General features: G+C 36.4%; 2 protein-coding genes across 3 annotated transcripts in view; one reads left to right on the top strand and one right to left on the bottom strand.

Annotated features, from left to right (window-relative positions):
- LRCH1 (leucine rich repeats and calponin homology domain containing 1) overlaps nucleotides 1-2,490 on the top strand; it is a 217,736-nt gene extending 215,246 nt beyond the window's left edge. For both annotated transcript variants that reach the window (XM_003341353.4, XM_007495432.3), the window contains one exon: nucleotides 57-2,490. In XM_003341353.4, coding sequence (XP_003341401.1) covers nucleotides 57-167 — 111 coding nt within the window. In that variant the 3' untranslated portion in view covers nucleotides 168-2,490. The remainder of the gene's footprint in view (nucleotides 1-56) is intronic.
- A 13,075-nt stretch (nucleotides 2,491-15,565) lies between these two features.
- ESD (esterase D) lies at nucleotides 15,566-56,904 on the bottom strand. Its single transcript, XM_001368858.4, has 10 exons — nucleotides 56,750-56,904; nucleotides 51,933-51,993; nucleotides 47,111-47,188; nucleotides 44,279-44,367; nucleotides 40,352-40,450; nucleotides 36,234-36,358; nucleotides 33,139-33,258; nucleotides 31,147-31,245; nucleotides 29,915-30,082; nucleotides 15,566-16,056 (listed from the first exon to the last, which is right to left on the bottom strand). Exons 3-10 carry the CDS (start codon nucleotides 47,176-47,178, stop codon nucleotides 15,976-15,978), a joined length of 849 nt encoding a protein of 282 aa, XP_001368895.1. The 5' UTR covers nucleotides 47,179-47,188; nucleotides 51,933-51,993; nucleotides 56,750-56,904; the 3' UTR covers nucleotides 15,566-15,975.
- Between the last annotated feature and the right edge of the window lie 15,185 nt (nucleotides 56,905-72,089).

Below are 72,089 nucleotides of genomic sequence, written 5' to 3'. Positions count from 1 at the left end.
GTAGAATCAGGTCACCAAATGATTTCTTTTTTCTTTTTTCCCCCATTTTTTTTTAGGAAAAACTTTGTCTACCGCATCACATCCTTGAGGAAAAAGGCCTCGTCAAAGTGAGCATTACAGTTCAAGCATTACTAGATGTCACTATAACAAAGGCATTGTTCACATGAAACCACCATCTCTCCTGTAAATCAGCCCAACTTCTCCACCAGAGGTCAAGGACTTTGCTCCTGAATTCAGTTACTCCCTTCCCACAGCACTCCTCCAAATTGTCAGTCCAGAAGCACATTGAAAATACTTCCACTGGGAGGGAGAGATTCTTCCTTTCCAATCTGAAATCTAGCCAAGAGACTAGCCAGGAGTGTTGCCACCAAGAACCAGCAACTGTTGAGAAATGAGCACTTCCAATGTATGGAGCTTTCTCCCTCCCTTCTATTCATATTCACCCGCTGCCTTTACCAAAGCACCAAGGACAGCTGTTTTTGCAGCCAAATGCATTCATTTTATTAGTACCAAACTCATACATATTGGGGGGAGGGGAGTTAGGGGTTTTCACCATCAGATTTTTTCAGGATGTTGCTTCAGACCCATTGCCTTTTAAAAACTATTTAGAACATACAAAATATTTATATAAATATTATTTATTAGTAAGTTGTTATTCATCCTTTGGATGCAAAATGTAAATTAGGAAACTGTATTTTATTACTGCTTTTTTGTGGTTAAACACTTTATTTTAATATTATAAATATTTAGTTATTTTCTATCCTATTTGGTGTGCAGTAGGTCTAGGCTTTAGTAATCATGTTTTCTAGTGAATATGATTTTTTAAAAAATCAACAAAAATAGGTGCTTCAATGACAGCTGTTTTCTTGGGGAGGCATTGTTCATATTTTGGTTTGTGGAACATCAGCCTAATTTATATTTCTGCATTCCATTCAATTTCTTACATTCCAGCAGTCCCGTTGTCCCCCATGCTAATGAATTGACTTAAATCAAGAGAGCACCCACAATTTATTTGTAAATAGCTGTGATGAAAAAAGGAAAGATTAAACTTGAAGACAAAATGTGAACAACTATTTTTTTGGATTGATACTTATTTTTACTATGCACAAGACATTAAACTTTTAACACAACTAATAGGAGTTAGTATCATGAGTCTTGAAATATAATTTTGCACTGTAACCTGGGTAACTTAAAAGAGTTCAGCACTAGAGGCAGATACTGAGAAAACAGCACAGGAAAGTAAAGATAAAAAGTTTACTCTTTAACCAAAAAGTGGGCCCAGCATAAAAGGGGAAACGTTTGACTGGGTTGTCAAAGTTCATTGAAGGTCCACTGCACCTGAATTCAGCAGAGTGATACTTTTTATAACTGCCAATTTTTTTAAAAAAGGAAAAGTTTGTGAGATGTAAAAAAAATTTATTTTATTTTATTTTAGTGGATGGGCTGGGGCAGGGGTTGGGGAGGAAGGGACTTTTTTTAGGGTTTCAAGGCAGTTCTTAAGAATACAAGATTTCCTTTTCGTTGTCCTGAAACCCCTGCAGTGAATCTCGAGTCCTCAGGCCAGCCACGTGAAGATGCTGCATGTAGTTCAAAGGGCGTCTGGTAGAGGTAGCAAAATAAGAAGGTTTAGGATCCGTAGAATTTAGGATGGAGAATTCAAAGGGACCTCATGAGGGAATTAGTCCAACCCCTTTTTACAGAGGAGGAAACTAAGACCCAGGGAGCTATGCAAGTGTAGGTTTGGGAAGCAGCAGAGCGGAGGGAGAATAGAGAGCACTAGAGCAGAACCAGCGAGGAAAATATACAGAAGCAAAAATCGTGGCTTGAAAGTATCAGCTATGTTTCAATCACACTACAGCCTATTTTAGCCCATTCCTGTGTGTTCACTCTGGCGCTGCATTTGCAGAGACCGATATTCCGATATTCTTTCAAAGTCTTGAACGTGTGTGAATGAATGCCAAGCACGTTGCCCCTCTTGTCCGTCATCTTCTTCATCACTGGGCGGCAGCAGCAACTGGTGAGGATGCTAACGAGGAACTCAGCAGCGATTGACTGGGAGGACAGTGTGTGCATTAAAACGTTCACTAACTCTAACCAAAGCGGAAGCTTCTGTTCTAAAGAAGAGGTGTTTGCCGAAGAGCAATTTGGATCGGCGGCGAGCAAATCGTTTCCTCCTATACGATGTACTGTGCACTTTAACGCTAAATTTAAATGTATTTTAATATTTCCCAGGGCTGCACAAATAGCTGTTGTGTCAGACAGCACAGAAGGTGTAAAGAAGAGAGATTTTGAACAGAGTATATACGATTTAAGAAACATTCAAAGATTGATTATATGAATAGGAATATTGATTGCTGCATCTCAAGGGGCAAGAATGCAGGGTTGCGAAGTATTTTTTTACATGTATATATTGGCAAACATGAAGCTTTGTAATCGTTGTTTTGAGAGATCTTGGTTTTTTCAAAATTAAAATATTTCTTTTGATATTGATTTTCAGTATTTCCTTGAAGTTGGCTGTAAAATACCAATGACTCTCACTTATTTTGTCATATGCCCTTTTTTTTAAGGGCAGCCTTATCTGGTTAAGCGTCTTCAAGAACGTTTGTATATTCTACATGCAATAAAATGTACATGGACAATAGACAGTAGGACAAGTGAACATAGTATCTAGAATGTAGATTACTTTGATCATTGAACAGCCATTAATGCATCATATTTGTATAAGCCAGCTTACTTATAAAAATCAGAAGCAGCTGGGTGGCTCAGTAGATAGAGAGCCAGGCCTGGAGACTGTAGGTCCTGGGTTCAAATGTAGGGCACTTAACCCCCATGGCCTAGCCCTCACCACTCTTCCACCTTGGAACCAATACTTAGTATTAATTCTAAGATGGAAGGTAAAAAGAGGAGGTTTTGTTTTTAAAGAGAAAAATCACAACATAAAAGTATAACAAGATCTTAGCAGTGGTTCCAGCCCTCTATTGCATGGTTGAAGGCTCTAAGAGCCATAGAAGTGAAATGATTTGCACATTGGTGGTAGAAGGATCAACACTGGAGGGAAAGGACCTGGGTTTAAATCCCTGCTCGGTGTTGACTACTTAGATGACCATGGACAAGTCGCTTACCTCTGCAGGCCTTTGTTTTCTTACCTGTACAATGAGGACGTTGACCTGGATAGCTTCTGAGGTCTCTTCTAGCTTTACATCTGACACTGACTAGAACCCAAGTCTTATGCCTAAGGATAGAGAGAGGGATTATATTGCTTTTTATAAAAGCTATAAATATTTAAGGTCAATTAGAATATATATATACTATTAATATCATAAATTATATAAAAGAAGGCAAAATTTAATGAGTGGGCTTGGAAGGGTACACGAGGCAGAAGATGTCTCTGCTTCAGAAAGGGAGAAATCAATTTGGTTGAAGAAAAATAAACGAGGCACATGGCATGTGGTTTCTTAGATAATATAATACCATTTGATAAGAGGAAGAAAATGACTTTTAAAACCTTGAATATCCATCAATTAAATGCCTTTAAAAGGGAAACGAACTAAGTAATTGGCTATGTAAAAGAAATACATGTCTTTACACATAATGACTTAAGGTGAGGAGTGTGAATCAAATTTATTGCACAATAGCAGAATTCCAAAAGCAGAAATACCAATAATAGTTTAAGATAAGGCAGTAATAAAAATGATGTTGAAGTTGGAAAAGAAAACTACATTACATTAAAGGCACCATAGATAATGAAGTAAGATCTATACTTAATACATACACACCGAATAGTACTAAAGGAAAAGCTGATTAAAAACTAAATTGTAAAAAAAAAATAATGAAACAATAATTGCAGACATAACTCCAACATCTCACTTTTAGATAATCAGAAAATCTGAATAACAAATAAACAGCCAATTACGGATCAGAACAGAATGTTAGAAGAACTATTTTGAAACTCTGGAAGTTACTGAATAGGAATTGAAGTGTTTACTGGCACATACAGAAAAAAGGCAGGACCTAAAATCTTCAAAGAGGTTAAAAATATGAAATATCTTTAATAGATGATAACAGTAATACAGACCTAAGTGAAAGACAAAATATAATAAATGAGTCAAAAGATAAATAATGAATAAATAATTTTATAAAAAAGAATGAAACATTTAAAAATATATGGACTACATCTAAATTAACCCTTAGGAAAAAATATATACAGACATATATTTATATGTAAGAACCCTTATGTCAATGAAAGTATTAATAAATTGAGAACGCCATTCTTTAAAACTATAAAATCCCAAGTTAATAATCCCCAAGCCAGCAAAAAGTAAAAATGTTGAAAATCAAATTAAAAAAGAAAAACAATGCCTTTTGAATTAACAAAAGTGATTTTTTAAAAGCCCAAGAAGACAATAAATTGAACTGACTTCATTTTTTAAAAGACTAAACTCAAAATTGCCCAAATCAGAGACAAGATGGGAGAATTCATGATAAACAGAGGGGTTTTTAAAATTTATCAAAAGTTACTTTGTTTGCTTGGTTCTGGATCTAAAAGAACAAAAATAGTTGAATATAACTCGGTTAAAGGATTTCATTATGTTATACAAATCACCAATGAAACAAACATTATAAGAAGTACACTTTTATCTCATGACTACTCTTAAGATTCCTGCCTTGGTTATATTAATCAGTGCAACTTATAAGGTGATCATTATCCAGGCTATCTAATTGATAAATTAAAGCCCAATTTGCAGTGACATGGATTGTGTGAGTTTCCCAGAATCTCAGGACCTCAAAGATCATCTAGTCTACTTAATGCTTGAGCAAGAATCCCTTCTAGAACATCTTGGTCATATTAGGTGGTTTGAGGAGGGAGAGAAAAAGAAAAAAATAGGAAGAACCTAGAATAACCTAAGGCCATTGATTTCTTTTTTTGAAGAAGTCTAATTTTTTAAAAGCTTCTCTTTAGGGGGAAGCTGGGTGGTTCAGTGGATTGAGAGTCAGCCCTAGAGATGGGAGGTCCTGGGTTCAAATCTGACCTCAGACACTTCCCAGCTGTGTGACCCTCGGCAAGTCACTTGACCCCCATTGCCTAGCCCTTACCATTCTTCTGCCTTGGAGCCAACAGTATTGACTCCAAGACAGAAGGTAAGAGTTTAATAAATAAAAAAAAAATTTTTTTTAAGTTTCTCTTTACATCAATCCTGAATTTACCTCTATGCAAATTCACCAATTTCTCCTGGTGGTCTGAGTCCATACATAAAAAGTCTACTTCTCTTCTCCATGACAACTACTTTTGAATCTAGATAGTATGGTGTAATAAATAGAGAGCCAGCCTCAGAGCCAAGCCAACTTGGCTTCAGAATCCGACTGTGACACATGGGGACCTTGACCAAACCATTGAATTTCTCATTGCTCTGGGTAGCTCTTTATGATTTTTAAGTTGCAGAGCTATAAGTTGAAAAGAAAGTGCTAACCTGCATCCTTACATCTTGGAGTTCCTCATATCAATGGAACCCCAGATCTTAATTCTATCCTATTCAAAAAATTAGCCAGTCAGGAGCCAGAAAATTTCTATTTTTGGTAATGTGTTAAGGGAGAAATAGTTTTCCATAGATAACTATGATTTCCTTGTCAAAAATCCACTTCTCCATCCAAAACATGCCCAGTCTCTTAAATCCTGATATGGCACAAACTCAAGTTCCTTCTGCATCTTAGTTGCCCTCTTCTGGACTCTCTCCGGTTTATTAATACCCTTATATCTTACTGAGAACTGAGTGTGATCATCTAGATGCAATAGGGAGGCAAAGCAGACTAGTTCCTTTTACAAATATGCTGCTCAGAGGTAAGTGGACTTGGGTAACTTTGAATACATCAATCATGAATAGATCAGATAAGAATAAAAGCAAAGAATAGTGGAATGACTTGGGTGTAAGCACCTGCTCTCCTGCCAGGTTCATTCATCACAGACCCCAAGAGTTGGGAAGAGACATCATTGGCCATCTAATCCAACTCATGCCTCTTCTACAGAATAACCAATAAAGGGTCATATTGGAACATGGCTCCTGCCTCCCAGCCGAAAGGTGTTGAATTACAAGTGTGGAACAAGTCATACGTTTTCTGGCATGGTAAGTCAAAGCATTATTAGTTTTTCTGCTTTGGGCAAAAATAAGGGAATCTGGGCACAGGGTGAATACGAGGGTAAAGATAATGAGTTCTGCTTTAGACATCTTGAGTTTGAGCTACCAATGGGATATTCATTTGGAAATTTCCAGTAGGTAGGCAGTGATATAGTACTGGACCTCAGAAAACTAGGGCTGAATATTGATCTGGGGGTCTTCTGTATGGATATAATAAACTCATGAGAATTAATCAGGTTATTGAGGAAGAGTGTAGATAGAGAAGAGGACTCCTGGAAATTTCTAAAATTTAAAAGGACACAAATTTAGAAAAAATGCTACTCTCTTCTCCTACCCACATTCAGCACAGCAGCTGACCACACTAGGCCAGAAAAGTTCCCACAAGGCATTAAAACCTTTAATTCTAACTTTCCCTAAACTAGGCCTTTGGTGCCTCATGTGGCAAAAGCAAAACAAAAACAAATGAAAAAAGAAACAACAAACATGGCCACTGTCAAGGAAAACTGTCCCCTTCTGCATTAGGCAGGTTCTGCTCTTGCCACAAGTTGGAAGCAAGTATGCTGACTCAGTGTAGCACCAGTGGATCTTGGGGCATGACAGAAGACACAGCCAGTGTTGGAATGGACAGCCACATTTGTAATGTCTTCTAGTGGTCAAATCTCCACATTCACCAGAAAATGGATTAGACAGACCTCAAGTTTCTCCTTTTGTTGGTTGCTGCCACACTTTGTGCCATTTTTCCCAAAAATGAAGTAGAAATTTGAATCAATCTGGATTGCTCCTTTCCTTGTTTAAAAAATAAAAGTTGAGTAGGGAGAAAGGAAACACCTTCAGGGAAAATGAGCCAGGGTTGTTTGTCAGCTTTGTGAAGGGATGTTAAAAACATGAAGTCAGCCTTGTTTGGATTTCTGCATAAACTTTCACTCACCTTGATGTAGGGCAATTTACCAGGTTCATATCTATGTATATGCAAAAGCTTGGCTGCCAGTTTTGCTGGAGCAAGTGGATATCATCCAAATCTAGGGCCATGTAAGGGCCTCTGACTATAAGACTCTTCTCCTTGAATAAAACATTCAGGTATTTAAGGTCAAATGAGCCAGCCTGCTCAGGCATGTCACAGCACTGAATCAATTCTATCAAGCACAGACTTCCTTGATGTGCTAGGTAAACAACTTCATTAAGGATGGGATTGGGAGCAGTTAAACCCTCACAAGGTCAGAGGTTCAAGAAAGTAAGAGAAGGGGACAGTTAATTAGAAATAGTCTATCTGACTTTCACCGAGTCTAGAAAACACTATGATTTTAGAGGGTAAGTTGTTGTGGCATTGGAGCTGGGTGTTGTTGAGAGCCCTCCTCAGGGGGAATGGGAATGGGAATAATAATCCAGGACCAGATTTCTCATGGGAAGCTGGATGGTGCAGTAGAAAGAGTGCCAGGCCTAGAGTCATGCCCCAGATAGGGGGACTCCCTGGGTAAGTCACTTCACCCTATTTGCCTCAGCTTCCTCATCTTTAAATAAGCTGGAGAAGGAAATGGCAGACCATTCCCAGTATCTTAGTCAAGAAAAACAGTACCAGATCTTAAATTGTACCATAAAGCATCAAAATAATATGGTACCGGCTAAAAGACAGAAGGGTAGATCAGTGAAATAGATATGGGGTAAATGACTTCAGTAAGCTAGTGTATGACATACCCAAAGATCCCAGCTTTTGGGACAAGAACTCACTATTTGACAAAAACTGCTGGGAAAATTGGAAAATAATATGGGAGAGATTAGGTTTAGATAAACATCTTACACCAAGATAAATTCAAAATGGGTAAATGAACTAAATATAGAGTAAAATCATAAATAAATTAGGTGAACATAGATTAACATACCTGACAGATCTGTGAGAAAGGAAAGAATTTAAGACCAAGAAAGAGACAGAGAACACTACAAAATGTAAAATGAATGACTTTGATTATATCAAATTTAAAAGGTTTTGTATGAACAAAACCAATGCAACCAAAATTAGAAGGAAACCAACAAACTGGGAAAGCATTTTTATAGCAAAACTCTCTGACAAAAGTTTAATCTCCCAAATATATAAGGAACTAAGTCAATTGTACAAAAAAAATCAAGCCATTCCCCAATTGATAAATGGGCAAGGGACATAAATAGGCAATTTTCAGATAAAGAAATCAAAATGATCAATAAGCACATGAAAAAAGTGTTCTAAATCTCTTATAATCAGAGAGATACAAATCAAAACAACTCTGAGGTATCACCTCACACCTAGCAGATTGGCTAACATGACAACTATGGAAAGTAATGAATGCTGGAGGGGATGTGGCAAAGTTGGGACATTAATTCATTGCTGATGGAGTTGTGAATTGATCCAACCATTCTGGAGGGCAATTTGGAACTATGCCCAAAGGGTGCTAAAAGTCTGTCTGCCCTTTGATTCAGCCATAGGACTGCTGGGTTTGTACCCCAAAGAGATAATAAGGAAAGAGATTTGGACAAAAATATGTATAGCCACACTCTTTGTAGTGGCAAAAAAAAAATTGGAAAATGAGTGGATGTGCTCCAATTAGGGAATGGCTGAACAAATTGTGGTATATGTTTGTGATAGAATACTATTGAGCTCAAAGGAATAATAAACTGCAGGAATTCCATGGGGACTGGAACAACCTCCAGGAATTGATGCAAAGTGAGAGGAGCAGAACCAGGAGAACATTGTACTCAGAGACTGATACACTGTGGTACAATGGAATGTAATGGGCTTCTCTACTAGCAGCAATGCAATGATCCAGGACAATTCTGAGGGATTTATGAGAAAGAACACTATCCACATCCAGAGAAAGAACTGTGGGAGCAGAAACAGAGAAGAAAAACATATGATCAATCACATGGTTCGATGAGGATATGATTGGGGTTTTGATGTTAAGGAATCACTCTAATGCAAATATGAATACATGGAAATAAGGTTTGAACAATGATACGTGTAAAACCCAGTGGAGCTGCTTGTCAGCTCTGGGAGGGGTTGGGGGTGGGGAATCATGAATCATGTAACCATGGGAAAATATTCTAAATTTATAAAAAAGAAAATCCCAAATGATATCACAAAGAGTAGGACACAATTTTTTAAATGGAGATTTTGAACCTTTGACTTCCTTCCACAGAAGTCCTTAGTATTTCCCAAAATTCCCTATAATCTCTCCTGCATCTCCGTGTTGGCAAGATCATGTTATTGGTATTTAATTGGATGTAACTCCTTCCACGCTCTCTTTTTTTTTAATGCAACCAGGATAAGTTCAGGTACTTCCTTTAATTTTAGTTATTATTAATAAAACCATGAAAATATAATACTTAATTATTGATTATTAATTTTAATCTTTACACAATTAAAACTGAACAATAACCAGATCTCTCACAGGACTGCTACAAGGATCAGATCAGATAAAATATGTATAATAAAGACATTGGCCAATGAGTCCAGAGCTTATTCATACACATGGTTAATGGAATCCTCACTTGGACTTTTGGAGTGTAATGATGAAGAGTAGGAAAGAGAACCATTGGGTGATGAATGGAATGTTGAGGATTGACAGTTGCATGAGGCAAGAACAACAGTTGGGAACTGAATGAGGTTCTGGGAAATCCTCAGGAGAAGCAGGGTCTGGAGGGTGGAGACACAGAAAGGAATGAAACCTGCAGGGATTTCTATCACAGACAGAAATCCTAATATTTTAAACCCTTATTTTCTCTCTTAGTAACAGCTCTAGGACAGAAGGGCATGGGCTAGGTAAGTAGAATTAAGGGACTTGCCCAGGGATCTTAGAGCAAGGCTACATATTCTAAGGGTTCAAAAGATATCTGAAGGGATTGGGGTGGGGATTCTCTACTGCCACCAGTGTATGAATGCTCCTGTAATTTTTTTTGAGGGGGGACACATTCCCACACTCCTTAGGTGGAGAAATGAGGGTTGAAAGCAGAGAGGAAAGGGTTGATTAAAATGGCTTCCTTCACTACTCCCTTCTGGAGTCCCTGAATTACTTGAGGGAGATTTCCCCTCCGTGAAGACTTGCCCAGGGTCACACAACTAGAAAGTGTATAAGACTAGATTTGAACCCAGGTCCTCTCAACTCTAGACTGGGTTCTCTATCTAATGTGAGTGGGAGATAAGAGAATGAGCCAGAATGGTTGCTACAGAAGTATTCATGAATTATTTTTACTCTAAAAGCTGTATCCTGCTGCTTAGAGTGACTTCAAAATGCCCTAAGAGATATTGCAACTGGCAACTGGAGTCAGTAGCAGCTGTCACTGGCAGAGGAAGCAGATAAATGTGCAAAGCTAGTCACTAAGGGCAGTAGCATCTTCAGTAGTCAAAACAGTTCATGATGGAGAGGAACGCTGTCTAGGAGGAAGGCACTGACAGAATTCCAAAAGAGAATGGCACCCTTGGAAGCTTTCTGAGCACCACACAAAAGGAGAAAAGGTTTCCCCAGGCCAGTTTAGAGATATCCTAAACCCTACATATTCTCTATTTGCGAACCTGACTGCCTTCGTACTCTAAGGCCATTTTCCCTGGGTACCTAATGTGTGTAAGGAGAAAGCGCATCCTCCAGTTTGAGGGAATTGTTTTTGAATCTATTATCCTTGCTTTGCCTTCTCAGTCAATCCCCTTTTCAAGAAGCTAATAGAGTTCTATTGATTGATGGATATTAGGTAGGTATGACAGATAGGGGCTCATGAACAGCAATAGAAAAGCCATAAACCTAGACTCTTGAGGGAAATTATAGCCAACTGGTTTCTGGGGACCCAGCCCGCCAGTGTGAGTGGGAGGTCAAGGGAGTGAGCCAGAATGGTTGCTACAGAAGTATTCAAGAATTATTTTTACTATAAAAACTATATCCTGCTGCCCAAAGTAACTTCAAAATGCCCTAAGAGATATTACACGTTTGATTGATTAGTGTTCCTCCACCATGACTGCTTTTACTTAAAGGCACCATCAGCAGAATTTGGTCATTTTTACGATTTGATCCCCATGGATATTGATCTGTGAGGCACAGACCTCATATGCCTTTACATGATTCTAACATCCTTTGTTACTTTCTGAGCTTCGGTGCTGTTCTGCGTCCACAGGTAGTCACACTTCTGACTTGAGCCCCCACCCAGTGTATTCTCTTACATATCAAACCAGCTTTGACATGAAATAGTCAGTTGGTTAAGGAAATTGATTTATAAGGTGAATCAAAGACACTGAATCAACAGAAGTACTTTGGTCCACACTTCTTAGTTCTCTCTCTGATAGTTTCTTCATCTGTAAAATTAGGATAAGAGCTCCTACCTCCCAGGGCTGTTGTAAGGATCCAATGAAATAATGTAAGAGAAAGCATTTTGCAACATTAAAGTGAGATGTTATTGTTACTAGTGATGTTCATACTCCATGTCTGTGTTGTGTTCCCATCCCACTCTTAAAATGTTTTTCCAGAAAAGCAGTAGTCTCACTCCCATTCAACCTCTTAGTCCACCCTACATAGTGGGAGGAGATTAAAAATAGTAACAAAAACTTATATTTATGTAGTACTTTAAGGATTGCAAAGCACTTTACCTATGATATCTTATCAGTTACATTAAGTCATTCATGGCAGTCTCAAAGGAACCTCCCTGCAGGCTGGTAGATGCTGACCATTGCAAAATGCTGTGAGCTACAGCTTGGGCATTGCCTTCTGGGAGAATGTAGTCTTGAGACTCTTCATCCATTCAGTAAAGCCCTCTTTGTCCCAGAGTTCCTGGGTGCTAAAGGCCTCTCTGGGCCATCTTCCTTTCGGCATAGAATCTGAGCAATAATAGTCCCGATGATGCTGAAAGCACATACACATGTCCATAGTGTTTTTATTTTAGTTTGGCTAGCATTATAAGAGAACGAGTCATTTCATCAGGGCATTCCTTTCATAGTTACAAAAATTTACACTATTCATGATTGGCTGTAGCAAGGCTAAAAGTCAGTGTGAGGATACTTGCCCACCTCTATAAAATAGCTAGTCCTGAGCTTTTGTCCTGATCTCAGACCATGCTGCAACAATTAGAATTTGTCCATCTTGCCAAGATTGTCATGAATGGCTCACTACACTACCTTCCCATGGTTTTTCCCCTTGTAACCTTAGTGTAAAAATTAAAATTATATTTTAATAATAAAAATATTATATTTTAAGAGGTTTATTAAATGACCATTAGAAATCAAGGAATAAAGAGGATACAAAATAAAAACCACATGCTCATGGCTGGTTAGCCATTTTCAAAATCCCCACCTTACCACACCACCATGATTGCATGCCAAAGAGGTCCTGGGAGGAGTAACAGCCAGTTAAATACCAATAAGGTGATCTCACCAACATGGAGATGCAGGAGAGATTATAGGGAATTTGGGGAAATACTATAATGTTGTGGAGGAGAGAAAGTGGGAAAAGTCTGCAGCAGAGCTGGAGAAGCTAGGACTGAAGAACTGTCAATCAAAGAAATCATTCTAATTGGAATGGTGACTAGGAAGGACCATTAAGAAGGAACAGACAAGTTGAGGAACTTGGTCTCTTGCCCTTGGGACAGAAAGGAGGAAGGACAGAAAAATCCTGCTCTCTGGTTTCTCCCTACAATATACAAGTGACTGAATCTTCAAATCTGTTGGCAAATTTCCCAAAACCTAGACTCTATTCCACCATTCTCCAACTTAGGAATTATTTTAGGATTAGGGAAACCTCAAACCCTCTCTCCCCTCATCTCCCCTACTTTTCCCCTTCTCCTAAATAAACCCCTTTTGTTTAAAGTTATTAGAGTTATCTGTTATATTAAGATACTCACTCAAGCAGATTTCCAGTGATACCAACTGTAGAACTAATTTGACAGAGGGAGGAGGGAGGTAGGAAAGGGAGGCGAGAAGGGAGGACGTTGGCAAATCTGATCTTTAATTCATCATCTCCCTCTCAGAGTAATTCCCTAATACAATACTAAGGACTTCTGGGGAATGAAGTCAAAGGTGCAAAATCTCCATTTATACATACCCCCATGAGACCCACGGAAAACTAGTCTCTCCAATGGGTCTTGTAAACACATCAACTTTGAAATTACAATAATTTGAGGATGAGAGGAAAAGAGAACAAAACCAATGATTGCTGCATCATGCCAAAGAGGGCATGGGAGGTGTTACAGCCAATTAAATACCAATGATGTGATCTTGCCAATGTGGAGACACAGGAGAGATTATAGGGAATTTTGGGAAATACTAAGGACTTCTGGGGAATGAAGTCAAAAGTTCAAAATCTCCATTTATACAGTAGGAGTGAACAAGCTACTGAGGCATGCTTTCCAAGAGCATTCATTTAGAGCACAACTGCGTGCTCCCTGCCTATGAATATTATGAGCCAATACTCGTAAACCTGAGCACTGGATTTGGCAGATTCTTTGATACCTAGAAGAGATACCTTGTAGTTTCACCAGTCACTCAATTTCTTGGTGTCCCTGTTCTTCCTTCTAGTCTGCATCAGCTCTATAAGCCTGTGAGGTAGGTCATCCTCATAGTGAAATCATCTGATGTGATACCAGAAAAAGATCAGCTAGTAGTAGAAAAGGGATGGATTTGGAGTCAAATCCTGGTCCTGCCACTTATTCCCTGTGGGACATTGGCTTCTGGGTCTATTTTCTCCTTTGTTAGGTTAGAGGGCTTGACCAGCTGACTTCCAGCTCTAAATCTATAATCATCTGAACTCCCTCATCTCACAAAGGCAGAAATTGAAGCCCAACCAGAGAGGTTAAGTGCCTGGTCCCAAATCACACATTTAGAGGCAGCGAGGGGCCACAGTGTTTATGGTCTAAACCGTAAGTCAAAAAGACCCAAGTCTTTCAAATTTAACCTCAGACACTTACTAGCTGGGTGACCCTAGGCAAATCACTTGACTCCTATTAAAAAACCTCCATTTACCTGAGTTTTCTCATCTGTAAAATAAAGATAATAATAGCACCTACCTCCTAGGGTTGTTGAGATACTTATAAAGTGCTTAGCACAGTGCTTGGTGCATAGTAAATGCCAAATTAAAATTATCTAGTACTGTTATGTCATTTTTATTTCTAGAACTGGGACTCAAACCCAGATTGACTGAACCCACAACCCTTTTGTCTGTCAATCAGTCAACAAACATTTATTTAAGCACGTACTGCATTGTGCTAAACACTAGTGATATAAAAAGAGGAAATAACAATCTATTCTTCAAGAAGTTCACTCTAATATAGGTGACAACAAGCAAACAAATATGTACAATATATGAGATGATAGATAGGAAATAAACAACATAGGAAATGCACTAGAATTAAAAGAGATTGGGAAAGATTTATTTTAGAAAATGGGATTTTAGCATTGCTTTGTGGGTCTGGGGTCAAGATCTCAATCCAAATCTGACCTCAGACACTAATTGCTGATCCTGGGAAAGTCATTGAATCGTTTGCCTCAGTTTTCTCATCTGTAATACGAGTTAGAGAAGGAAATACTCCAGTATCTTTGACAAGAAAACCCCAAATAGGGTCATGAAGAGTTGGTACTTTTATTCCTACTTTATAGAGTTGATAAACATTTATTAAGCACCTAATATGTGCTAGGCGCTATACTAAGTGCTGGGGTTAGAAAGGTCTAAGACAGTCCCTGCCCCCCAAAGAGCTTGCAATCTTGTAGGGGAAGACATTACATTTTTTAAAAAATCAGAATCAGGGCAGGGTGAGATGCAGAGGGCAACTTGCCTGATGAAGTCCTGCAGCCAGTGGGAAATGATCTGAGAGGTGAGTTACAGAGTTGATTTTATCTTTTTTTAAATCCTTACCTTCTATATTAGAATCAATACTGTGTATTGGTTCCAAGGCAGAAAAGTATTAAGGGTTAGGCAATGGAGGTGAAATGACTTGACCAGGGTCATATAGTTAGAAAATATTCGAGGCCAGATTTGAACCCAGAACCTCCCATCTCTGGGCCTGGATCTCCATCTACTGGGCCACCCAGCTGCCTCTGCATTGTTTTCATCTTGTAAAATGATGAGTTTTTGGAAATCAAGAAATTGGATCAACCAGTGGGAAATGATGAAGTGAATTCTCTTGATGTCATCCTTAAACGGTAGAAGATTTAGAAAGAACTTTCCAACATCCAAATCCTCTCTCTAGTCGAGTGAGAGGCAGAGGTCCAAGGGATGAGGAGTAATGAGGAGGTGTGAGTTTTGAAGTTGATTTACTCTGGTGGAATGAGTGTCTTTTGCATATAAGGAAACTGAGGCAGAGGTTAAGTGATTTGTCCAGAGTCACATAGCTAGTAAGTGTCTGAGGGAAGAACTCAGGTCTTCTTAATTCCGGGTCTGGCACTCCATTCACTGAACCATTTAATTGCCCTTAAGAGAAAACATTTAGTACAACTAACATCAATGCATTAAGTTTCTTTATTCAGTTACTGAGATACAATTCCATAATTTAATTCTCAAAGAATTGATACATTCAATGACCAACAACTAACTGTTCTGTCCCCAAGTACATCTGAATCACTTTATTCCTTACAAGCAACTTAATCATTTACATTTTCTATGATTCTTTAAATGTGATTTAACAAAGATTTTAAACTGGTCCTAAGCTATGACATGTCTTCTATCAGGGTACTCGTGGGGAACAAAAAGAAATCATATTACTTGATTTTATATATTCAGCAGGAGATCAGTTTTTGATAAAAATTGGAAGTGGCTATTCACAGCAGTGATTTTTAATGTAGAATCCTATCTTCTCAAAAGTTCTGTTTTTGGCAACTTTTATAATCTCGAGATCACTCATATATGAAGCTTTATGCGTTCAGGTATTTTGCATGATGTCTGATGTGATCATTAATAAAAGTTGTAATGAAGTAGTAGTTATGATCATATCCCTGCAAAAGAAAATATATAATCACCAAGATAGCCAACATATATATGCAAAGGAATAGTAAGGACTAAAGAATTAGGTTCATTACATCCAATTTTCTTGCTTGTAAAAAGTTCACAATAAAAAATAAAAGTATTTCTACATACACTCTGAAGTTTTCCTGGCAGATTTAAACTATAGTGCACTTGGTAACATTTTAAACTAAAAATGAGGAAAAAATTAGCATTCCACAGAGACAAGTTTATGTCTCCATTTCTAAGAGAAGAAGTTAATACATTTATGAATTTAATATCCTGTGTGGAGGAGAGATGTTGCAAGCATTTCCAAGAACCATGACATCATTCAGTGAGGATTCATAAACATGGACAAGAAAGAAACTGAGATTAAACCTGGATGAAGAGAACACTAATCAATCAATAATGAAGCAAATCCTAAATAATAAACGTGTACATAGAAAAAACAAAATTTGGAGAAAACAGACAGCCACACAAATAATATCTTTTTGTAGAAAGCATAACTCTGGGGGTAGATCTCAAATCTTATAATTTTCCATTGATGTTGATGTTGAAACATAGATACAAAGCAAATAGGTATTAATTGGGCTCACTTTGTAGATACTAGAAAAATCTAAATGAATATTATTGTCCAAACAATATGATCACTTATCTACCACATTTGATTAAAATCCCATTAAACTATAAAATATATACAACCAAGAAGAGACATAAGAAGACACTTTCCCTGCTCCTTTGCAGAAGTAGGAGTCCCCAGGTGTGGAATATTGTATATGACTTCAGACTTTGAATATATTCATCAGTTTTGTAGATATTTGTCTTTTCTTCCTCTCTTTTAAGAATTCTTTGAGGATGGGGAAATGTAAATAATATTAAATACAAATTATAGCAATGAAAATCTACTGAAAATATAAAATTTATGATGTCTTTATTTCAAAATGTCAGACAAGTCAAATTTAATGAAATTATCTTGACAACCTTCAGCAACATATCAAACAAGGCCAAAGTCTGTCAACATGGAACTAGCAGACAAATGCAAAAGCCAAAAAGAAGCTTCCCCTTTTCAATTACTGTCATCAAAGATACATGTGTGTGGGGCAAAAAACCCACAGGGAGACCCAGACACAAGGAGAGGGGGAAGAAAGTTATTGAGAACAGCCTTCTAAGGACATATCACTATCTACTCCGGAGATAGAGCTCTATAGGAAATATGTTCAATTACAATAGAAAATAATTTGAACAAGGAGCTTCTCAAAGATTTGCTAGAAATGAAATTATTTTCTGGGATGCTATAATTTTATAGGGGATCATAATCCCTCATAACCAAATGGAGTTAGGGGAAATTTAGGAAGGCTTTTCCAGTTTTCTGCTTAATGCTGATTTCTATTCAACTATAGAAATCTGATCTAAGAAAGTGGGAAAGTAGACACTAAAAAGCCCAACAAAACTAACCTACAAAACAATAACAAAACAATAGACCAAGTAAAAATATTCCCCTGAGCTTTAGAGTATAATTACTAATTCCCAGGAACTAAAGAAGATGAGTCAGAATTCCAAAAAACTCATGAAGAAAAATGTTATTCAACTATACACAAAGAACTAATGGAGTATGAATGCAGATTGAAGCATACTATTTTTTTCCCAGCTTGTAAAGATATTTTATTTTACCAATTACATGTGAAAACAATTTTCAACATAAGTTTTCTGAAGTTATATGATCTAAATTTTCACCACCTTTCCCTTCCTTACCTCTTCCCAGAGCTGGTAAGCAATTTGATCTGAATTGTATGTGTATTATCATGCAAAGCATATTTCCATATTGTTAATTTTTGTAGGAGGATACTCATGCAAAACCAAACGCCCAAATAAAAACACAAATAAACGAATGTGGAAAATAGCATGCTTTCATCTGCATTCCAACTGAAACAGTTCATTCTCTGGAGGTGGATAACACTCTGCCATAATTCCCTCAGAACTGTCCTAGATCATTGTATTGCTGAGGGTAGCTAAGTCTATCAGAGTAGATCATCCCACAATACTGCTGTTACTATGTACAATGTTCTCCTGGTCTGCTCATTTCACTGCATCAGTTCTAGGTCTTTCTGGCTCTTTCTGAAATCATTCCATTCATTATTCCTTTGAGCACAATAGTATTCCATCACCAACATATACCACAATTTGTTCAGCCATTCCCCAATTGGTGAGCATCCCCACAATTTCCAATTATTTGCTACTACAAAAGGGCAGCTACAAATATTTTTGTATAACTAGGTCCTTTCCACTTTTTTTTTTTTAATCTCTTTGGGATACAGACCTAGTAGTGGTATTACTAGGTTGAAGGATATGCATTTTACATAGTCCTTTGGGCATAGTTCCAAACTACCCTCCAGAATAGTTGGATCACTTCATAATTCCATCAACAAGTGAAACATACTATTTTTTACTTTATTTTCTTCATGGGCTTTTAAAAAATGCATGCCTTCTCCTACATGACCAGTACGGAAATATGTTTTGCATCACATCATATGTATCATGTATATCAAACTGCTTGCCTCCCCAGGGATAGGAGAGGGAAAGGAGAGAATTTGGAATTCAAAATTTAAATTTAAAATTGATTTTACATGTAATTGAGAAAGATTTTTTTTAAAAGATGGATTTTGCCATGTTTGACATTTCTGAGCACGAGCAACTAACAAATACTTCTTGATGAAAGTCATGGAAGAAACTCAAAAGCAATTCATCTATTATTTTCCCCAGACTATACATGGAAATTAGCTTGACAAGACTGTTGCCTTTACCAAGTCTTGAATTATTTGGTTTCACATTTCTGTGTCTAGAAAAGAAGAAAAGTAATTATCTAGGTCACAACAGATTAGAAAGATATTGTAAGAGTTAAAATAGTTGAGGCCATAAACTGTAATGATTAAAATAGTGGAAGACTTAAATTGTAGTAGATAAAAGAGTGGATGAGTAAATTGTGACTGCAGAAAACATGTTTTCACTACAGTGTCTTGTTTTTAAATCAATATATAAGGTGGTCGCCAGGGAAAAATTCCCAATTATTCAATATACCTAAGTCAACTGGGTTTTATAGAGATTTTTAATTAATACAATGAGGAATTAAGAAAGAGAGAGAGAAAGAGAGAAAAGGGGAATAATGAGAAAAGGATAGGCCAGCCCAGGGCAGCCCTGGCCAACCCAGGCCTTAAGCCCTAAGAGAAAGATCAGTCAGTCCTTAATCACTCACCACAAGATCTGTCCAAGCAAGGATTCTAGTGACACCAGGCCAGCTTCATCTCAGCTGACTCCACCAGCTCAATCCTGAATCTGAATGTCCCTCCAGCTATATCTGAGCTGTCTTTTAAAGCAAATTTTCTCCTATGTTAGCTCCCCTAAGTTCTTACATCTACCAATCACAGTAGACGTTTTTCAAAGGACAGACCATTCTTAGTTCACACCTGAGTAGACTAATCTTTTGAGTAAGTTCTCACCTCTTTGCTCCTTGTAAGTTCACAAGTTGCCTGACCTTTATAGGTACTTAGCACCCCGTTGTATTATATCTAAAAATAGGCACAGCTTAAGAACTTTTTATCTTACTATAAGTATGGGTTTAAGTACTTTTCATTGTTCAGCAAAGAGTTTACAACTTTATCTTCCCCTAAGGCATGCTTAAGTATGGTGAAGTAGAGTTCTCACATTCCTGATTAAGTACCTTCACTGCCCAAATGGGGAATGGTCTTAACCAAATCTTATGAAGTAGGGTCTGAGAATTTTTAAGGTTCACAATATAAAGTTAAAAGAAATAAAAATAATATATAGGAAAAAAATGACTGAATAAGGAGAAAAGATCCTGCAGAAAAATCAAAGGGGATTAATTAAGTTCTTCAGTTTTTTGAGGCAGAAAGATTAACACAAAGAACACCAGATGGAGTCAAAAGGAGAGGCCTGAGTCCAAATCTCGTTTCTAAATTCCAACTGACTATGACATGGGCAAATCACTTAATTTCCCTGAGCCTCAGTTTCCTTATCTATAGAATGAAGATAACAATACTTTTAATAGCTATTTCACAGGGATGAAGAAAGCATTTTGCAAGTCTTAAGACATAATACAAATGTGAGTGATGATGTTTTTCTTTTGCAAACAGCACATGTTATCCATCAGTCACCTAGCAGCATTTGTTGGGCTCCGCACTGGGCACCAGAACAGATAGTGGGCTTGCCTTTCTCAAACACAAAGAACATTTCTTGCATGGTAAGGTGTGCTGAGAAGAATAGTGCAGCCTTCTAGCACTTGGCTAGCTTGACTGCCCCATGCTTCCTCTTCCATCATCTCTGCTCCCCACAGTGATGCATCACAGGAACTTATTTCAAGATTTTGAGTCTAGTTCTTTTCTCCTTTACAAGTTAAAATTCTACATTTCTGAGAACTTGCAAAGTTAAGCTTTCAATGGGAGGTTACTATTCATAGACAGATGGAACTGAATGAAAGAAATAGGTATGACTTCAGGGCAAAATATTCTAAAAAGGGTACAGATTTTAAGCCCTGCTACAATTAGATTGGCATCTTACCCAACAATTCAGTAAACATTAACTGAAATGAACAGACACCAAGGACCAGAGTGTTAATGCCTATAAATCCTAATGAAAATAATCTAAAAGAATTCCACATGCTACTTGAGAATTTAAAAATTCAAAGCAAATACTCAAACATCAATACAGTAGTATTCTCACTAATACTGGTGCTTAGAGAATTAAAAAGTGACCCCAGGGGGGTTGTTTCATTTCAGGAACTTAAACAACTTATTGTTATTTGGTTCAAAGGCAGAAGATTGGTAAGGGCTATGCAATGGAAGTCAAGTGACTTGCCCAGGGTCACACAGCTGGGAAGTGTCTGAGGCCAGATTTGAACCCAGGACCTCCTGTCTCTAGGCCTGGCTTTCAATCCACTGAGCCACCCAGCTGCCCCCTAAAACAACATATTATTGAGACATCCTGAAAAATATAGGATGGTTAAGTCAGTCAATAAACACTTTTAAGCACTTACTCTGTGGTCAGAAATTGATCTAAGTGCTAGGAGATGCAAAAAAAAAAAAGGTAGCTCGTTTCTCTAAGGACTGCCAGTCTAATGGGGAAACAAAATGCAAACAATGTTATATATACAGAATAAACTAGAAATAATAATAATATAAAATAATCACCAGAGGGAAGTCACTAGCATTGAGGGAAACAGAACAAGTTTCTTGTGGAAGGTAAGATTTTAACAGGGCCTTGAAGGAAGTCAAGGAAGTCAAAGGATAGAGATGAATGGACCAAGTAATAAAGGCTCTGAACACCAAACACAGAGGGGGTTATACCTTAGGAAGACCACTTGGACAGCTGAATGAAGGATGACCTGGAATGGAAAGTAGCAGGTAGACTAACCAGCACACAAAGTTCAGGTGTGAGGTAATAAGATGCCACGTGTCAGGTGCACCAAGGTGGAAGCAGTGTCAGAGAGAAGGAGATGTAAAGAAGGCAAAACCATATGAAGAATAAAAGCGAAGAGTCACAGATGACACCTAGCTTGTAAGTCTAGGTCACTGAGAGGTTGATGGTACTCTTGACACTAATAGGAAAGTTAGGAAGAAGGAAGGATTTTGAGGACAAGATAATGAGTTGAGATGTGGAAACACTGAATTACCTATAGGCAATTGTGAAGCAAAATTGACAGTTAACAGAGAAATTTCGATTAGAGAAGATTTGAGAATCAGAGATAGATATGTTCATTGAATCACTGGAAGCTGACGAGATTATATAAAATCTTATATAGGGAGAAAGGGGGCCAAGACAGAGTCCTGTGGGATGCCCATGTTCAGAAAGCATGACTTGGATGAAGTTTCAGCAGACTGAGAAGGGACAGTCAGATAGGGAAGAGAATAAGGAGAAAGTAGTGTCACAAAAATTTAGAGAGAAAAGAGTTTCAAGAAGAGGGTGGCTGCCAGTGTACAATGCTGTAGAGAGGTCAAGAACAATGATGACTGAGAAAAAGTCATTGGACTTCATGAATAAGGGACTGTGAAGGGAAAGATTTAAGAGTGTTCTCTTTTACTAGTTTTAAAGTTTAGGTTGTGAAGTGGAGGAAGGAAAAGTTGGAAGAAGTTCTTGTGACTTTGCTGACTATCTTATTTTACCTCTCAGTAGACTGTTTTGTACCTATAAAATGGGTATAATGAGGTAGCTTGTGTTCTGTGTCAGTAAGGGGGCAGCGTCTTCCTCATCTCCCACAATACACTTTAAAAGAAAAAAGTCTTTGACAGCAAAATGCTGTTTGAAGCTAGGCTTTTTTAAAAAATCTCATCCTTTTTCCTTCACTAATTTCTCAAAATAGAATCAGTATTTTAGGTACTATATCAGATGCTGACTCTGATAGGCAATGTTTTCCTACATCTTCTGAAAAGCCATGAGGTCAGAACTGAATCACAAATTAATTCCTCGAGGGTCTTCAGAGAAAAGGAAGAAAAAGCCTGCATCTTTTTCTCAGCTGTGGATGATGGGGATCTCTCCACTGAAGTCCTATTTTGATGTCTCTTCTGGGAACAGAAGTAACCTAGGAGTCTCCAAAACTATGCTAATAGAATGCAAGCTTTGGCAAGTCCTATTCAGCCAGAAACACTTAAAAATTAAGGCCATAAGTGATGGACTTGTCATCTGTAGATGAACCTGTCAATGTTTATCGCAAGATTAGAATTTTTTTTATCCATTCTAACCCTCAAAGATCATGTTCTTGGTTGTCAAGAGATTTTGATCTGCATTGTAACCACTGACAAAAATCTAAGATCTTTGAGTTTAGTTAAGATAGTTGCTCATATTGGCAGAAATAGATTTTGATTTCTGGACCTATAACCAGAAGTACTTTGAACACCAAAGAAAAACTGCAAACCACTCCTTCCTAAAGCTTCTAAAGAAAGAACATAGTTGATAGCAAGTGCCTCACTCCTTGTTTATTGAGGTTCCTTTTCTTAGCACACTGTGTAATTTCAACAACTGAAAAACAACAGCTCTCAGACCCTGCCACCATGGTACTTTTCTAGGTTGTAGAATCCTTAAGTCTAGTCCTTGTTTCACCATAAGTCAAGTAATCTCTCTGAACCCAGTTTTTCTCACTGACAAAATGAAGAATATCAACTAAATTCCAGTTCTATCTAGGATTTTAAGCAGATAATCAAATCTCCCACCTTTGGCAAACTGGGGTGTGGAGAGGTTTTGTCTGAGAATCTGGTTGTGGAGTCATAAAATAGCACATTTCCATTCATTTGTTTATTCAATTATAGAAAGTCTAAAAAAACTTAGTTTTGACCGTAAAAGGCAGACTTACTCTGATCTTGCTAGAATGAAAGCCAAGGGAAAATTATGTTTAGCTGAACAACAAACTGATTCACAGTAATTTCAAAGTTTTCTTACTCTGGAGTTGTTGAATGATACTTTATCTTGGCCCGGGCCTCCTAAGTCTAGACTACCAAGATTCTTAATTGCCCAGAAGAAAGATATTTGGAAAATAATGAGTTTCTCTCCTCACTGTTCCCCAAATCTTTGCCACTTCCATAGACTCCCAAAGCAATTAGTCTTTTGTTTAAAAGCTAACACTCTCATAGACTCATCAGAATTTCCTGGCACAGTTCCTGGATAGAAAAGTTATCCAGTGAAGCAATTTACCAAAAAGTGTAATCTATTTAGAAACACCCAATCTTACCACTTCTATCTAAACCCCTCCAATACACTATTTATACACTTAATTTGATCAAAATTGAAATACCTTGGCTTGATTATTATTATTTAAAATAGTTAAATGAATGATTACTATTATTTTTTAAATCCTTATCTTCTGGTTTAGAATCAATGCTAAGCCCTAGTTTCAAGGCAGAAGAGTAGTAAAGATTAGACAATGAGGTTCGTAACCTATTCAGGGTCACAGAGCCAGGAAATGTCTGAGGCTAGATATGAACCCACGACCTCTTGTCTCTAGGCCTGCTTTTCTATCCATGGAGGCACCCAACTGCCTCCAATTTTTTTCTATTCTTAAAGAGAAATTTTAAGAAAGGAAAAAAACCCTTAAATATAATTCCTTTCTCTCTGGGGACAATACACCAGGTGTTTCTGCTTAAGTTTTTAAAAAAGATTTTTTCTTCACTATAATAATGTATTTGTAAAATTATATTATTATTTATTTGACATATATTTATAAAAGTTAACTTAATAATGAATGAATTACCTAATGGAATTATTATCAATAAAATATGCTTCATGCTTTTAAAAATTAAGACTATGCAACATGATTATTTTCCATCTTCATTTTTAAATAAAAAAATTATAAATTAAAAAAATAAAAAATTAAATAAAAATGGATTGCCCATTTTATGTTTCAAAAGGGAAGAGGGAAGGTAAGGAATTAAGCATTTATATAGCACCCATTATGTGCCATGCATTATACTAAGCACTTTTTTACATATGTTACTTCATTTGAACCTCACAACTAGGGAGATAGGTACTAATATTATTCCTATTTTACAGTTGAGGAAATTGGGACAAACAAAGATTAAGAGACTTACCAGTCACAGAACTGGTAAGTGTTTGAGGCTAAATTTCAACTAGATCTTCCAGACTCTAGGCCTAGCACTCTACCCTCTGTACCACTAGCATGGTCATTTAAAGCCTATGAATATTCAATTAAACAAAAACAGAATACTTTTCATCTCCTAATTGAGCTGATTCCTTGTCTCCCTATCCAATCCATCCTCCACAAAGATGCCAACATGAGCCATAAAGCTATAGTCTGACTTATATCACACCCCTAATCAATAAGCTCTGAAAGACTCCTACTTGCTGACTCTGGGATAAAATACAAATTCCTCTGTTTGGCAATCAGAGCCCCTCACAATCTGGTTCTAATCTACCTTTCTAACCTTATTATAAATTACTGAATTCACACACTCTCTAGTTTAGGCAAAATGGCCTTCTTTTGTCTCACACATTACCTTTCATTTCCACTCTCTACGCCTTTGACAGGCTTGTCCTGCAAGGCAGAAAAGTGTTTTTCTTCACTTGTGACTCTTACAAGCATCAAGATTCTTTCAGAGCTCACCTCAAGGGTCACATCTCCTACACAGGGCCTTGCCCGAGTCCCCTAAGCAGCCAGCAAATCTCCTCTCCACATTACTCCATATTTACTTTGTATACACCTTTATGTTTACGTGTTATTCCTCCAAATAACCTAAGTCCCCAGGAGGCAGAGACTATTTCAACTTTGTTTCTGAATCTCTGGCTCCTGGCACAATGCCCAGCAACAGCAGGCACTTAATGAATGCTTAGTGACTGACTCTTATCAAGAAAAGATACATGGCAGCCAAGGACAACATTAATTGAGAGTATAATCTATTTTGGGACATGCCATGGGGAAAGATTGTGTAAGATTATGGATCATTGTACCTCCCCAAATAGGCAAGCATACTAAGGGGAGGAAAATTGTGCAAAAACCTTTATCTGAGCCACCCCAGAGCAGCCCAAGGAAATTTAGAGATGAAATGAGGTCAGCAAACAGGAGCAAAAGGGAACTGATCAGTCAGTATTTCTCAAGTGATCTGTTTTTATCATCAGTGCCAAAAGAATGACCCCAATCTGGCCGTTATCACCTCAGCTTCAAGTGCCACCTGAGGAAGCAGAAATGGCAGATTAGATAAAGCCAGGAAACCCCAGTACATGCAGTCACAAATTCATAATAGTGGAAACAATTATGAAAGCAACGAGGGGACAACATTTCAAGATAGATCAGAGAGAAAAATACTGAACTAGGAAAAAAAATACAGATGGTATTACCAAAAAGAGTAATTTGTAGAGACAATCACTGACTACTGATCAAAGTTGTTCATATAATCTACTACAGTGTCAAACTCAAACAGAAATGGTAGCCTCTAATCTATACATAAAGATGTCTGTGGGACACATATTGACAATATTAAAATTAAAATGTAAAGTTACTTATTTTTATTATTTTATTAATTATTATTTTATTATTTATTTTGTTAAATATTTACAACATTTTAATCTGGTTCAGTCCAAATGTAAAAATTAAATTTATATCTCTGATAATACAATTATTACATATTATGAGGTTCATTAATGATCATTAGAAATCAAGGAGTAAAGAGAATACAAAATAAAAATCATGTGCCAATGGCTGGTTAGCCATTTCAAGTTTTCCCCACCTTACCACCATCACTGCTAATGCTACATCATGCAAGAAGAGAGAGAACATGGGAAGCGCTACTGCCAGTTAAATACCAATAGAGTGATCTTGCCAATGTGGAGACAGAGGAGAGATTATAGGGAATTTTGGGAAATACCAAGGACTTCTGGGGAATGAAGTCTAAGGTTCAAAATCTCCATTTATACATTCCCCCTGAGAAACGAGGAAGACTAGTCTCTCCATTGGGTCTTGTAAACATGCCAGCTATGAAATTACAATAATTTGAGGATAAGAGGAAAAGAGAACAAAACCAGTAATTGCTAGGCACATTTATACATACACTGGAGGATGTTTCTGGTAGCATGCAATTGAATCCTCTGGTCTACACATATACTAAGGGCATCCTTGGTGAAAAGAAACAAAAAGAACAGACCGGCTTTTGACAGCAGACCATATTTTCAGTCACATAGTTGATTGTTTATAAAAAAGCACTGGATTTAACAAAGCAAAACGCATCCTGAAAACCTTTCCCAACAAGGTATATCTAATGACTAAATGGATCCTTGTAAGAACCTTATCAAGATTCCTGGATAGTAGCAACCACAGAAATAACTTTGTTCCATGATCTTCTGATCTCTGGCACTGTCATGGAAGATAATCCACATAGAATCCAAATGCAAAATAAATGACTCTGAATGTACCAGTTTGTAGGTTGTTTTGTGCTGATTACATCAAGCCTCAAGCTCCTAAACACCACTAATTATTGTAAACACTCATGGGATTGACCCTAACAATCCACACAGGAAAAACCGAATGAAAGACTGATTATTGTCTCTAGACTATGACATACAGTGGAAAGGAGAGCTCAGTGAGGACTGCCCACACATTGCTTGTGTTGGATAGATATCTGTAGATGGATAAGCAGGGTCCAGAATCAAATAGGGAGAAAACAAGATAGAAAAAGCTCCATGTTATCTAAGTCAAATGATCTCAAGGCCTCAAAGGAAATGATAGATTTGGAAAATTACTCAATACTTCCAAAGATTGCCAAGTTGTTTCTTGATATAAGCCCTTGTTTTTCAAAAGCAATACTGATTTTTTTGATACAATAGAGGTGCAAATCAGAGAACACCACAAAAAGACAATGAAGAGATATGTAGTACATTACAGCACATTACCAATAATGACTGTCACATAACAAGAATAAAGGATAGGGAGCAGCTAAGTGGCTCAGTGGATTAGGAGCCAGGCCTAGAGATGGGAAGTCCTAGGTTCAAATCCGACCTCAGACACTTCCTAGCTGTGTGACTCTGGGCAAATCACTTAACCCTCATTGCCTAGCCCTTACTGCTCTTCTGTCTTAGAACCAATACAAAGAAGTATTCATTCTAAGATGTGTAAAAATTAAAATTAGTCGGGAGGTCCTAGGTTCAAATCTGGCCTCAGACACTTCTCAGCTGTGTGATCCTGGGCAAGTCACTTAACCCCTGTTGCCCAGCCCTTACCACTCTTCTGCCTTGGAGCCAATACACAGTATTGATTCCAAGATGGAAGGTAAGAGTTTAAAAAAATTAAAATTAAAAATATAATATTTGAAATTATTGTAGATTAATTTTAATTTTTACAGATGGAAGGTAAGAGTTTTTTAAAAAGAACAAAGGATAATTGGTGAATAGTGAAAATGCTGCACTAGTAATTATGGAATATCAAAAGAGATAGAGAAAATCCTCTAGAGCAATGGGTAAATCCTAAATAAGCTAGAGTCAGGGAGTCATTTCCAGGAGTACATATCTAGTCATACATTTTCTCAATAAGCAGAAGGTACTAGAACTATCGTAGAGATTTGACATTTTTCAGTGTTAAAAAAAAGTAGTGAGAAAATTCTCAAAAGGGTAGAGAACCATTGCTGAAGAGGATTTATTGTAGAATATGGACAAGAATAGCACAGTATGAGAGGGTCTAACTAGATGACTGTCTGAACCAATAGAAAGAATCAACACTTAAATCAGTGAGATTAAAAGAGCCACCTGAAAATTGAAATTAGATAATGGAAAACAATAACATCACTCCTCTTACAAGAGAAGAAAAAAATCAAGACTACTCTAAAAATACTCATATCATTAAAGAAAACATTTTATCTTAGTCCTTCAAAAATATAACTCAGAGAGATTTCTAGATAGAAAGAAGCAAATTTTTAAAAAGAAAAGCTTATTGCAAATATTATTATTGACCTCATTTACTTGCATTTCTGAGAGTTAGATAGTTAGATAGTTATTTTCCTTCTGCTGATAGTACCTATTCTGTGTCTTTGCTTAAAGCAGTTAGGTACTATAGAGGATAGAGCTTGGCAATAGACATGGCCTCAGAAAAACCCAAGTTAAGATTGACCTCAGATACTAGCTGTTTGAACCTAGGTAAATCACTTAACCTCTCTCAGTCTGGTTATTCATTTGTAAAATAACAAAACCTGCCTCCCAGAGTTGTTATGAGGACAGCATTTAGTAGTCTTTATAAAATGCATTGTAATCCTTTAAGGGCTATGTAAATGTTTATGCTTATTATAATTATTATATTTAGTTTTACTTTCATGCCTTAAGAAATACTTTTAACTAAAAAGCTAATTGAAATAATTTTTACAAAGTAGCAGGACATAAAATAAACTCACATAAATTATCAACATTTCTATATATCACCAACAAAGACCTGTATAAAGAGGTAGTACAAGACACCTCACTTAAAAATAACTGTAGATAGCATAAAATATCTGTGAGTGTACTTGCCAAAACAAACCCGGGAACAACATGAACATAATTATAAAACACGTTTTATACAAAGTAAGAGTTAATTAAATAATAGGAGAAATAATTGTGCATGGGTAGCCAGAGCCAGTATAATAAATATGAAAATTTTGCCTAACCTAAGCTACTTATTCAATGCCATCCCTACTAAATTACCAAAAAAATTATTTTATTAACCTGGAAAAATATTAAAAATTCATTTGGAATAAAGGTCAAAAGCATTAAAAAATGAAAAATAAATGTTTTTAAATCCAAAGGAGAAAGTATTGCTAGAGACAACTTCCCCCCTTTTTTCATAGTAGGCACCTAATAAGCATTTTTTTTTGTTTGAATGAAAGTCATTTATTCCTAGAATAGGAATACTCATATCATTAAAGAGAATATTTTATCCCAGACCTTCAAAAATATAACTCAGAGAGATTTCCAATGCTAAAACAGCCAAAGAGAGGGCTTAGGGAAAGACTAGAGATACTTAATGAAACAAACAAGCTTTTACTTAGTTAGATCTTCAGTGTAGCTATATAACTGATTTTTACTGTGCTAATTATGTGGCAGTAGTTCAAGAACCTATAACTCCTTTTACACAGTATTTATTACTGTCAAAAATATATATTTCCATTAAATTGTCTCTACATATTATTTAGCATAGAAATTACTGTAGCCCAACGGGATATTAATTGTCAGATGTGCCTTAAGGGAAATATAAATACTGGGGGGAAATGTCATTCACATTCAGGTCAAAGAAAAAGTTCTGACAGTGTTTTTCTTTTCTGTTTTTGAGTCAGATCAAGGAGCACAAATTCAAGAGGAATAAAGTTTCCTAATACTTGCCTCTTGCAATCTAAAAACAACTGGAATTTTCCGTTCTGCACAAGCAGCTATAAAATTGTCAGGAAGTAACTGCCCATCTTTAAGGAACTGGTCATCTTTGCCTTGATCTATTAATACATCCAACTGAGAATCTGGATAAGACTTTACAAGATGAGTGGCATCATATGCCTGTAAATAAAAGGAAAAAGTCAAAACTAATTTTTACAATGCTTAACAAATATATTCCAGAACATGAAGTACTCTGGAAAGAGTCTATCAAAATAAGCCAGGTATACTTAATATTGCTACTAAAATAAATCAGAAATTAAAAGCAACCCAGATTATAAGGCTGATTAAGTCTGAAATATGCTTCTAAGGCTGAAGTTATTAAAAGTTCTATTTATCTTAACATAACTTTTAAAGATTTTGGTTAAAAATCCTCCTGGATTTAAGTTCCCAGTTTCCCTCTCCTTGCTTTAAATAATCCTACTCACAAAAGAAAGATCATCTTCCTTAAAAACTTTTTGGCTCATATCCTTTCCTTTTAACTCTAAGCACACCTCTCAAATACAATAAAAACATCAAATAATTTTTAAAGTATTTTTAATTCCTTTATTTCGTTCCACTCTTAGATATCTCTATTTCAACTAGCAACACAGTCTATCCCCTCTAACAACCCCTGAAACACACACTAGTATTCTTTCACTTCTAGTAATATATACGTGGTTTCTTTTTCTTTTCTCCTCTCCATATACAAATAAGAAACGTCATTTATTTGTGTCTGTGAGTTTATTTTTGTGCATGTGTATCTCATATAAAAATCTCTCTTTAAAAAGAAAACCTGGGTTCTCTATCAGCAATTTTTCATTCAAATCAGCACAAATGTTATTAACAAAGAAGCCCTATTTATATATTCAGGCTCTTGTCATCATATGATTGAATATAGAGTTGTCATAGACACAGTAAAGAGATGGGTTAATATAAATTTCCAAGAAATAATAGCACCCAGACTTTTTTGCAATAGTAAGAAGTGACAGATTGCCTTTTCCACAAAGGACATTCTTTTCTTAGGGTATTTATTTTAATTAATCACTGCTTATAATAACATTTTTTTTATCATATGTGTATTTTGCTATAATGTTTATTCCTTAAATTTTAGATAAACTTTAAAGCCTGGCTAGGCATGTATGATCTCTAGTTTGCATGATTTTTAAAGACTTTAATATTTCAGATATAAATTATTTAGTACCTACCTCCCATTTACTTTGATCTGATCCTAAATATCCACTGAAGGCCTTTTTCCCCCAAGGACAGAGCATTGGATTGCAGATTGGAGAGAATGCTGACACAGACTTCAGAAACAAATAAAACAAGGTTCATAACCAGTCAGTTTGGAAAGTTATATTTGAAGTGACAACTAGAAAATGACTAAGAAGCTACTGACTCCTCATGAAAAAGTTTGTGAACAATTTTCTTGAAATATCTTTGGCTTTCAGTGTAGGTGCTTCAAGGGCCAGAACAACCCTCTGAATATTCTGTTTAACTGCAAGTAAATTGGGGGTGCTGAAATAATACAAAGTAATGAAATTTTCATTTCACCAAAAATGTATATTAAATAAAAAGAAGTTTATGTTAGGACTTTCCTTCTTCTGATTATGCCCACCAAAAAAAAATTGTTGAAATATTAGAACAGACTTTTGATGAATAAATGGCATTTAATTCTAAAATACTCTAAGAATTATTTTTAAAAGATATACTGGAATTTTAATAGCATTTTTACCACTCATAATACAAATCTTTTCCATATTATTTTGAATCCTATACCACTAGCAAACATTGGATTCATCAAACATTTACTATGTTTTTTATATGGGCTGAAATTCAGAATATAGACATTTTTGTTTCAAAGAATTTATAAATGATTATAAAGAATTTATACTTCATACATAATTATAGTTTCTATTAGATTTAATAATCTCCATGTGAGAAGGTAAATGTATTTTTGCATTAGAAAATAGAAAATTGCTTTATTGCATATTGATAAGATGTTTGATTTTTTTAAAAATCCATCATGATAGAAAGCTGGTTCAATTTCAGAACAAATCTTGCCAATAATAAAACATATCTTGCTTCAGTACAAAGTCTATTATAAATGCTTTCATCTCTGAATTAAAGATTCAGAATAATTTAGTAACTATTCCCTCAGGCTTGGGTATAGATGAAGCAGACCACAAAAGTAATTTAGTCCTATGATTTTTAAGAAGCTAGGTCGTTTAATATGGTTGATGGTTCAAAACACAGCATGGCTGCCAAAGACCATATTGCCATTTCCTTTACAGCTCCTCATAGCACACTGTTCTACATTATGTAATGAGCTGAATGAACATAAGAGGACTCAAAGTTATTAACTGAGAACAAAACATATAATACTTAGAACAGGCAAATGAGAAAGTTACCATTCTTGTCTATAAAGAAGGGCTGCTTAAAATCTGGTAATAAATGAATAATGTCTACTGCATTCATATAAAGGGAAAAGTGAAGTAGAATAAAAAAGAAACCTGACACTCAAATAAAATCACTAAACAGTTAATATTTTTACATGATGAAACTAGTTTAATTATGGACACTAAATTTAATTAGTTGTATTGATATTTGACAGTCATTATCAATCACTAAATAAAAAAGAATAATGAACCATTACAAGCTAAGCACAATTCCTTTTATCTCAGAAAATCAGAGTTAAATTTACTAAGCTTCTTTTGAATGAATGGTGGTGGTAGTAGTTCAAATCATTAATATCTCAGAATTAATTACAAAGTAGATGACTTTGGGCAGGTCACTCAGAGTCATCATCTAGAAAAGGATGCTATTGAACTAGAAGACCTCTAAGATCCCTTCTAGAACTAAATCACATTGTACAACATTTCTGGTGAACAACTAATAAGAGATTTATTTCACATTTGGATGAAACACCAACTTAAGTTGAGTATATGGTGGGGAAAAAACATATTTTAGAGATATATACATATAGACAATAAGCTGGATCTCTGGAACTGAGGATAGAACCTACTTCTGAGGTTGTAACAAAAATTTCCAATATAAAATATGAAGACTTTTTTTATTTCTGACCCCTGGTCCTAGAAAATTCTAATGTAAATACTATGAAGTTGAATGAACCTCAAATTCAATCTTAATAAATTACTAAAAAGAAATGTTAACCATTTTTAACACTGAGATAATCTTACTTTGTATTTTCCAGGATTCTTCAAAGCACAAATCAGAGCTCCATGGCCTCCCATAGAATGGCCAAAAATAGACATCTTCTTTGGGTCAGCTGGAAAATTGGCATTTATCAGCTTGGGCAACTGAAAAAGATTGACAAGGTAACAAAAATATAGAAGAAATGTAGTCTGTTTTCCAAGGTACACAAAAATACCACAAGTAAATCCATATTGATAACTGTTTCAATCTATGTACAAGCTAATTAGATCTACTTTTTTGTATACATGAATTAGTTTTAAAACATCATGACCAAGAAATATTACTATTAAAAAGGAAATAGTAGTTATACTATATCAGTGATGTCAAACCTTTTAGAGACAGTGTTGAGCCCTACCCCAGACCGAATGCTGTGCCCACTCACCTACTCGCCCAGAGACTGAATGCTGTATTCCCCCCTTCCCCCAGCTCCCATTTTACCCCAGACAAGGGAGGGAGGAAGCATTCCCATTGGGCTATTGGGTAGAAGGACAAGTGATGAGAGGCCCATGTGGAGAGAGGGAGGAGAGTGGCCCAAGCGCTCTGGTCCCCTGCAGCTATTGCCACACTCTGAGCTGTGCTCCCCTCAAACCTAGCTCCTCTCAAACCCCACCACGGGAATCACCTTCACCACAGACCCAATAGGCTGCTGTCTGTGCCTCATCCTCATACAGCATGTGACCCCTCCACCTTACCTGAGATAGGGGAGGGAGGAAGAGCTCCCATTGGCTGCTGGGAAGAGGGGGAATGGGAAGTGAGGAATGTTTTCAGGTGCATGGAGAGGGGGAGGGGAGCATCTCCACCCCGAGTCCCTCTGGCTCTCTAGTAATGAACTCTGGTGGGCAACAGCAGGCATGCTCACAGAGAGGGCTCTGTATGACCTTTTGGACACATGTGCCATAGGTTTGCCATCACAGTACTATAGTGTCATGGCCCTCAAAAGTGGTCCAAAACAAACAAAATAATAGAAAGTTGGCCATATTGCATCAATATGCATTAAATATTTCCTTTTTCTTTTAAAAGCTTGCATTTTCTTAAAAATTAAAAGTATGACATCTTGTTTAAGGAGATAGATCATTCTAACTTCCTTTAGTCAAAATTACATTTCTATGCTATTTGACTATTTCAAATAAAATACTTTGAAAAAAGAAATGCTTTCTGTTTGTGTGGCCTTGAAAACATAATACACATAGTTGGCACTTTTGAGTTTGTTGTTTTTCTTAAACTTTTGAGGTTGTATCTCTAACAAAGTCCTACTTATCACAGCACAAAGGTTACCTTGTGAGTCAGCAAGGCACAAGAGTTGGCAGGTAGCTCTTCCTATTTGGGAACAGCTTCAAGCAAGCTGAAGCCTTGGCAACAGACTATTCTTGCTTTCTGAGGGCCAACCTGGCTAATTACAGAAGGCTAGTCACTTGGTGATGAATTTTTTAGCCATGATAACTCATAGAACAAAAAATATTCAAAATGACCTTTAGTTCTGTACAGGTCCTTTCCATTTCTACAGCAACAGGAACAGAGCAAAGGAAAAGGGGGCACTCAATCATGGTTTTTAAACAGAACTAGATACATTAATTTAATTTTTGGCACTCTAAAAGTGACTGTTGCGTCCAGTGACCAATGAGGGGCCATACTACTTACTGGAAGAACTAAATCATCAATCTTGACATTCTTGCTATAAACGAAATCAGAAGATAAAAGGAAGCTATAGTTAAATGGAAGGATGGCTTGCGGAGACAAATAAAGGAGTTGGCAAAATTGATTTTATTGTATGTCCAAAGAAAATACTATTTTTTGAGAAACCTGGGTAACTTTATATTGCAATGATCATGACTATTATCTGGCAGAGAATAATAAAAGAAAATAACTACTGCAAGGGATCAGGTGGAAGAGAATTTTATTAAGAACTTAAGATCCTCCAGATTAAAATAACATAATATCAACACATATTAAGCACCCCTTATGTGCTGGGAACTGCTAGATGTAGATACAAACACAATGAAAGAAAAGATTGCATCCTTATAAGAATCTTACATTCTAACATTATGACAAAGTTGAATATATGGAAATATGGAGGCAAAACACTGAAAAGCATGATACAAAAATAAGAAAATGAGAGATGGAATTCTTACAGATTATAAAATCATGTCTATATATTATGAATACTTTTTTTCAAGAAGAAAATTTGGAGTTGTTAGATGTGGCTAAAATCAAATAACATTAAAAAACGAATTTTAATATATTTATGCAAAGAAGTGATTAGTTATCATTGGGAAAGTAATTTCTGAACTGGATATTGGTATATGGCCTAATTTGTGAACCTTTTGACTTTGAGTGCCCGGGGGCAAATAAACACTGTCCGTGAGCTCCCACTAGCAGAGAGAGTTGAGGGAGAAAGTGCTTGCTTGGATGGATGGACAGAGAGGTGGGACATGCAAAAAATGTCCTCTGGTGCTGGAAAGAGGGAGAACTAAGCAGCTCCCTGAGTGCCGGCTCTGCACATGTACCACATCTTTGAAAGCTAGTGTATCGTCAGACTTGTTAGTCAAAAGTTTCAAAATAAATATGCTCTGACCAACATAATTATTAATCTCTTAAGAAAAACACTTGGGAATTAAAATAAGCCTACTTAGAAACCTTAATGGTCCAAACTTGTGATTTCCTAAGTTTAGGAAGTTATCAGGGACTAAACCCTCTCTCTCAATACAGATCAGCAACTACTCTGTGAATGATAGTCTTTGAGGGTTTCCTTGGGCCCTAAGATGTTAAGTGGCTTAATTGTCCAAGGCCATACAACTCATAGGAGTCAGAGGGAGAATTTAAACCTGCATATTCCTGACTCCAAAGCCAATTCTCTATCCAGAATGCCATGTTGCCTCTCAGAGAACATGATATTTTGATAAAATTTGATATTTTCTCTAACATGACCAACAAATACACTTACAACAAATACACATTAATTTAAAAATACTAATCTTGCGTTTAAGATTAAATCTTTCAAACAAAATCAAAGTAAGACACCTAGTAAACAAATAAAAATAACTGAAGCTAATTACTAAAATGTTCATTTCAGTGGAATTACCTCATCTGTTATATAAGAGTACATCCTATAGTTGGTTTTCCAAGGTTCTTCAGTGGCATTCACATAAAAACCAGCACCAGTACCAAAGTCCCAGCTGTCATCTTCTCCTTTAATATTGCAGCCACCTATCAAAGCAAAATATCATTGTTAAATGACCATTTGAAATCATTATTGTAATATTTATGAATATTTTACATAGTACTTTGGTTTTTCAAGTTTCTTTCATCTGGCTGATTTTACACGATTTGACCTTACTAATACTGTGAGGAGTGCTAGGTAAACATTTTTTAAATGTTTTATTTAAAGGTGAGGAACTAAGGTTCAGAGCATTTAAATGATTTATCTAAGATCCCTTTACAGAGTCAGTAAATGACACAGCTAGGATTGAATCCATGTTTCCCAACTCCTATTATATTTAAAATGATTGATGTTGTAAACTGTAGTGAGTTAAAATGGTGGAAGATACAAATTATGCTATATATAAGAGAGGGTGAGTAAATTGTGACCGCAGAAAATATGTTTCACTACAGTATCTTGGTTTTTAAATCAAATATAAGGTGTTTGCCAGGGAAATATTCCCAATTATTCAATATGCCCAAGTCAACTGGGTTTTATAGAGAATTTAATTAATAATACAATGAGTAATCAAAGAAAGAGAGAGAGAGAAATAAAGGAAATAAGTATGAAGGGCCTTAAGCCAACATGGCCTAGGCCTGAGTCTTAAGAGAGAGATCAGTGAGTTAGTCTTTTATCACTCACCACAAGGTCTGTCTAAGCAAGGTTTCTAGGGACACCAGGCCAACTCCATCTCAGCTGATTTCACCAGAGAGAGATCCAGCCAGAGACTGTTTCAAAGGGCCTCTCTCCAGAGCCTCCAGAGGGACAGAGTTCCCTCAGAAGAGCTCCTTAGAGATTGTTCTCCAAGAGTTTCCCTTCTCCAGAGCCTCTGTCAAGAGATTCTTCCCAAGCAATCCTCATACGAGCTTTCTCCAAAAGGATTGTCCCCTCAAGAGATTCTGCTTTTTCTTATATAGGGGTTTTAATCCTATGTCACCTCCCCTAAGTCCTTACATCTACCAATCACTGTAGACGTTTTCCAAAGGACTGCCCATCTGAATTCCTGCTAAGTCGACTAATCTCCTCAGTAAGTCTGAACCAGAGAAAATGCTGCTGTGTTGACTAATCCCCTCAGTAAGTCTGAACCAGAGAAAACACAGCGGAGTCGACTAATCTCATTAAGAGAAAACCTGCCCGACCCTTTTAGGTACCTAGCATCCCATTGTATCAATTCTAAAAAACAGGCCTGGCTCAAAGAACTCCCTGCCTCATCATAAGCACGGGTCCAAGTACTTTCATTGTTTAGCAAGGAGTTTTCTCCCCTAAAGCAGTCTTAAGTACGGGTGGAGTAGAGATCCTCCCATTTCTGATCCTGGTGAGTTCTCACATCAAAATGGGGAACGTTTCCAGTAGGGAATTTGTTCCAATGGAGGATTCCTCAATGTGGAAATTTTTAACATTCACAAGTCTGAGAAATTTCAAGATTTACACTCCAAACTGAGAATGTGTTCCACTAAATAACATAGCCTTTATAAGCCCATAATTCAAATACTTCTAAAATTGAATTTGATATCACTAGGAACATCACAATATGTATCGCTGTGAATCAAAATCAGTCCCCGTTTTCACCTGTACCCTTATGGGTTTGTTGTGATGAAAACACTTTGTAGGTTATAAAATACACTATAAATGTGACCCAGGACAACTGTATCATTGCATCAGTGAAGGGAGTTTCCAAACCAAGAGTTCCTCATGTTAATGAAATCACATGTTAAAACTAAAATTATTACAGTATTTCTAAAGAGAAGAGTGCAGAGTTTGTGCAAAACTACATGAGTTCTGAAATTGATAATAAAAAAGCTCAAGCATCTTTAACATATACTTTGTCTTTATTCTATACAGTGTTAAGGAACTTAGAAATGCCATTAAAAGAAACCAGAAAGCAGAAAAATATAAACCAAGAGAAAGTTCATTCAAGTTTTATTGTCTGTCACATCATTGGACTGCTTACTAGGTAACAAGAAAAGGAAAAATGCAAAGACAGGAGGATTTAAGAGGAATGAAAATGGTGGTTGAGGTGCAAATAGTATTGTAATGGTGAAAACTAAACTTTAGATACATTTTTGGAATATGACACTGTAAAGTATATAAAGTATAAATAATTTTAAAGTATAATTAATATATAAGAATAAAGTATAAAATATAATTAATAAATACCATAAATTAAAAAATAAGTAATTCCTTCATGTACTTACTTACTATGTATTACTGTGTATTATAGCTATTTGTATTGTCTTATCTCTCCACTAAACTATCAGTTCTTTGGGAATAGAGGTTGAGTCTTAACTAAACACTGTATCTTTTTTTACCATCGTTATTTTGTACTGTTTCATTGTCTTTGTGTCTAAATATCTAGTACATAATAGGTACTTAATAAATGCTTTGATTACCTATGAGCAAGAATAACTTTCTTTTACTTAATAGTTCTGAAACTAGTAATCTCCACCGTTGAAAGCACTGTGAAAATGAGGTCAAAATTATACGCTCAGCTTCTGAGAAGATTAGTTAACTGTGGTCTACTCTTTTGTCCACTGACTGCATATCATCTCAGGACCACTGCCTTGGAAAGGGAAACAATATGACAATATCGATAGAGTCATTAACCATTACTCTAAAGACACCACAATTCACATAGTATGTGCTTAAAAAATATTTGCTGAATTGTTGTTGAATTAATATCTTAGAAATAGCAATTTATATTGATAAAAGTATTGAGAATATGGATAAAAATAATGGTACTTTAGAAGGTTTTGAGAAAATGGAAGTATTTCGAGTCTTAAGAAGAGCATGAGAAAGTGTTGTTACCAATAAGAAAAGTTAGAATAGGGAATTGATACAAGTTAGATGCCAAATGTTGTCCTCTAATAGTTAAGATTATTCCAATCTATTCTTTAACAGTTAAATACTACATAAAGAATGGATACAGGTTAAAAATAATATTCGCCCCCCTATCCCCACTATTTTTTATCTCTTTTTTATCTTTTAAGAATCAAGAAGCAATTGTACCAAAGAGACAAATTTTATGGTTTTATAGATTACCAAATATCTTTTTACTACTGTTGTAAAATTACTTACCACCATACGACCAAGTTTTTACATGCTTTTCTGAATTCTCTTAATGATTTGACTAACAAGATAAGCACTCTATTTCAAAGATATTGTCACAAGAAAACAATTTATAGATATGAGTTATTTTAAATATATTAAATGTTGTCAAATCCTTGAAAGATTATCATTATTATCATAAAAATATGATTACACAAATCTTAAACTATAGGGCTTTTCTCCTGATTTTCAACATAGAGTTCATTGATAAGAACAAAGATCAATACAATCTTATTTAATTGAACTGTTGCTAATAATTCCTTCTAACATTTTAAATAGGGACAGTTAGATAGTATAGTGAATAGAATGTTGGGTCTAGAGTCAAACTCATAGAGTTCAAAATCTGTCCTCACGTACTAGCTGTGTGACCCTGGGCATTTAACCCTATTTGTCTCAGTTTCTTTAACTGTTAAATTAGCTGGAGAAGAAAATGGCAAGCCACATCTTTGCCAAGAAAACCCCAAATGGGATCACAAAGACTTGGACACAACCAAACAACATCTTAAAAACTGCCTCTCCTTAATTCCTATGTGCTCCTTTAGATACTTATGGATGCTTTTCTATTTTCCATGTAACTATTGATTTAAAGATATAAATATTCTTTTCTTACCTCAAATGCCAATATCTCTCATTTTTTACAGTGAAATGGTTTTATGTCTATAAACTATGGCTTATTCAACAACAGTTGTATGCTTATCTTCCATAATTACCAGAATTACTCCTTGAGGGTAAAGATTTTATCTAATTTATCTTGCTTTACTCACCTAGAACAGTATTTTATACATAGTGGGCATGGATTCAATAAATTTTTGTTGAATTGAACTGAAAAATAGAATAGACAGGACAATTAAAAATTTAGCCCACAATATAGGGAATCTCTGTCACAAAATACTTACGTGGACTGGTGTCTGGTGCAACAACAATGAGCCCATATTCTGCTGCAGCTTGGTGATAACCAGCTTTTGTGATAAAATTTTGTTCTGTGCAAGTTAAACCTGAAGAGCAAAAATGATATCGTCCACTATTATATATTATTCAAAGTTTTTAGTTTCTAATAAATACAGCAAGACTTAACTAAATCAAGAATCATTTAAGGCAAGGGTTCTTAACCATTTTTGTGTCATGGTCCCTCAGATAATCTGGTGAAGCTTAGGGGCCCCTCCTCAGAATAATATTTTTATAAAATTACAAAGGAAACTAATAATAATGAAATGCAATTATTTAAAAATGTCAAAAAGTTAATGGACACCAGATTAAGAACTCCAGATCTAAGACTACCAGTAATTTTATGTTATGCAACTTAAAAGAATATATTCTCTTTCATTTAATATTTATGGCCATACATGGCCTCAATACATCAGATTTTAGTGTTGACATTTCCTCTGCCAGTAAGTCACAACTCAATAGGCATGTCTTTTTTATAAACACTGTGAGAATTTAATTATTACAAATTGTAGTAAGTTCTATGTCAGGGTGCTGGATTAGAGAGGCTCCATTCAGTCTACTAGGCATGTCTTAATGAGTGAGTGAGATTCAGAAAGGCTGTGATTTGCTCAATCATACAGAGAGTATCAGAAAATCAGTTTGGAACCCAGTTCTTTCTAGGTTAAAGTTAGGATGCAATACAACCTGATCTTGCCAGTAAATACTCTCTGAGCAAAGGAAAAGGCATTTTGCCTTCTCAAAAGTGAGACCCACCCCATTCACTGGTGTGGGTGTTGTTATATCACTATACTTATAGCATCATTATCCTTGTGTTTCATTTTATTGTTATAAGGAATAAAAGTGACTAACTAATGTAACTGCAGGAGTCTAATACTATGGATAAGACAGTACAGAACTGGGACTGGAAGTCTGATTCAAAGCAATGTAGTCCTAGTCATTTATACTACTACTCAGCAATTAGCAATGTCAAAACCTAATCATTTACATAACAACTGAATGTAGATCAGCTTGTTAACACTACAGGGAATCATTCCAAATGTTTGAATGGGATCTACATGGACATAAAAACTAGGCATTGATCTTAAGTAATTTGAAGACCCTAATTATCTACCACATCACTTTTCTGTGAATCTCTCAGATATGTGAAGACCTGTGAAAGCAAAATAGGCTCTCTAAAAGGAATTCCAGAAGGTCCTTTCCCCAAGGAACACAATGGGAACAGTATAATCCCTTGATCTATGAAAATAAGGTTCATTATGGTGAATTTAAAATTATAATTCAATGATGTTAGGAATCAAAGAACTCCTGACCTGAAAAGAACCTTAGAGATCCAAATGAAGAAACAGGTTCAGAAAAGTTAAATGAGTAACCTAATGTGATACAATTAGTTAGAGGCAGAGATAAGATTAAAACTTGAGAGGGCAGTTTTCCTTGGAAAAAAAAGGTAATACTTCTAAAATTCTTATTCTCTTCTGATAATAACCACTCTGTAAATCTATTCACATAACTGATTTTACATTTGGGCTAATTTGATGTCACTGAATTTAACCATGGCTTAAGGAGTTTATACCTAGAAGCCATGGTCATCTGTTAACCTTTTGACTTTTACATTGCTTTAATCAAAACCATGCTTCATCATGTCAGCATTTTGCCTGTCTTCCCTAAGAGAATATCCCACACTAGATCACAGTAAAGAAGATATGCTGATCTGCTGTCATAAATCCCTGGATTTTGAATGTTTCATACATCATATTTCCACTTAAGGGCTGACTATACTCTAGGATCTCCATCCTGAAGACTGTCCTGATATCTGATGTAAACAAATAAATAAAGTTCTAAATCTGATAACCATAAAACCAAAAATGCTTGATGGCATTCTTGACAGATTTTAATTTTTGTCAAGAATCAGATATTTTGTTATTGTCACGTATGACATATACAATACAGTAACTTTTAAAATGAGGGTTATCTTCTAAATTACGAATATGTCACTTTGGCTTGTCAGTTTAAATAAAAACAGAATAGAAGGAAATTGCAATATTTTGCATTTTAGTTTAACATAATTTCAGTCAATCATTTATATTTTTAACAATGCATAATATTCAGCCAGCACAGTATAAAATGTTGATATAGAAATATTTTCTTAATGAGGCTAAAATAAAATTTCTACCTATTTTTAAATGCCATTGATATGATTTTGAAAAACTACCATTTTGCATCTAGTTTCTGGTGAGATACATATACAGAGGCTTATGTCAATATTAATCAAGATTAATAAAAATGTAAAAGAAAATGTTATGGCCTGGCATGGCCATATAAGAATAGCATCAAGGGGGGCAGCTGGGTGGCTCAGTGGATTGAGAGTCAGGCCCAGAGATGGGAAGACCTGGGTTCAAATCTGACCTCAGATACTTCCCAGCTATGTGAGACTAGGCAAGTCACTTAACCCCCATTGCCTAGCCCTTACCACTCTTCTGCCTTGGAGCCAATACATAATATTGACTCCAAGACGGAAGGTAAGGAGTTTAAATAAAAAAAAATAGCATCAAGAGCAATAAAACTCAGAATGAACTCAGGCTATTGAAGAATACAGCCAGCCAAGAGAAATTTCTTAACAAGCTATAGTGGAAGGAAAAGGGGAAGCATGGAAGTGTAGTAGTATTGCTGCTCAGAGCAAAAGGCTGAACTAACAAACTCTTATTTTATGCTCAATTTATACTGCTAAGGGGAATAACCCCTGAAATAGAAAGGACATAGTTAAAATTGTTAATAGGAAGTTTAAACCCCAAATAAGCAAGGGAATAGTAAGAATACACCTATTTGCTTTTAATGAGTTCAAGTCACTGGGTTATTGAAAGAACTGGTAAATGTGATGGCTAAGCTCCTATCCTTGATCTTAGAAAGACCATGACCCAACTTTCAACAAACCAGAAACTATAGGCCAGTAAGTTTGACTTCGATTCCTGGCAAAATTTAACATAATATTAAGGAATGGCTTGGTAGTATCTAGAAAATGAAGCCATGATCACTAAGAAACAACATGGCCTCAGCAAGAGCAAGACAATGCAAATTAAGTTAAATTACTTTTTAACAGCTATACTAAACTAGAGGATCAGGGGACTGCTGAAGACAACTTATATAAACAGACTTCATCAAAACATCTCTTGGTATCAAATCTATCTTTACAGATAAGATGAACTAGTAATGTGAGAATAAATATGGTTGAATGGTCATACATAAAAAAATATGTTGATATCTACATAGAGGAAAGTCTCTTGGAAAGCCTCAGTGATACATATCCTTAGTCTTCTACCATGTTCACTTCTTTTTTTTCAATGACTAAAGATAGAAAAGAAGCTTCTTAGATATAGAGATGACAAAAACATTGAGAAATGACTAACACATTGGATGACACAGTAAAGATTCAAAAGGATGTTAACAGGCTAAAATGATGGCCTAGAAATCTCTATCATTCTATAAAAGAGCTACCCCAAAATGGAATGAATTGTCTGGGAAGGTCATGGGGGGGTGGGGGGGGGTAACTTCTGCTAGAACTCTTAACGTGGAGCCTGAATGACCACTGGTTGAGGATATTGAAGAAGAAATCATGAACAGATAAAAATTTTACTATATGGCCTTTGAGTTCTTCTTCAACTCTGAGCTCCTGAAATTCTTATGACTTTTCTAGAAGAATCTGCCATGTAACTGAAAGGGTGGTTCTATTTATTATTTGGATAAATAAAAAAAATTGAACATGGAAGAAAGGAAGTTAATATTCAAAACTGTGTCCTGAATAAGGAGTCTAAAAAGAATAAAATTACTTCTTGAAGGCAAAAGTTCTAAATTGCTATAACACCAAAAGCTCCAAATATACTCACCAGACAGCCAGTAAAGTACTGGACATTTCCCAGTTTCTGCTTTCGGTGGCAAGTAGATTCCAAATTTCATTTTGCATTTTAGTTCCACACTGTTTCAATCAAATACATTTAATATTTTAATTTTTTAACTTTCTTGTTAAGTCACAAATCATACAAGAAAACTACATTAACACTGAGGTCAGACACAGTGAGCTCCCTCATTATCTTCTATCTATAGCCTCCTCCTTTGTTTTAGTCTTCAGAACAGGTGAGCCTTCTCCTTGCCAGGGCTGACTTCTACTTGTTCTCTTGATTGTAAACCTCTTACAATCTACCATCTGAATCCACTAAAAAATTGATATTGCTTTCAGAGGTTACTAGTGACCTCTGAACTGATCAATACAAAATACTTTCTCAGTTCTAATCCTAATTGACCTTTCTGCAACCTCTGACATTACTGACCACCCAATTTTCCTGAATATTCTTTCCTCTCTTGATTCCCCCTATATTCTTTTTATTTGGCTCTCACCTTTTTTATTGATCCTTTTCAGTCTCCTTTGCTGGGTCATCTCTCATCCAATCTCTCATCCAGTGAGCAGGTTAGGCTCTGTCCCAGGACTTTCAATTTTTCTCTCTTCCTTGGCAATATCATTGCCTCTCATGGTTCAATTATCTCTAGACAGATGATTTCAAATCTATATATCTACCCTAACCTCTCACTGAATTTCAGTCCAAACCTTCACCTGAATCCTAGATATCTGGCTACCTGTCCCATTGGCATCTCAAATTCAACATTTCTAAAATGGGACTTATCTTCGGCTTAGAATAGTCTCTCCTCCAAAACTCTTATTTCCTTTGAGTACCAACATTTTCCCAATTATCTAGTTTCCTAACTTCAATGTCATTCTAGACTTCTCCCTTCTCTTTATCACTCTCTATGTCCAATACTTGACAAGTTCTATCATTTTTACCTCCATCCCTCATACTGTCTCCTCATTTACAGAACCACCACCATTGTTCAGACAGATTCCTTATCTCTCTCAGACTACTGAATTGCCATTCTAATTGCTATCTCTGTTTCTCTTGATCCTCCACAAATATGCCAAAATAATCTCCAAAAGCACATGACCATGAGCAAGTCACAGCCTCTTTGGAGCCTAAATTTCTTCATTTACAAAATGGACATGATAATTATAATACATAAATCGAGTTTTTTGTGAGGAAAATCCTTTGTAAAATTTAAAGCACTATACAAGTATAAGATGTCAGTACACAAACCTTCCTCTTTACTCCTAAGATAAAAAGCACTTCACCTGAGCATTTCTGACTCCAGCCTACCTTGTCACTCTCATTTGTCTTTTCTTTCCTTCTTTCATACTATATTTCCAGCCAAATTGAACTATTCTCTTTTTCTAAAACTCATTATTCACAAGCCCAGAGATTTAAAATGAAAGGGGTCTGAAGAAGTCATTCAGTCCAATGCTTTCCCCTTTTCCTGGATCCAGGCATTTGAACAAGTCATCTTCCAAAACCTCCCCTCCTCCCTTTAGTCCTACCTCTAGTGGGAAATGTTCCCTATCATTCCCCTCACTTTCTCAACCCAGTTATTATTACTTTCTCCCTCCTCAAAGAAACAACCTTGTATTTAGTTACTAGTGTGAAGATTGGATTTAGCTATCTCCTGATTGTAACAATGAAGATACTTAGCTCTTCCTTTACTGTGAAGATTAAATTATAATCCTCTGATTGTAACAATGAAGGTACTTAGCTCTTCCTTTAGTGCAGTGGTTCTCAACCTTTCTAATGCCATGACCCTGCAATACAGTTCCTCATGTTGCAGTGACCCCTAACCAAAAAATTATTTTGGTGGCTACTTCAAAACTGTAATTTTGCTAAAGTTATGATTTGGAATGTAAATACCCGATATGCATTATGTATTTTCATTTCTACAAATTGAGAGGTTAAGAACCGCTGCTTTAGCGAGAAAATTGAATTGTAATCTACAATCTATTTTTAGATTTTAATCCCTAAAAAGGTGGTAACCTAGTATTTGAAGTAAATCTATCCATTTTAACTACAAAAAGGTGTTAACTAACTACAAAAGGTAAACTAACAAAAAAAATGGTGTTAAGTAACCAAAAAAGTAATCCCAAAAGACGTTAAGTAGTCAAAAATGGTATAATCTAACCAAAGAAGGTGTGAAATAAAGAGTGGGCAGTCCTGGAGAGGAGTGTCTGCTGTGATTGGTAGATGTGAAATTTAGGGGAGATGACACAAGAGAAAAAGATCTTTAAAAAGAGGACCAAAGGTCAGAAGAGTTTATTCCATTCAAGTTAGATGGAAGAATTCTCACTCGGAGGAGAGACTGGAACCTCAGACTACTTTTGTTTTAGACGGTCACCACTGGTGAGTGAAAGGCTGACTTAGTAACCCTGCTTTTCTCAGGTGTAAATCTCTGAGAAAGGCCCATCTTCTTGAGACTTTTTTTCCCTGATTAGGGCCTTAGACTTTCTATCTGGCTCAGAGGAAGCCAGAGTTGTCTCTCTCTCTCTCTCTCTCTCTCTCTCTCTCTCTCTCTCTCTCTCTTTCTCTCTCATTCCTTAATATCTTCCCCCTATTGTAAAATAAACTACTCTAAATTACATTTTACTTTAATAATTTATTTTGGGATTTAGAAATTAAATCCCTGGTGACCAACAATACTAATATTCAAGTCCAACCACAATTAAATTTAACACTGGTATACATGTTGGATCAAAATTCCCCTCCCAAAATATAAGTCAAATAAAGAAATAGACTCAAGGATATTTGAAACTATATTTGACATTGACCAAATAGCATTTAATAACTTACCTGTCATGCTCATATACTTTCTGAAACCCCTCAAAGCACTTGTTGCTGGAAATCTGTTTCAAGGCCATGGTTTCTTTGCTATTAATAAAAAATAAGTTAACATAAATTTTGTTAGTTTCTAAACAATGTGTTTGAAGGTATAAATTTAAACATATTTCCTCAGTAATATGTTTAAGCAAATACTTGAAACATAACTATTTTCAATAGGCAATGACTTTTGATTATTAGTACAAAGAAATGACACCCAAAAAAAGTATTTCATTTTTTGCCACTTCAAATGAAAACACTTGGAGATGTCCTTACTAAAACAGGCTAATTTATTATCTTAGTCTTTGTTGTCATTTTAGGCAACTGTGAATAGTTAAAGTATCAAATAAAGCTGAGATATCAATGACATTGATTGACTGGTTTCTGAATATTTGAAAATAGATGGCAATGTGACAATCAGGTCAAAATATAATGCCCTTATTATTAGATTTTGTAAAGAGAAAATATAACTTAAATGTATGACTCAATTTTCTGCCTAGAGATAGTAATAAACAACTTTTAAAAAATCAAACATTCCAAGTTGCCTTTTATTCTGTTTCTATGGAAATGAAAGATAGCTGATTTGCAAATGTCCTTAGAATGGTGGAAAGAGAAAAAAAATCTAGTCTTGAGTCCTGGCTTTCCAATTTTCTAACTGTATACTAGAAATGAATTCCTTAACCTTCCTGAAACTTAGTTCATAGTGATGACAATACTTTCATAGCTTGTCTCTCATAAGGATACAAAGATAATAAGAGGTACAAATTAGATCACATAAGGTACTTTGTAACTGGAAAGTATTATCTAAACATGAGTTAGCTTCCACAAAGATTGACAGGATTTACTTTTTTGTGCATACCCAATAATAATTAATTAAAGTACATTCACTTTTTACATATACATCTATAAAAGAAGCAAAAAACTATTCTCAGTAAGAAGTATAATCACAAAAAATAAAATCTTAATAATAGGGAACACTCATTGTCACCATATCTGGTAAAGAAAGATCAGGCTTCTTTAGGAAAAGAATAAAATGACTACTTTGGTATATACTGTAGTTAGTGTTTTTCTCAGACATGTTGCAGAAGGAAAAAACTTCATGAAACCTAAAGGTTCTATCCAATGAAAATGGTGAAGAGTTCACCAACATATCATGCAATACTGTAGGCAGAGGGGGCAGCTGGGGAGCTCAGTGTATTGAGAGCCAGGACTAGAGATGGGAGGTCCTAGGTTCAAATCTATCTTCAGACACTTCCTAGCTATGTGACCCTGGGCAAGTCACTTAACCTCCACTGCCTCCATTGCCTAGCCCTTACCACTGTTCTGCTTGGAACCAATACATAATATTGATTCTAAGGCAGAAGGTAAGGGTTTAAAAAATAAAAATAAATTACAGGCAGATAGGGGAGGTTGCAAAGAATACTGGGCTAGGTATGAGGAGGCCTAGGATCAAATTCTAGCTCTACAACATACTATCTGTGTGACCTTAGACAGGGTCTTTCAATCTCCCTGAGTTTCCATTTTTTCTTTTTTACAAAGAGCTACACTCAGTCTTAAATTTCACTTCCAATCCTAACACTTGACAAATCTATGTGTTTTTGAAATAACTTCCTTTTTGTTTTTTAGTATTCAATTGATTTTTCTGTTAACATCTGCTTATGGAAATTGAATTTCAAATATACCTTTCTAATATTCTAGAACTCATGTACTATGTTTGCATTAAAACATGTAGGACAAGGACTAGTTTTTGTTGTCTTTCTGTCTCCAGAACCAAGCAGTACCTACCTAAACACAGGTAGTATTTACTTTATTTTCAATATATTACATAGGTAATCTTATATAGGTAATATTTATTTTATCCTTAGCTCTAAGCAGTATCTACCTAAAAATGGGGAATCATTATTTATAAAGCTGAGTTGAATTGAAAGAATACTTCAGACAAGAATAAAGCAGCAAAAGCTACAGAAAATAAGTGAACCATTATTTCTCAAGTTGTCCTACTTGAAAAATGTACAATGATGTCATTCTGATTAGTTGTGAATTGGGAAAGCAATCTCATTTTCAAAGAATATAGATAAGTGATTGATCTTAGAAATTCAATTTTTAAAATGTCTATGCACATATCTATGTCCTAAAGTTATTAACTTTACCCAAGTAATTAACTGATATGATTTTCAAAGGTTCATTTTATATTGAGGAAAACTAGATCATAACTCAAACTCTCTTTAGGATAAGACATGTAATCTAAGATTGGAAAGTTCTTTTGATAATGAAGGCATTGCTATTAAGTTTAAATATGAAATATCTCTAAGCAAAAGAAATTATAGTCATGTCATAGTCTCCTATTTCTCTGACTAAAAATGATAACTTTTTATATACAACAATTATTTATCTTTAAAAAAATGTAATGATCATCAACCTTTTGTTTTTTATACCAATAGTTTCTCTTCTAAAAATGTATTATTTATTTTTAATATTCACTTCAAAATGTTTTTGAGTTCTAAATTCTATCCCTCCATATCATCCCTCTACCTCATTGGGAAGGCAAGAAATGTAACATCAATTATACAAGTGCAATCATGCAAAACATATTTCCATATTAGCCAATCTTATTTAAAAAAAGGAAGAAAAATAAAGAGAAAAAATCATGCTTCACTCTGTATTCAGATTCCATTGATCCTTTCTCTAGAGGTGGAGAATCATTTCCCCTTTATTCCTATTATAAAAAATAAACTTTGTTTCTAAAGCCCAAGGGGTTTGGGGCTTTACTGGTCCTGAAGAGGTCCCTAGGTGGGTGGTTATCATCTCCCATCTATGTAGAAAGGACTTTTATTTCACATTGTTAAATCCTTTGGAATTGTCTTGGATCACTGTACTGATCAGAACCGTCAAGTCCTTCATAGTTGATCATACTATATTGTTACTGAGTATAATGTTTTCCTGGATCTGCTCAATTTACTTTGCATCAGTTTGGCTGATTGACAGAAAAGGAAAATGAATTTGTCTTTTTTTGGAAAGTATGTCTTTCTAAGTTTTTCTGAAACCACCCTGTTGCTCATTTCTTATATTGCAATAGTATTACATCACAATCATATAGCACATCATGCAACACAGTTTCAGCCATTTTCCAACTGATGGGCATCTCCACAATTTCCAATTCATTGCCGTGACACGAAGAGCTGCTATAAGTATTTTTGTACATATAGGTACTTATCTTTTTACTTTGATCTCCTTGGAATATAGACCTAATAGTGGTATTGATGGGTCAAAGTGTATATGCAATTTTATAGCCTTCTGGGCATAGTTCCAAATTGTCCTCCATAATGTTTGGATCAGTTCACAACTCCACCACAGTGCATTAGTGTCCCAACTCTTCCATATCCCCTTTAGATCCTTTTCTGTCAATCAGCCAATCTGATACAAAGTGGTAAACCCTAAATTGCTTAATTTGCCTTTCTCTACTCAATAGTGATTTAGAGCAATTTTTCATATGACTTTTTAGATAGGTTTGATTTTTTTCTTCTGAAAATTGCCTGTTCATATTCTTTGACCATTTATAAATTGAGGAATAGCTATAATTTTACAAATTTGACTCAGTTCCCTGTACACTTAAGAAATGGGGTCTTTATCAAAGAAACTTGATGGAAAAAATCCCCCTCCCCCAGTTTTCTGCTTTCCTTTTGATCTTGGATGCATTGGTTTTGTTTGTGGAAAATCTTTTTAATTTAATGTAATTAAAATTATCCATCTTAAATCCCATAATGCTTACTATACCTTGTTTGATCATAAATTCTTTCCTCAGCCATCAATCTGATCATAAGATATCCTTTCATACTTTCATAATTTGTTTATATCAACCTTTATGTCTAAAAAATTGTCCCCTATTTAACCTATCTTGTACAGCAACAGTTTCCAAATATACTTCCAATCCTAAATGGAATCTTTCCATTTAACAAAGAAAAACAGTTCACACTAACCCAACAAATCCTTTGAGAAGTTAGTTCCTTAAAGGCTGAGACTACTTAATTTTGGTTTTTTATTCCTGGGATTTACCTGGCACCTAGTACAATACTTAATAAATGTTTGTTGATTGATTGATGCTTCTATTTTTCTAATAAAATCATAAAAAATGACCTCACATTTCCAAAGGATGTATTACTTGGAGACAAATAAGAGTATTATTCATGGAAATAGGAAGACAAAAATTGTTTGCTATTTCACCAGAAAAACTAATACCATCCTGGTTGTTTCTAACACGATCAGATGTAGGAGAGCATTATAATCAGCTATAGGCTTTTTTTCTCCCTCACAGACAATACACTGATTTGCTTGTCAATCACTTAAATAAATTTGTGCCATTCTTTTTTTTTCCTTATTCATTGAATTTTCTTAATGTCAATTAATATCAAAATAAATGCTTGACATTTAGCTATAGGAAAAAAAGGAAATATGAGAAAGCTCAAGAGCAGAATGTCTTTTAAGGTTATTTTAAAAACCATCCTACTTTCAATACAATTCAAGAAACACTTATACCCTCTTTTTGTTCTCTGCAAGATAATGTTTTTGAGGCTGAAATTCTTATTTCTAAAAATTTTTGAAAGTACCTTTAAAATTAAGAGAACAGGTATGATTAATTGAAAACCTGACTTGTAAAACAAGAAATATCTTAAGTCATACTGTTAAATATTTTCCAACAACAATATTATATGTGAAAAAGTCATTTTCAATGTCAGTTAATAGATTTTTAAACTTTACCTGAATTTCTGTGTGAAATGTCCATTATACTTGAACTTACCTAGTCAGTTTCTAGCTCTTCCACTTGCTCACACAAGGTGACTGCCAGAAGATATATTATCCTGTTACCAAAAAACAAAAGGATTTAGATAATAGAAAATATTGATGATAATAAAAAAGATACATCTTTGTAACACACATTTGTACAAGCCAAGTAGGCATATTTTACTACAGGACAGAGTGAGGCAAAGGGGAGAGTGATGGAGTTGAAATTAATACCTCTGGTTTCAAATATTATTTATAATACTAGCTATGTAATTATTGGCAAATCATTAGACCTCTCAGAGTCCCATTTTCCTCATCTATAAAATGGAAATAATATTTGTACCACTTACTTCACGGGGTTGGGCTTTTTAATGTTTTATTTCCCTAATTACATGTAATAACAATTTTCAACATAGATTTTCTAAAATTATAAGATCCAAATTGCCTATTCTCACCCTTCCCTCCCTATTCCCAGAGATAGTAAGCAGTTTTTTTTAGGTTATATATGTATGATCATGAAAAACTTATTTCCACATTGATCACTGCTATGAACAAATGAATATTCATATAAAACCAAAATCCACAAATAAAACAAAGTGAAAAATAGTATGCTTCATCTCCATTCAGACTCTATCAGTTCTTTTTATGGAGGTGGATCGCATTCTTTGTCATAAGTCCTTCAGAATTATCCTGCATCATTATATTGTTGAATGTAGCTAAGTCTTTTTCACAGTTGATCACTGTACAATATTGATGTTACTATGTATAGTGTTCTCATGGTTCTGCTTATTTCATTTTTCATCAATTCATGTAGGTCTTTCCAGATTTTTTAAAAATCATCCTCATTATTTCTTATAATGAAATAGTATTATATCACAACCACATGCTGCAACTTGTTCAACCCTTCCCCAATTGATGGGTATATATATCCTCAATTTCCAATTCTTTGCTACCACTAAAAGAGCTCTTATTTGTATGCAAATAGGACCGTTTCTCTTTTTTATTTCTTTTAAATCTCTTTGAAATATAATGGATCCAGGGGTAAACACAGTTTTATAGTGCTTTGGGAATATTTCTATATAATCCTACAGACAGGTTGGACCAGTTCACAACTCTACCAGTAGTGCATCAGTGTCTCACAGGATTATTCTAAGGAAAGAACCTTAAGGTGTTATACAAATGTGAGTTATTATGTTCATATTTCAGAGCAGGCTCTTATTCTACAAATATATGAACTATGTATTTAATGATATTATGTGCTGGTCAATCTTGAAGCAGACATTTTAGAAGCATCACTGTGAACTTGGAAATTACTCCACCCTACTCAGATACTGCCTTAGGGGAAGATAAAGTTGTAAACTCCTGATTGAACAATGAAAGTCCCCAACTCATACCTTATAGTAAAGCTAGAACTTTTAAGCTAGGTCTATTTTTAGATGTAATACAAAAAGGTGTTAAGTACCTGTAAGGGTTAAATTAGTACCTAAAAAGGTCAAGTAATTTACAAAAGGCAGGCTTAACAAAGAGGTGTGAAGTACTTGGAAGATTTAATCTAACCAGAGAAGGTGAAAACCAAAGAAGGTGAAAACTAAGAATGGGCAGTCCTGGGAAAAAGTTTCTACTGTGATTGGTAGATGTGAAAATTTAGGGAAGGTGGAATAAGAGAAAATTTCTTTAAAAGGAAGGGGTAAAAAGTCAGGAGACAATTAAATTCAGTTTGGAGAGTAATTTCAGTTCAGAGTGGAAGAACCCAGCTTGGAGATGGTCTTGTGGTGAGTGATAATGACTGACTCACTCTCCCTTAGGCTCAGGAAGGCCACTTTGGCCTAGGCCTTTTTCTACTGCGTGGCTCAGCCTGAGACAGAGCAGTTTAAATTAATTCTCTCTCTCTCTCTCTCTCTCTCTCTCTCTCTCTCTCTCTCTCTCTCTCTCTCTCTCTCTCTCTCTCTCTCTTTCTCTCTCTCTCTCTCTCTCTCTCTCCCTCTCTCTCTCTCTCTCCTTCCCTTAATTCCTTCTCTCTATATTAATTAAAATCTCCATAAATCCCAGCTGACTTTTTCATATTTTTCAAATATTTTCATATTTGGGAATTTCCCATGGCGACCACTTAATTAGATTTTAAGTCAAAACACTAAAATTATCCTCATATCACACAATCTTATTCCATTTCTTGTTTCTCACATCAGCTTATTACTTATACTCCATTTCAGGGTCAGGTATTGTGCCTACAGGACTTGGCACCAGGTAAAACAGTCTTCCCTTAAAAATGTCTCTCATAGATCTACCCATTATTATTACTATCACACTAGTCTTTTATCAGCTCACATTTGATATAGCTTCTTAATTGATCTCAAACTTATTTTTTGAACTTTCAATCAATGGAGCAGAACCTACTGGAGTAATCTTCCTCCTGCATAGCTTTGATAAATAGAATACTAAATTGATCTAGTAGAAAGACACTAGTTCTGAAATTAGAGGCCTATAGTTGACATCCTTTCTCTTGACTACTTACTATCAGTGAATGGGCAAATCATTTACTCTTCCTAGGCTGCTTTCCTCTCTGGAAAGTGAAGATTGATTGAACTAGATCAGTGGTAGAAATCAACTAAAAGACACATAAAGATCCTTGTAGTTGTATTGACACCTCTAGACCTCTGTGGCTATTTTAAGCCCTTGAGCTATGATCTTAATAGACCTGGCTTCTAGTCCTGGTTTTGCTACTAATTAGTTTTGTGATATGGGGGCAAGTCACTTAATCACTGTAGTGCCTAGTTTACTGGTAGAGTATCCAAAGGAAAGAAATATATGTTAATGCCCTTCCAAAAGTATGGTGCCCTAAACTCAACACAGTAGTGCAGTGTCTGACCAGGACAGACTCTAACAGGCCTATTTTCTCCCTAGTTCTTGCCAATATGCTGTTCTGAATTATTTCGATTTCATAGATTTACTCATTTGAAGTTGAAAGGGTATTAGGGATCATCTCTAACCTCTTCATTTGACAAAGTAAGAAAATTAGGGCCCAAATAAGTTAAGTGCCAGGATTCAAACTGAGTTTCTCTGATTCTAAATCTAGGGCTCTTTCCATTACTTCCCTATTTATGTATATCACTTTTGAGTTAAAACCTACAATGGCTCAGATACTTCCTAGCTGTATGACCCTGGGCAAGTCACTTAACCCCCACTGCCTAGCCCTTACCACTCTTCTGCCTTGGAATCAATATACAGTGTTGATTCTAATACAGAAGATTTAGCAAAAAACAAAACAAAACAAAACAAACCCCAGCAATGGTTGTGGGGGGTAGCTCAGTGGACTGAGAGCCAGGCTAGAGATGGGAGGTCCTGGGTTCAAGTTTGACCTCAGTCACTTCCCAGCTGTTTGACAATTAACCCCCATTGTCTAGCTCTTACCACTCTTTAGTGTTGTAACCAATACATAGTATTTATTCAAAGAGGAAACATCAGGGTTTTGTAAAAAAACCTTTATAAAAGAGGTTGGTTTCCTTGCTACAGGCCTTTCCTCACTCTAATCCATCTTCTCTCTACTCAGCTATAAAAGAGAAAAGCACAGGTTTGACCCTGTCATGCACTCCCCCTTTCACTGGAGTTAATAAAACTCAGTGATTCCTTATTACCTCAAATATAAAATCCATTTTTACTTTTAAAGTCCTTCATTGCCCACTTCCTAGCTTTGTATTCTTCTGCATTCTCTCTAATCCAGTGAAACTGGTTTCCCAGATGTTTCTGGAACAAGACACTCCATTTCCTGATACTTTTCAACAACTTTCCCCATGCCTGTAACTTCCCTCTCATCTCTGCCTTCTTTCCTTGTTCCCAGCTAAAATTCTCCCCCCTTCAAGCTTTATTTAATTACTCTGAAATGTTAATGCCTTCCCTTCGTGATTATCTCCCATTTATCACGTAGATGTATCTTGTTTGTATATATTTGACCACATGTTGTTTCCAAGACATTATGGGCTCCCTGACAGGAATTTTTTTTAACCTTTCTCTTTATTCCCAGTCAAGCCCAGTGCTTTGCACAAAGTAAGCATTTAATTGATACTTGTGGCTTGACTACAATTCCACAATCAGAAGAAATCTCCCGTATTATTATTTCCTTTTATAAATGATGGCACTTAAAACAAAAGCAAGACAGCTCCTACCCTCAGAGAGATTACATTCGAGGAGAAAAGAGGCTTATTACGGAGCCCCGGTGTGCTGTTGCCGCCTTTCCCGATCTAAGGAAAAACTTCACTGAAGAGTTTATTCAAAGACACTAAGGTTGAGTTTCTGGGTTAACTTCCTTCCTATGGTTACTTATCGCATTTTGCAGATCAGGAAAGCACAGCTCAGAGAGGAGACAAATCCTGATAAGGGTCGGGACATCAAAGTCAAAGTTCACCTCCCACCACCCTAGTGGATATTCCCTGGGGGCCAGGAACTTGTTTTTTTTAAATACTTTGGTAACAGTGTTTCAATTGAGTAGTCAGCTCTTGTAATCGGAAAGGAGGTTTTGCGAAGGGATCCTTAAGACTCCCCAAGGTGGGGGGAGTCAAGATGCAGAATGGGTCTAGTCTAGGCCGGGGCAGGGCAGGGGCCGAGAGGGAGCCGCGGCACAAGGCCCGTTCTTATCTTCCCACCCCACCGCAACTGTTCACCCCTGGCGCCCGCCCCTCGGCCCCTGGGCCTCCACACACGGCAATGGAGACTTCCGGCAGGACCCTGTCGCGGGCCAGCAGTGTTCCGCCGGTGAAGACCAGGCATAGGAAGACGTGTAGGCCCGCGGTCCAGACAGGAGGGATGGGCTAGCGGACCCGGGGGCGAAAACAAACTTACCTCGGCCTGAGCAGGTAACCGTGGAGATGGTAAGGGGCGAAGGAGCCGAAGGAAGGGGAGGGACCACAGCAAGGTCTCCCGCCCCGCCCCGCCCCGCCCCAGCCTCCCGCTTCCCGCCATTCCCAGCGGCTTCTGGGTACTGCCCCCAACACCCTCTCTCTTCTTTTCCCTCCAGCATCTGGGCCCTACTGCCCTTCTTTCACTTCCTTCTCTTTCTCCATTCTCCTCTTTTCCTCCTCATTCCCCTTCCTTCCCTCTTTTCTTTCTTCCCTCCCTTCCCTCTTTTTCTTTTTTCTCTTTACCCATCTCTCCCTCTCGTCTTACAGGAACCTCTCTCTTTCCCTATCTCATCTTCCACTTCCCTTTTTTCTCCCTCTCATTTTTAGGTTCAGACTACCTTCCTAGTCATTATCTCATTAATGGGGAGAGAAGAAATCATGATCTGATATAAATTTTACTACATGGCCTTTGAGATTTTCTAGAACTCTGAACTGAAATTCTTTACTTTTCTAGAAGATTCTGCCATGTAGCTGTATGGTTCTACTTATTATTTGGATAAATAAAAAAAAATGAAAGGAAGTTAATATTCAAAACTGAAAAGTTGAAAACTATGCATTGATAAGGAATCTTAAAAAGAGTAAAATTACTTCTTGAAGGTAAAAGTTCTAAATTGTCACCAAATTTAACACCAAATGCCCCAAATATACTGTCAACATGGAATCTAGGAATTCCAAACTTGTGGCCTAGTGAAATCTGATGAACCCCAAGTTTCAGGACTAGCTTGTAGTTTGGAGATCCTAAAGTTTGTACTTGTTCCCTGTTCCCAAGGGAATCTACCCTGAAGGGAATCCCAGGCTAGCAGTTTCAGACTGAGTGGGGGACCCTCTGAGGAATGACAATCCTAGTTGAGTGGAACTAAGCATATGTTAAGGATCCTTTAGTATCCATTATAAGTAGCCCCTTCTCTTACATAGCTATGATTCCTTTCCCAAGCTTGATTTTATCCTGTCAGTGTAGTTTGAACACTCCCATTTTCCTTGTAGCTATAGCAATGTCAATCATCTTTCCCTGCCCCTGGACTCCCCAAATGGTATATAGGTTCCCCAAATTCTTTTGTTCCTTGGAGTCCTCATCTAGCATTGTGACACTCCCAGGGATAACATCCCCAGAGTCCAGGGTTTTTAGCCTGAAAAAGTTGTAGCGCTGGACTCTGAGTAAAGGGCCAAATATTGGACTTATCTCTATCCTGATTAAAGACTTGGTTTTTCTGACTATTTTAATAGTTCTGTGTTATTCCCAAGTTAACAATACTAAGAACATAGCCAGTAAAGCACAGGACATTTCCCAGTTTATGACTTGGCTGGTAAGTAGATTTCAAATTTCATTTTACATTTTAGTTCCATACTGTTTCAATCAAATACATTTAATTAGCCTTTCTTGTTGTCTCAAATCATAGAAGAAAAGTATATTAACACTGAGGGCAGCCATTGTGAATTTCCCTATTATCTTCTGTCTTCATCTTTATCCTCCTTTGTTCTAGTCTTCAAAAGAGGTGAACTTTCCCACTTTCCCACAGTCCACTCACTGCACACTATCACATGTGGTGAACAGCATTTATCTAAGCAAATAGAATGGAAATCAGAGTAGTTACAACAAATGAGAATTTACCAGATAATACATACAGTGAATGAGCTCTCCTACTTTGCTGTTCAGTTTTGTCCCATTTGGTTCTTTGTGACCCCTGTGAGGTGACCTTAGTTTGCCATTTTATTCCAGTTCATTTTACAGATGAGGACTCAGAAGCAAACAGGGCTAAGTGACTTGCAGAGGGTCACACACCTAGAAAGTAAGGCCAGATTTGAATTTGAAGATGAGTCTTCTTGATTCCAGGCCCAGAACTCTATCCTGCCTGCTCTAATAGGAGTGAGATATCAACTCAACTTAGAGAAAGAGAGTCCCTGATCTCACCCAAGGACACATTCCTTTAAATCTCTATGGAGGCATAGGGAACATGGGAACAGGAACATGCTTTTCTATATATCAGTTTCTTTCTAGAGTCTTTCTTTCACTCTAGGGACCTCCTCTTGAAGAAAGCTTGGAACTGCATGCCCTGTATAAGAGCTCTCCTTTCTAAATCTCTCAACTCAATCCTTTACCATGAAACATCAAGTAATTATTCTATACCATAAAGGAGAGTCTTGTGTAAATATGACTGAGTCCCCAGTTACAGTGTTAAATTATTCTCAGTAAAAGGATGTTTCCTCAAAGTTACAGAGAGACACTAGCAGTTCTCTTAGCCATATGACCTGGGACAAGTCACTTAGGGCCATAAATTTAGAGCTGAAGGAGATTGTTACATATTGTGAATTTTAAAACTATTCTTTAGAAGATCAGATTTAGCTATTTCCTGATCAATAACAATAGAGATACTTAGTGTAACAGAATCAAGTCTTGGGAACTATACATTTTTCCACCCTCCTTAGTTTAACAAGATTAGGAAGGTCTGCACCAAACTCAGGATTTAATTATCTGAGGAAACGACCTTCAACAGACATGTGCAGAAAAAGTGGACAGACCCCTGGGCTGTCCTAAGTCAAGCTAAGCTATCATTGGTACAGATGAGACGCAGGAAAGTGACGTAAAACCGTCTATATAAGGCACATCACTTCCTCTCTCTTCTTCTTTCCCTGGAGAGGCGACTCTGGCTGGCAGTGTGCTAGGTGTTCCGGAATCTTGGAGTGGTGGCAGTTTTTTGTCTGGGTTTGGCGGTGAGTTTTGCCCTTGAGCTGATTCAGGTTTGGGCATCTTAGCTGAGCCTTTTGGAGTTCAGGCTGATTCCTTCTTCCTTCACACTCAAAACCTTACTTTCTAGATTTCCTAATCTTCCCGCCAGTACTAGCCCCTTCCTTCTTCCTTCTTCTTAATCTCCTCCACTATATCAATTAAATCACCATAAAGTTTCCATCTGACTTGTGTATTTTATTATTTGGGATTTTCCCTGGCAACCAAATTAAATTTAGATTTTTTAAGTCACAATGCTAAAATTATCCTTTACAATGTTTAAAGGACTATTTCCTTTAGATTTATTGCTAAACTAATGCCAATAAGCCAGCCCAAGACAGGACAGGAATACTGCAGTTTGATCAGAGTGATATACTCCACCAGTAGTTAGAAATGTTTCTTATAAATCTAACTAGTAATAGTTCTACCATTCTTCCATTTGGGTCCTTACATAGGTTAAAGATGGTGCATGTAATAAAGCAGTTTGGTTCTACCTACTACACCTACCTCACAGAATTTTTGATATAAAGATTTGTAAAGTTCTTAATACATTTCCTGGCACAATATGGGTGCTATATAAATGCTCATTTTTTATCATTTTTACTACCACTACCATCACTATCACTACTTGCTGCTGCTGCTACTGCTGCCACCTTTATTAGGACCACCACTACAACTACCATTTTACAAATATTAATGGATAAAATTTGTTGAACATGAGTTGATTACCCTAGTTTTGTCTAATGAGAATAAACTTGAAGGTGGAAAGGGCTAATAGTCTATGTGCTCAGACCTCTCATTGTTTTTTTGAACCAGCTCAAGGGCATGCTTTCTAATAATTTGTTTTATAAAAATCAAGTGTCCTCAGCAGAATTACAGAAGTCATGGCTTCAATATCACTTAATATATATATACATATATAATAAACTTAACCTCACTTGCTACTTTCCTCTTCCCTCCTTATCAGTTTGAAACCCTTCAGGCAAGTCTTTTCCTAGGCTTGTGATTCAGTAACTTTTGAGAAACTATTGCTACTAACTCATGCATTGACTTCCTATTCAGATTTTGTGCATTTTTTCATATCTCTTCATATTTTTTTTTCTCATTTCTGCCTAACTTCAGAACACAGTGGTTCTACTCAGGTATTCAGCTTTGTTCAGTAATCAGTCCTCACTGAAGATCTTTATATAATCTCCTGCATTATGGGTGATGGCATTTAGGGGAGACAACATGAATGAAAAAGCATTTATTAAGCCCAAAATTATATAAATGAGATATCTTTGGCTATGCACTGACATGCATAGTTGATCAGATTAAGCAGAAAAGATGGTATGACTAATTCAGAACTACTTGCACAGCCTTAAGGTACCTCTGCCAAACTGAATATTAGGGTTTTTAGCCAAAACTCACTTTGTTCAAGTAACTTTGAGTAAGACTAAATTCTCAGCTTTGTCAAAGCCTTGTTCCATTGCTTTTTAGCAATTAATTATCCTCTTAAGATTTAATTTGTAATCCAAAAATGAGGAAATAACTTTTTCTCCAAGGCAATTTAATTAAGACAATCCAGTTGTGAAATTGGAGAATCCTATAAAATGTTGACTGTCCTAGTAACTTACAAATGATAGCTGCAGGGCAGGAGATATATCAACTACAAATACTGTGTATAATGATTGCAAGCAATGGTGTATTATTGGAAAAAATTTTTTATCATTTACTTTTTTTTAAGTAATATTCTAAGTTGCCCTCAAAATTGTGATTCAGGCATCAACATTGTATTTAAGTCAGATGAAAGCTTGCATATTGATAGTAAAAGCAGAGTATTTAAATTTTTCTGTGTGTCAATTATGAAAAACTTCAGGTCTAGTTGAGAATGTTAATATTAAAATTCTCTGGAGGCTGTTTCTTAATTTATAATTATTTATTAATTTTTTTTAAATAAGCCAGAGAAAGAAAAGGCACCAGCCACATGTGGTTGATTGTTCCCTTTACAAGCCTTCCCCCAACACCACCCCCTCCCAGGCTCACCAGTTTTACAGCCAGACTTTAGGACAGGGGCACTCCCCTGGGCAGCCCCATGCCCTATTGTCTTTGTGCATCTGGGCTCCCCTAGCCAGTGCTAATCCTCCCTGTCTCTCTCCTAAGTCATCTCCCCCGAAACAGCTTTGCAGCCACACCACAGAAGCACTGGAGCTCCCTATCCACCTCCTCTCTCTGTGGTTCTGAGGCAAAATAACCTATTTCTTTTCTCTATCCCATTTAAGTTCCTAGTAATGTCACTTTTCTGAGTCCCTCTGATTTGGTGAACTCCAACCTCAATTCAGATCAGAGGCCAGTCTTCCGGTTGCCAGGAGTCACACAGTGGTCCTTAGAACAGAGCACAGCACTAGTAGAGCATCTCCCAACATTCTAGGGAGGACTTTGCCCATCACCTCAGAGAGATCCAGTTCAGAGGTTTAGAAGTAAGATCCTTTGCTTTAAAATCCAAAATTGTCTTATATTTTTACAATAAGTCCAGATAAAGAGTGTGTCCTACTATCTACTTCTATATATTCATTCAATAAATTACAGAATTTAATGTGCTTATTTAGATTTTGATATGGAGAAGGGCATAGGCTACCTGCTAGGGAATGATGTTCAATCTGGCTGGAAAAGGCCCAGAGGCAATAGTCAGAGGTTAGGATATCTGGGAGAGGTCTAGATACAAAAGGAAAAACTAAGACAACAAAAAGGGCACTTAATATTTGATTATATCTGCTAATCCTATCTAGAGTGTTCAAGGGGTACTTAAGGATTTATAGTTCATTCTGGAGCAAGGAGGGGGTTTCTTAAAAGTCAGGTTCTCTGGGATAAGAGTTAATTTGGGGTTTCACAAAACCAGGCTGTCACTATCATCTACCTATCTCTATTTGTATTTAAGGTTTTGATTTTGAAAGCAAATGATTATCTAAATGATGGCAAAAGACAGGAATTAATTTTCTGACTCTATAATTCTGACTCTTGACAAGGGTCTATCTTTTTTTAATAAAAGAAAAATTTTGCTATATTTTGATTTTATAATGCATAGATTTCTTTATGGATTCTGTTCACTTCATATCTCAAAGAAACATCTCATAATAAAGATTTTTTTTTTTAATGAAAAGAGGAAAAAGAGAAACAACAATCAGGAAATCAGTTCAGAAGTAACAACATACAACAATATAAACAAAGAAAAAAAAATCCCTGAAAATACATGCAATATTTTATACTCAAGGATATCTAACTTTATAAAACCATACCTATGGAGATAGCATTGGATTTAGGGTTTTCTCTGGACACCCCCAAACCCCAGAGGTATCCAAGGTCAAAAGGTACACAAGGGATTTCTTTTCTTGCATTCCTGAAGTGTGGACTGAAGGAAGGTGACTTTGAACAACATAAACCCCCAAGAGGCCTCTCCCTCAGCTTTGTGATAAACACCGATAGGCACCTCCCAGTTTACTCTGATAAGCATCTGTTTGTAACTAAGACATCTAATCATCTTCTGAACTGCACAGGTCACTCCTTCAATCTTCAAGGCACAACACATCACTCCATTCCTAGTTATGTAGTAACATCACCCCATCAACTCATTTCTGATCATGTAGTTCCTGTAGTCAGAAAAATGTAAGAATCCAAACCCCCATCTCCTCTAGGAGATAGTGTCTCGGCTGTACCTGCCTCGTAGTCATTTAACTCAATAATTCAATTTGCATTCAATTTAATACATGACATGGGCATTGTACCCCCTCAGAAACTCAGGCAAACTATTATCAGGGAAACTCCCTTGCTCCCTTACATCCTCCTGACTCTGAGCCTAAAAACATCCAATGACCCCTCTAGGGTCCTGAGATAATTGTCCTCCTTTGATCCTCCTTTAGATTTTAGATGGACAGAGAGATGCACCTCCAGGCTACACCTCCATCTTATCAGGCTACATCTCAGATATCTGTTTGTTCCCTAAAACTAAGGAGTCTTTAGGTCTCCAGGCAGACCCCAGTCAGATGACCACCTCACCCCACCAAATGCCTGAGTGACTAACAGTCTCTGTTGTAAAAAGTATAAAATACCCATAACTGATGTCTGGGGGGGAACAGCTTTTCCATCCATGCTGTACTAGGGGGGTGGGGGGAACAGCTTTTCCATCCATGCTGTTCTCCCAAGGAACTGCTCCTCATCTTGCTGTTCCACCTTGCTATCCTCCTGGCCATTCTCAACATTACTTTCTAAATTAACAAATTTCTCTTTTTGTTTTTAAGCTAAGTTTTGCATTCTTGCAAAAGGTATCCTTCCCGAACCCCAGGGGTGCCCCTCTTCACCCCCACAACAATACATTTCTCTATTTTTAAGAAAACTATTGGAGCCTGTCAAGAAAGCATCATTCTCAAGCTCAGGATTTTGATCTCTTGCTCTCTCACAACAGAGGAACACAATCTATGGCATAGAAATAATAATGGTGCCTAGTATTAATAAGAAAAAAATAACATGGAGGTGGGTGGAAATACTTTTTTGTTCTCCAAAATCTTTATAACAGGGTAGTGAATACAAACTAATACACTTCAAAAGGACTTGAAGGATGTGACTCAGAACTGGAATTTGAAGTTTACTAACAGATCAGACAGACACTACAAACAAAAAAAAGCAAAACATTTAATACATAATGATAAATTAACAATGGATTTCTCCCAGGATTCCATGATATTTCCTCCAGAAAACTTATGCTTCTAAGTGAGGATTATGGCTTTAATGCCTCTTCCAGGAACCATGTACCTCCAAGTTTCTTGTCCCTACCTCTTGCAGTTTCCTTGGTTTGATTCCAGAGATTTTTTTGTTGCTATCACCCCTAAACTTCCACAGCTGCTGTTCTGTTCTGTTTCTATAACTCAGTCTCTATAGCTTCTGTTTCTCTCTGCCTCTGAAGCAAAACATGTTTGATGCCTTTCACCATGCAGCTGTTTCTTCAGTATGCTAAAGCTATTGTCAACTTTTATCCCATCTTCTTGAAAGGAGAGGTGTTATTACTCCAGGGGGTGGGGAGGGAGTGGGGTCAACCCAGCACAAGAGATCAACATAATTTCAATTTCATTGTCAATCAAGTTAATGCTACCAGGCAGGCACATAAAAATGCCTCTCTGGTGACAGTCAAGACCTATTTGATCCTAGCTATGTGACCCTGGGCAAGTCACCTAACTCCCATTGCCCAGCCCTTACTGCTCTTCTACCATAGAACCAATACACAGTATTGACTCTAAGACAGAAAGTAAAGGTTTAACAACAAAAGACCTATTTGGTTTGATCTCTCCCAACTCATCCCCAACAAAAGTTCTATAGTCCTTATTTCTTTGTAGGGTCAGGAAGAATAGTTTTCATTCATATCTTCCCCAACACAGCATATGGATTATCCTTCTTCCCCTTCCCATCCTACCCCAACTATGCTCTATAATTCCTGAGTCTTCTTGACAGTGAAAGACATGTATATAACTTTTCATTGATCCTTTAAAATTCCCACCATATTCCATAGAAGCTACTTCATGAGCCTGAGAAACTTCCTTGAAGCTCTGGATAGCCTAAAAAAAAGTCACTGGAAGTGTTACATATGTAACCTGCTCGGGTTCAGCTACACCAAGAGGCAGACACACGGATGCAAACGCAAAGTTCTTTATTGCAGCAACACGCGGGGGAGAATTGGGCATCCAATCCTCCCCGATTATGTCCACAGCACACGTTTATATAGAAAGCTAAAGGGAGGTGGCTCGGTCTAGAGGGGCATGTGTTTATCTATAGGAGCATGGATTTACCTACTTATCTCTATGGTGCGCGGGGTTGGTCGAATCTAAGGCAGCACATGCTTAAGGGAACACACGATTATTTTCGCTTAAGGAAACACACGATTATTTTGGCCACTAGTTACAGAAGGAAAGGGATTGCACTGGAACCTTTGCTCTGTATTTTTGTTGACATAGCATAAAGCACCAGTCTCCTTTATATAACTCATTGCTGGGTTAGTAGTGCTATTTCTTTTTTTCTCAAAGGCTTTGCTCCAAGATTATCCAATATGGGTAACCTTTGGCCCAGACTATTTTCAGGTCATAATGAAGAAAGATATTTTTTGGAATGGGACCATTTCTACAACTTGATCAAGTGTTCCTAGGGATTGGCTGCTGAGTATCTGTACCCCTAGAAGATAAATTTATCTTCTTCTACTCCGTCTTACAGAATGCAAAGAAAGATGAAATGGAATATGATGATTTTTCGCAGCTTTGTTCACTGTCATTTTTCCTTAGAAAATCTGTAAAGCAGAATTCATGCCATACCTTTACAGGGTACATTTGATCAGGAAATCCTAAATTGCCCTCCTATATAATCCTATAGTGCCCCCACTTCAGTTGGGGTAGTTAGAATTAATGTCCTGGACAGGCCTCCATCTGCTGCTCCATCTGCCTCAGAAGCTCAGCAAGATGTAGGGCCCACGGAAGGGAGGAAGTAGCCATTAGGACCTAGGAATAGTAGCCCTGGCTCAGAATGCTTTCTTGAACTCAACCTTGTCACTGTCCTCTTCTGTATCTTGGGACATGAAACTTTTTACCTAGCCAGCAACTCTACTTCCCTACATGTTGCTTCAGGATTTCCATTGTCTATTAGGTCCTGGGATCTTGACAGTACTTACTCAGAAATCTCTAGAAAATTGTAAATATACCTTCTGGGAACCTTTTCTTTTTTTTTAATTTAAAATTTTTATTTAATTAATTTAGAATATTTTTCTGCGGTTACATGATTCATGTTCTTTCCCTCCTATGACCCCCCTCCCCCATATGATGCACAATTCCACTAGGTTTTACTTGTGTCATTGATTAAGAGCTATTTCCATATTATTGATAATTTCATTAGGGTGTTTGTTTAGAGTCTACATCCCCAGTCATATCCCCATCAACCCATGTGATCAAGCAGTTCTTTTTCTTCTGTGTTTCTATTCCCACAGTTCTTCCTCTGAATGTGGATAGTGTTCTTTCTCATAAGTCCCTCAGAATTATCCTGGATCATTGCATTGCTACTAGTAGAGAAGTCCATTACATTCGATTGTACCACAGTGTATCAGCCTCTGTGTACAATGTTCTCCTGGTTCTGCTCCTTTGATTCTACATCAGTTCCTGGAGGTCTTTCCAGTTCACATGAAATTCCTCCATTTCATTATTCCTTTCAGCACAATAGTATTCCAACACCAACAGATACCACAATTTGTTCAGCCATTCCCCAATTGACAGACACCCCCATTTTCCAATTTTTTTGCCACCACAGAGTGCAGCTATAAATAATTTTGTACAAGTATTTTTCCTTATAGTCTCTTTGGGATATAAACCCAGCAGTGCCATGGCTGGATCAAAAAAGGCAGGCAGTCTTTTAGCGCCCTTTGGGCATAGTTCCAAATCACCATCTAGAATGGTTGGATCAATTCACAACTCCACCAGCAATGCATTAATGTTCCAATTTTGCCACATCCACTCCAGCATTCATTATTTTCCTTTGCTGTCATGTTAGCCAATCTGCTAGGTGTGAGGTGGTACCTCAGACTTATTTTGATTTGCATTTCCCTAATTAAGAGATTTAGAACATTTTTTTATGTGTTTATTGATAGTTTTGATTTCTTTATCTGAAAATTGTCTATTCATGTCCCTTGCCCATTTATTAATTGGGGAATGGCTTGATTTTTTGTACAATTGATTTAGCTCCTTATATATTTGAGCAATTAGATCTTTGTCAGAGTTTTTGTTATGAAGACTTTTCCCCCCAATTTGTTGCTTCCTTTCTAATTTTGTTTGCATTATTTTTTTTAAACTCTTATTTTCCATCATGGAATCAATACTGTGTATTGGTTCCAAGGCAGAAGAATGGTAAGGGCTAGGCAATAGGGGTTAAGTGACTTGCCCAGGGTCACACAGCTGGGAAGTGTCTGAGGCCAAATTTGAACCTAGGACATCCCATCTCTAAGCCTGGCTTTCAATCTACTGAGCTACCTAGCTGCCCCCCCCCCCCCCATTGGTTTTGTTTGTACAAACCCTTTTTAATTTAATGTAATCAAAATTATTTCTTTTACATTTTGTAATTTTTTTAACTCTTGCTTGGTCTTAGAATCTTTCCTTTCCCAAAGATCTGACAAGTAGACTATTCTGTATTCCCCTAATTTACTTATAGTTTTCTTCTTTATATCCAAGTCATTCACTCATTCTGAATTCATCTTGATGTAGGGTGTGAGATGTTGATCTAAACCTAATCTCTCCCATACTGTTTTACAATTTTCCCAACAGTTTTTGTCAAATAATGGTTTTTTTCCCCAAAAGCTGGTCTTGTGAACCTTTTCAATGGCCTTTGTTTTTCAAAGATCTCTTAAATAAACAGAGGTCATACTTTTAAAAAAAAATCAGTATTTTTAAAAAATGTAAATTGCCCAGGTTACTAGAAAAGGAAATAGGTATGTAAGGAACTTAAACAGTTCCATATCAGAAAAATAAATTGAACACAACATCAATGAATTCCCTAAGTAAAAGCCTCAGGGCCATATGGATTCACAAGAGAATTCTACCAAGCTTTTAAAAAACAATTAATTAGAATACTATGTAAACTATTTAGAAAAATAACTGAAGAAGAAATTCTACCAAATTCTTTTTTGTGACACAAATATGGTGTTGCTACTTTAACCAGGAAGAGAAAAAGCAAAGAAAGAAAACTATAGACCAGTGTAAACCTTAACATTTCTTAGGTTTATGAATGTTGGAAATTTCCCCATTGGGAAATTTCATACTGGAAAAAATTTCCTACTGATAGTAAGAACTCTATTGGAATGTGAAACCCCTTGGCATGGGAGGATCCTTCTCCTCCCTACTTAAGACTACTTTAGGACAGAAACCTTTTGCTAAACAATGGAAAGGGTTTTGACCTATGCTTAAGCATAGAACAGGAAGTTCTTTGAGTCATGATTGATTTTAGAATTGATACAATAGAGATACTTGGAATGACAGAACCAGGTCTTGGAAAATACAATCTCCACCCTACTTAAAGTAACAGGATTTAGGAAGGGCTGCAGCAAAGATCAAGATTTAATTATTTGAGAATATGACCTTCAACAGACATGTGCAAAGCCACAGACCTCTGGGCGGGTTAACTAGAGCCACCATTGGCACAGGGGAGACATCGACAGTGATTGGTAGATGTGAGAACTGAGGGGAGAGAACTTAGATGGTTTCCTTAAAGATAGCGGGGTCTGAGGACAGAGGAGGAGAATTGTTTGCTCTGAGAGGTTTTGCTCTGAGGAGAGTTTTTTGCTCTGAGAGGTTTTGCTCTGAGGAGGTTTTGCTCTGAGAGGTTTTGCTCTGAAGGAGTCTGGAGGTGGAGGCCCCTGAGACTGTTTCTCCATTTTGGTCACGTGAGTGATAGGGACTGATCTCTTTTCTTTGCCTCAGCTATCTAAGGGCTTGGGCCTTTAGCCCAGCCTAAGGAGAGGGGGTATTTAAGTCCTATTCCCTTCTCTCCCCTTTCTCTTTCTCTCTCTCTCTCTCTCTCTCTCTCTCTCTCTCTCTCTCTCTCTCTCTAATACCTTTCTTCCTCCTGTTTGTAATTAAAAACTCCAAAAGGTTGACTGCTGACTTGAGTTTTCATTTAGGAATTACATAGCTGAATTCCTTGGTGACCTTAAATTAATATATATCAGTCATTTAAAGTGATTTCCATGTCACACCAGTATCCCTACTGATGCCAAAAATAAAGAAAATGGTAGCAAGGAGGTTATAGTACTATGTGACAAAGATCATATAGTATGACCAGTTAAGTTTTATACCAGGAATGCAGGAATGGTTTAGTATTAAGAAAATCATCCTCCATATCTATCATAAAACCAACAGAAACCACTTGATTATCTCAATAGATACAGAAAAAAACTTCTGACAAAATGCAACATCCATTCCTATTAAAAACACTAGAGAATATTAGAATAAATGGAACTTTACTTAAAATTGATAAATAGCACCTACATAAAACCATCAACAACCATTATTTGGAATGGAGATAAGCCTTATCAATAAAATCAGGAATGAAGTAAGAATGCTCATTATCATCTCTACTATTCAATATTATATGAGAAATTCTAGTTATTAGCAATAAGAGAATGTGAGTTTTGGAATCTCCATCTTGCTTGGTATAGCACCCAAAAAATTGTGTACACCCATGCTGCATGGGCATGTGCTAGTCAATGACAAATCAGAGATGACTAACTGCCCACCTAGGCTGTCCTAAGCCAAGCTTGAACCACCATCGGCACTTGTGAGGCAGAGGAAGTGACATAGAAAGCAGCCTCTGGAATTCTCTCATTTCCTGTGGACAGAACTGGGCAGCAGTTTGTGCTAGGAGCTTGAGCAGGGAGGAGGCCCGCAGACAGCTTCCTTCAGATCAGTCATGTGAGTCAAGGACTGATTCTCCTTTCTACCTTGGCCTTCCAGGCCTAAACTCCCTCTGGCTCTGCCAGAAGGTTGAGTTAACCTCTTTCCCTTTCCTCCTCTCTCCTTCTCTCCCTCTCCCTTTTCTTACTCCCGTTGTGATTAAACCACCATAAACTCCATTCTGCCTTGAGTGTTTCATTTAGGGAATTACATAGCTGAATTTCTTAGTGACCATAAATTAATATATATATCAGTCTTTTAAAGTGATTTTGATATCACAAGAAGGAATGGAAAAAAATTAGAATAGGCAATGAGGGAATAAAGCTATCATTTTTTGAAGTTCATATGATGGTATAGTTAGAGAATATAGAGAATAAACCAAAAAATTAACCAAAACAATTAACAACTTTAGCAATGTTGCAGGATAGAAAATAAACCCACACAAATCATTAGCATTTCTTTATACTACCAATGAAGCCCAATAACAAAACATAGGAGAAATCCTATCCAAAATAACTGTAAACAACATAATCTACATGGGAGTCTACCTGCCAAGAGAACCTCAGGAACTATGTGAACACAACTACAAATTACTTGTCAAACAAATAAAATCAGATCTAAACAACTAGAAAAACATAAATTGCTCTTGGGTAGGCCAAACCAATATAAAATAATAAATTATTTTTACATATATTACATAAATTCAATTTTACATACATTATATAAATTAATGTATCTATTCAATGAGATACCAATTAAACTACCCAACAATTATTTCATTGAGCTAGAAAAAAAATTATGAAATTAATCTGGCTTAACAGAAGGCCAAAGAATATCAAGGGAATTAAATTTTTTTTTTTTACAAATGTGATGGAAGATGGCCTAGCTACAACTGATCTCAAACTATAATATAAAGCAGCAACCATTAAAACAGTCTGGTACTGGCTGAGAAATAGAGTGGTGGAGCAATAAGATAGGTTAGGTACTCAACCAACAGTAGTAAATGACCATAGTAACCTAGTTTTTGACAAACCCAAAGATCCAAACTTTTAGAAGAACTGTTCAACAAAAACTGTTGGGAAAACTGGAAAATGGTATGACAGAAACTAGGTACAGACAAGCATATTATACCATATATCAAGATAATGTCAAAATGGATATGTCATTTAGAAATAAAGGGGGTATGTCATAAACAAATTAGGAGAACACAAAAGAGTGTACCTTTCAACCTGTGAATAAGGGAAAAAATTATGACCAAACAAGAGATTGAAAACATTACAATATATAAAATAAATACTTTGACTATATTAAATTAAGTGTTTGCACAAACAAAACCAATGCAACCAAAATTTGCAGGGAAGCAAAAAACTGGGGAAAATTTTTATAGCAAATATCTCTGACAACAGCATTACTTCTCAAATGTATTGTGAGATTTAAAATGGTTGAGGTCTTAAACTGTAGTGAGTTAAAATGGTGGAAGATATAAATTGTGATAGATATAAGGGAGGGTGAGTAAATTTGACCGCAGAATTATGTTTCACTATAGTGTCTTGGTTTTTAAATCAAATATAAGGTGGTAGCCAGGGAAATATTCCCAATTATTCAAATACCCAAGTCAATTGGGTTTTATAGAGATATTAATTAACAATACAATGAGTAATCAAAGAAAGAGAGAGAGAGTAAGAAAGGAATAAGTATGAAGGGCCTCAAGCCAATATGGCCTAGACCTGAGTCTTAAGAGAGAAATCGGTCAGTTTTTTAACACTCACCACAAGGTCTGACTAAACAAGGATTCTAGTGACACCAGGCCAGCTCCATCTCAGCTGACTTCACCAGAGAGCCTTCCAGCCAGAGACTGTTCCAAAAGGCCTCTCTCCACAGCCTCCAGAGGGACAGAGTCCCCTTAGAGGAGCTCCAGTAAGACCTCCTTAGAGATTGTCCTCCAAGAGCTTCCCTTCTCCAGAGCCTCTCTCAAGAGATTCTTCCCAAGTGGTCCTCATCAGAGATCCTCCAAAAAGAATTCCTCCAAAAGGATTTCTCTAAAAGAATATCCTCAAGAGATTCTGCTTTTTCTTATATAGGGGTTTTTCTCCCATGTCACCTCCCCTAAGTCCCTA

Source organism: Monodelphis domestica, chromosome 4 (genome assembly GCF_027887165.1).
Source record: "Monodelphis domestica isolate mMonDom1 chromosome 4, mMonDom1.pri, whole genome shotgun sequence".
NCBI lineage: Eukaryota > Metazoa > Chordata > Mammalia > Didelphimorphia > Didelphidae > Monodelphis > Monodelphis domestica.
This window is presented reverse-complemented; position numbering and strand designations above follow the sequence as displayed.

Coding starts and splice junctions, on each gene's coding strand:
- ESD (XM_001368858.4), bottom strand. CDS start 47,178: ATGGCCTTGAAACAGATTTCCAGCAACAAGTGCTTTGAGGGGTTTCAG. Junction 36,359..40,351: donor TGCACCAGACACCAGTCCAC/GTAAGTATTTTG, acceptor TTGCTTTGATAG/GTGGCTGCAATATTAAAGGA. Junction 33,259..36,233: donor ACTCTTATATAACAGATGAG/GTAATTCCACTG, acceptor AATCTTTTTCAG/TTGCCCAAGCTGATAAATGC.